The sequence below is a fragment of the Pipistrellus kuhlii genome, unplaced genomic scaffold (assembly GCF_014108245.1).
Source record: "Pipistrellus kuhlii isolate mPipKuh1 unplaced genomic scaffold, mPipKuh1.p scaffold_m20_p_2, whole genome shotgun sequence".
Lineage (NCBI taxonomy): Eukaryota > Metazoa > Chordata > Mammalia > Chiroptera > Vespertilionidae > Pipistrellus > Pipistrellus kuhlii.
In genome coordinates, this window is record NW_023425515.1 from 1702263 (window position 1) to 1771803 (window position 69541).

At 54.7% G+C, this 69541-nt stretch overlaps 1 protein-coding gene and 1 long non-coding RNA gene across 4 annotated transcripts; one reads left to right on the plus strand and one right to left on the minus strand.

Moving 5' to 3' along the window:
* Nucleotides 1–19308: 19308 nt before the first annotated feature.
* On the minus strand, nt 19309–20962 carry LOC123652807. Its single transcript, XR_006742299.1, has 2 exons — nt 20420–20962; nt 19309–19747 (listed from the first exon to the last, which is right to left on the minus strand). It is a non-coding gene; the product is annotated as an uncharacterized LOC123652807 (long non-coding RNA).
* Nucleotides 20963–22033: 1071 nt separating this feature from the next.
* ETS2 (ETS proto-oncogene 2, transcription factor) lies at nt 22034–44172 on the plus strand. 3 transcript variants are annotated; one of them, XM_036445607.2, is made up of 10 exons: nt 22034–22108; nt 26480–26551; nt 29453–29564; nt 31015–31134; nt 31439–31639; nt 37120–37203; nt 38348–38560; nt 39635–39892; nt 41944–42062; nt 42945–44172. In XM_036445607.2, the coding sequence occupies exons 2-10, from the start codon at nt 26480–26482 to the stop codon at nt 43158–43160; spliced, it is 1395 nt and encodes a 464-aa protein (XP_036301500.1). In that variant the 5' UTR covers nt 22034–22108; the 3' UTR covers nt 43161–44172. The 3 variants fall into 3 exon arrangements, with proteins under 3 accessions (XP_036301500.1, XP_036301501.1, XP_036301502.1); XM_036445608.2 differs by lacking the exon at nt 22034–22108 and adding an exon at nt 23707–23916; XM_036445609.2 differs by lacking the exons at nt 22034–22108; nt 26480–26551; nt 29453–29564; nt 31015–31134; nt 31439–31639 and having other exon boundaries at nt 38322–38560.
* Nucleotides 44173–69541: the final 25369 nt, after the last annotated feature.

Below are 69541 nucleotides of genomic sequence, written 5' to 3' on the forward strand. Positions count from 1 at the left end.
CTGCATTACAACCCGAAATCCATTCATGAGAAGCCAGGACACGCACTGCCATCATTTTCGTTTTATTTTCCAAGATGGCGTTCCAGTGGTCACACTTTCCTCGCACTGGGTCCATGAAATCGTGTTCCCCATCTTGAGTACATTCACTTTGTGTGGGCTTTATTCAGTAAAAAATAAAATAAAATTCTCCAGGGAAAGAGGTCCCTGAGTATATAACTTACAGATGTCTGCTCATAGAATAAAGAAGAAATGACTTCACAGATGGTTGTCCATCAAAATGAACTCTGGCCAAAACCTGTTTGGCTCAGTGGATAGAGCATCAGTCTGTGGATTGAAAGGTCCCAGGTTCGATTCCGGTCAAAGGCATGTACCTTGGTTGTGGGCACAACCCCAGTAGGGGGTATGCAAGAGGCAGCTCATCGATGTTTCTAGCTCTCTATCCCTCTACCTTCCTCTCTGTAAAAAAATCAATAAAATATATTTTAATAAAATGAACTCTGTTTAGGCATAAAGACGGACAAACACCTACTGGAGAGGATTACGTTGCCTGTGTGCGGCCAGTGAGTGGGATGGGCAGAGCAGGCAGAGAATTCTGTGGAGTATGGACGGTTTCAGCCTCAGTTTCTCCTCCTCAGTTGTGGAGTCTCCCTCACTGGCATCGCTATGCTCCGTAACACCAGCCCCCTCCTCCCCGCCCACTCTCAGTGTGTGCTGTTCTGTGCTCCCCGCCCAGCAGCGCCTCTGTCAACATCTGGGCCATGGCTCCCAGCATGCACCGGGCCTCTGGCTGAATGAGTCATCCCGTGGCCCGGCTCCTGAGCCAGTTGGCTCCCCAGGCCCACAGCCCTCCAGACCTCCTGGTAGGAATGTGACTCATGCGCCCACACCATCACAACAATCACATGAGTCACGTGCTTGCAAAAGCTAAAAGCACGTCTTTTGCGTCCATGGAACCGTGCAGTTTACAAGTTCCCGGGATTTGACTTTTATTGGGGAAGGAGTGGGCTGGAAGTAAACGCCACATACCTTTCGAAGTGGGTCGTGGCGAAAGCCCACACGGCGCTCCGTCTGTGTGACTCCGTGGCCGGGCTCCATGTAAACGCTTGTTGATATAAATAGATGAGCTTTTAAGCAAAGACAGATGTCCCAAGCCAGCATGTTAGGAAAACATACAAAACAGTGAAGTTCAAAGTCATCGTGGCTTTCATTTCTTCCCCAGGAGGCGATCTTCACTGGCTGGGACAGCAGGAGCACGAGGGGGAGCATCTGAAAACGGGTTTGGCTCAGTGGATAGAGTGTCAGCCTACAGACTGGAGGATCCCAGGTTCGATTCCGGTCAAGGACATGTACCTTGGTTGTGGGCTCCTCCCCAATGGGGGGTGTGCAGGAGGCTGCTGATCGATGTTTCTCTCTCACCGATATTCCTAGCTCTCTGTCCCTCTCCCTTCCTCTCTGTAAAAAATAATATATATATATATATATATATATATATATATATATATATATATATATATTTTTTTTTTTTTTTTTTTTTTTTTTAAGGGGAGCATTTCATTTCCAGGAAGAAGGTACGCAGGGCCCTGGGAAGCAGGTGTGTGAACCACAGCGTCGAAGAGAGCTCCCACTTGCCTGCGTCATGATACGGCCTCCACGCATACATTCTCATGGCATTCATTGATTTACTGAAGAACATTCCAGAACACTCTGGGACTCAGCCTGCCTCCGAATGTTTTTCAGGGAGTACCACGTGGGAGGCGCTGGGAAACCTGTCCCTGGATCTGGGGGCTGGCCATGCTGACATCAGCGGGAGCAGCAGTGAGGAGCCAGCAGGCTCTGGAGTGAGAGGGGCCGTGGGACCACGGTCCTCGGGGCGGAACAGGCCTGCCCCTCATGCTCTTCCAACCCAAGGACCCAGGACGAGGAAGATGCCCAACACACGTGCATTTCAGTGGGCATCTCAGCGAGATGGCCAAGAAGCCTCCGACCAGGCAGAGGCCTTTTATAGACAGCGATGGGCGTTCTACTGCACGGGAGGTGCTAGGCAGCACTCACGGACATTCCCTCACTGCCAGGTGCAAGAGTGAAGAATCCCAGCCTCCAAAGGAGTGCATCGCTGACCACACTCCCTTCCTATGGTGAAAACGCTACCGCACTCCTTCCAGGAGGCCGGCAAACACCCTGTCCCAGACCACGCTCTCCCCGGAAGGAGGCTAGGCCCCCAGAGGTCGCACTGGGGAAGAGAAAGAGAAACAGGATGAGAGAGATTCAGGGATGCTCATCCCAGACCCAATTCCCTTTCGATTCCGAGAGCAAAAGAAAGCTGAAAGGGCTGTTCCATTCATTCCCTGAATCTAGGCGCAGCTGCCGGCTGGATTGGGGGTGGGGAGGAGGCGGGGAGGAGGGTCTGTGCCCTGCTCCTCAGGCCGCCTGGAAGATACCCCGGACCATGAGCTTCCACAGCGCACCCTTATATTATAATTCAGGGACTCAAAACTCGGGGACTAGGGATTTCTTTCTGAGCTCCCGCCCAAGCCCACTGGCAGGCCGCACCTGCTCCCCATTCATTCTCTTCCATGTCGCTCACGGTTCCCACTCCGTGTGGTTTCATTTATTTGGTGCATTTACTTGGCTATTGGCATTGGATGAATTTCTCCTTGCTCGTGGCTCTTTAGGTAAAATAGTGCATTGCTCTTAAACGCATTTGGTTCAACCAGCCATGGCTGGGGCTCCGTCTCTGCCCTCAGAAAGGGAAGGTGGAAACATAGACAAGCGAACAGGATCTTAGGCTTGCAGCGAGTGAGAAGGGCCTGTGGCCCAGGCAGAGGCGGCCTGCAGGCCTTCCCTGGTGCTGAGGATTTGGAAGAGTCAAGAGAAGGGTTAGGATATTATGAGAGAATCCTGGAAGCTAATATAGTCAGTTTGGTTGGGGTGGAAACTTCCACTGGGGAATAGAGAGGAAGAGGGGTCAAGAAGAAGGAGAGTGAGACCTCGTCTTGGAGTCTGGTAGGCAGACGAACGGCCCTCCATGGGTGTCCCAGTCTGAACCCCCAAGCCTGCGAATGTTACCTCACCTGGCAAAGGGCACTTTGCAGATGTGATCAAGTTAAGGACCCCGAGATGGGGAGATTATTCCAGATTATCCAGGGGGACCCTAAATAAAACCACAAGAATCTTCTGACTCAGAGAAAGCACCATCCTGACGGAAGCTGAGGTCGGCGAGAGAGGTCTTAGGAGGCTACGCCTGATGCTATGCCTTGAAGACGGAGGCGGGGCCATTATCCGAGGCATGAGGAGGCCATTGCACCTGGAGGAGGCCAAGAGACAGATTCTCTGCTAGCGCCTCCGCCAGGAATGCAGCTGGGCTCACCTGGACGTGAGGACTCCCGGCCTCCAGACCTGCCAGAGAACAAGCCTGTGTGCTTCCCGGCGCTCCGTGTGTGGCCGTTTGTGAGGGCAGCCATGGGACACCGGCACAGAGGACCTCCCCTCGGAGGCGGGCGAGACTTTCGCCTGAAACCATCCGAGTCTCGGACTCAGAAGGCCTTTGAGCAGAGGCATGACGTCACTCATCCCACACGTGTGCACGGCGTGAGCTACAGGTTAGCATCACACCAACAGGTCCTGGCCCGCCTGGTCCCCAGCACCTCGGCATGGAGAACAGTGCCTGCCACTCACATGAAACCTCGCTCAGTGTTTTTCGGGGAGAATGAGCTCGTGGGCAGAAGAGGCTACCATCTCTGGAGCCGCAATCTCCATCCCCTCTCGCCTGCACTATCCCAGCACCCGCCTCACCGGCCTCTGGTCCTTGGTCCGCTGCCACGTCCATGCTCCAAAGCCCTGGCTGTGTCCCTTTCCTCCAAATAAAACCCTAATTCCTGCAAACATTTAAATCCTCCGTGACGTGGCCTGGGATTACCTTCGGGAGCAGAGACTGCCTACACCCACAGTTTCCTGTCTCCGCTGACGTGGCTTCACTCTCCAGCCGCCTTCCGCTGCCGGCTGGGCCGTCCTCTGCTCCATGTTGCCTTTGCTAGTCCCAGAAACCCTTGTCCGGGAAAATAGAAGGTACTGACTTGGTTGCTCATTACTGGATCTTCTCAGAAAAGTCCACTGAGATAAACAGCCAAGGATCCTACTATGCAGTAAATAATATCAAGGATTGTTGTAAGATATGTACACATATGATACCTTAATAAAAAAAAAAATGAAAAAAAAGAAAAAGGATTGTTTCTTCTCCTCGACTCTTTGGAGAATCTGCCTAAAACCCCTCCCCTTGCCATGGGCACTTACCCCATGACCCTCCCCATTCCTAATGGAGCTTGTCCCACATTGAAAGAGCCTCCAAACCCCAATACCTTAGTAACAGCCCTACACACAAAAGCGCTGCTTGAACTTCGTCTTCTGTCAAGATTATTTGCAAATAATGGAACAGGAACTCAAAGGGCACTTGCTGGAGACAGGGGGAGAGGGGTGATGGTGTGTCCATTAGGCATAAAGGTTACTGCTTTCCGCTTATAACGTTGGGGGCGGGTGTGCAAGTGTTGGCAAGCCCCGATGGGGAAGGAAAAGGACGATGATATCAAAATTGTTCCGTGAAATGTGTACCAACTATCTCAATTCGTTGATTGTTGGATCCGGAATATATGCAAATTCCACTACGTTTGAAGGCAATCTGTGAGCCTGATTTTCTCAATTCACCGGAATTCAGAATTCTCGAGTAGGCACAATTGATTAGATTAGCACCTCAGAGCCAACTCATTTTGAAAACAATGTCATTTTTTAAAAAATCTAGTCTACATTCAAAAATATTTGGGATGTGCTGTGGTGCATTTGAACACATGCAGTACCGCGCCTTGTGGTGCCTCCGGAAGTGGGAGGGCCTTACCATGGGGAGGCCCGTGGGTAACGGGGCAGGAAGGAGGCCGGCAGGGCAGAGTCCCCCGTGGTGGCTGGTCACTTAGTCACCGCACACTTATCGCACGCTGTGTTCCTGTTATCGTTTTTGTAATGGAGGTGAAATTGACATAACCTACAATTAGCCGTTTTAAAGCATACAATTCGGCGGCACTAGCTCATTCACACATTGTGCGGCCACCCCTCTGTCCAGTTTCCAGGCTTGTTCTCACCCCTGGAGAGCACCCTGTCCCCGTCAAACAGCAACGCGGGCACCCCTAACCCCTGGGAGCCACGCCTCCGCTTTGTCTCGGTGGAGCTGCCTCTTGTAGACATTTCATGCGAACGGGATCCTACAACATGTGACCTTCTGTGTCTGGCTTCCTTTTTTTATGAATATTTTCATCACCTCTAAAGAAACCCTGTCCCCATTCGCCATCACCCAGTTCCCCTCCAGTCCCCTCAGCCCTAAACGACCCCTGGTCTCCCCTCTGGATCTAGAGGCTTGACTACCTGGGCATTTCCTACAAGAGAACCCCACACCGCGGGGCCCGTTGCAGCCAGCATCTTCCACGCAGCCAAGTGCCCTAAGGTTCACCCCCTTCATGGCCCAGGGAGGCCTATGGTGTGGACACGTCTCAGCGTGCTCATCCGTTCGCCTGCCGACGGGCATTGGGCTGCTCCCGCCTCTGTCTGCGATGAATGATGCGCTGTGAGCACTCGTTTGCAGTCTCTGGGGACACATACATGTTCGTTTCTCTCGGGGATAGATTCAGGAGTGGAATTGCCGGTTAATGTGGTGACTCCATGCTTGACTTTTGGAGGAATGATCCTTTTCGTCTTCACGATAGTCAACTGAGGGGTTGGAAATAGTTCCGATCACGTGCCCACGGTGACCCCGCGAGGAGGTAGAGCCGCTTCTGTGATTGCCACACATTCAGCTACCCGGGTGATTTCAACCACCATTTCTGGTCGTTTCTTAGCCTGGAAAGTGGTCTGGTGCTTCTCCAGTCACTGTTAACCCATCAGGTTCTACTTAAACCCAACTTAGTTTCTCAGGGGCGCCTCCGAGATATTGCGGGTCCGACCACAGCAATAAAGCGAATCCTGTAATAATGCCAGTAGCCAACGAATAGTCTGGTTCCCCAGCGCACATTAAGTGCTATGTTTACAGTGTACTGTAGTTTATTAAGTGCAGTAACATTATATCTAAAAGCACAATGTACATACCTAAGTTTAAAAAAAATGTTGCCGAAACCGGTTTGGCTCAGTGGTAGAGCGTCGGTCTGTGGACTGAAAGGTCCCGGGTTCGATTCCGGTCAAGGGCATGTACATTGGTTGCGGGCACATCCCCGGTAGGGGGTGTGCAGGAGGCAGCTGGTCGATGTTTCTCTTTCATCGACGTTTCTAGCTCTCTATCCCTCTCTCTTCCTCTTTGTGAAAAATTAATAAAAATATATTTTTTAAAAGAAAATTTTAAATGCTAACTATCATCTGAGCCCTCAGCTAGCAAGTGGCAACCATTTTGCTGGTGGAGGGTCTTACCTTGAATCTGTAAGAAATTGTAATGTCTGTGAAGCGCAGTGAAGCAAAGCGCAATAGAAGGAGGGCTGCCCGTATGTAAGAACGGAAGAGGTCTTCAGAGGGGGAAGGAGCAGGTCTCGCTGAGAGTGTTTGCTCTCACCTGACTGAGCAAACCTTGCCCGATCTCACTTTATCCTAAAGCGTCAAAGTCAATTATTTTCAGATATGGTGTAGCCAATGGCAGTGCTTCTGTTTCCAACACAGAATGTGCCAGCACACTGTGTATGTGGCCTGGTGTACAGAGGGAGAGAGATAGATGATAGATAGATAGATAGATAGATAGATAGATAGATAGATAGATAATAGATAGAGATAGATAGATGATAGATAGAGATAAATAGAGATAGATACATAGATAGATAGATAGATAGATGAGATAGATAGATAGATAGATAGATAGATGACAGAGATAGATAGATAGATAGATAGATAGATAGATAGATAGATAGATAGCTGGATCCATCCAGCATCAGGTGGTTACTGACTCTCACAGCATCATTGCCGTATATGCTATGATCCCCTTGTTACAGCTGAGGCCCAGAGAGGGTCAGCACCTAGCCCAAGGTCACACAGCTAGAGAATGGCAGAGCCAAGACCTAACCCATGCCAGGACCAAACCTGAATTGACTCACACAGTTGTGAAACACAGACTAAAATATCTAGTTGTCAAAAAATAAAGCATGTGCCCTCATTCTGTATTTTTGTTCAAATGTAGCTTCTATTTGGCCAACTATTTCTTCTAAGGTCGGGATCCTACAATTCTGTTTTTGTAGTTTTCCAATTCCAACCTGGGCAGCTCAGCCCTGTGAAATTAACTAAACAAGGAGGCCAGTGGATGGGGGTGAACCCCCTGCCTTGGCGGCCTAGGTCAGCAGACCAAAACCCAACCTGTAAATGCCTCAAGGTTAGGATGTCAGAATGCCGGGGCTGCCGATGACGAGCAGCCAGGGAGCCTTTGGTCACAGCCATCACTAACTTCCTTCCGTACCTTCTCTCCGACAGTCTCCTTCTTCCCTGGCTGGTCTGGGAGTCTCCCCTCCACTTCTGCTTTGACACTGCAAAATGATTTTTGTTCAAAGCGACTCTTAAAAATGGTATACGCCTCAGTTTACCTTTTAATAGGCCTCAAAGCTACTGTTAAAAAATATTAAAGACAATTTCGATGAGATAAACTTCAATGAACATGTCAGGAAGCAGACAATCTGCATTGGGAGAGCTGCCAACGGGGGTGGGAGGCAGGAAGCACTGGTGGGATCAGGAAGGAAACGCAGGATGTGAGCACAGAGCAGGGAGTTGGCTTGTGCCTGGGGATTGGCCCCTGGAGTCTGTGTTTCCGGTCTAGCACAGCATGCACAGGGACACAGAAGTTATCTGTTCTGATTCGCTGATGTGGCACCCCGGGCAGGAGCAGTTCCATCTTGGGCCTAGGAGTTTATTTCGACAATGTGTGCCTGATGGGTGTGGCTCAGTGGTTGAGCATGGACCTACGAACCAGGAGGTCACGGTTCCCTACGCGATCAGGGCACATGCCCAGGTTTCAGGCTCAATCCCCATCAGTGATTCTCATCATTGATGTTTCTCTCTCTCTCTCTTCCTCTCCCTTCTTCTTTGAAGTCAATAAAAGTATATTTTTTAAAAAAAATATATCAACAACTGTGAGTTTAGTGGTCACCCTCGGCCTGAGGCTGAGCGATGGAGCTCCAGGCATGCTGCCATCTCCTCCCGGGGTGCCAGCTTCTGCGTCTGCATCTTAAGTTTCTCCTGCAATTGCTGTGCCTGCTGATAAGTCTGAGACCACTGCAAAGCAACCACTAAAAAGAAAAGTGTCCTTTATCAAAATGAGGATTTCCTTGTAAAATGTGTGGTTTAATGGCATCGTAATACATGTTCTTCTTTCTTCTGCATCTCTTCCTGTTTGTTGGACACCTATACCTGCTAAGCGGATTTAGGCAAAGGAGAACTAGGACTACATGCATCCCAGAGGAGCCTGCATTTCCTCCTTCATTCCATCACAGCCCTGGGGGAAGCAGTGTGTCTGACTCGGGTAGAGCTAGGCTGGTCGGATGAATATGACATATTGAGTAAGGGGTCCAAGTCCTTATGGGACCTGGGAAAACGCACAAAAACTTAGAATCACAAAAGCAAAGCTTCACATCTTGCCCACACCCACAGAACTGGCCCAAATCAGAGGGCCCAACATCAGTATGGTAGGTTAGAACCGTGGTCGGCAAACTGTGGCTCGCAAGCCACATGTGGCTCTTTGGCCCCTTGTGTGTGTGGCTCTTCCACAAAATACTATGGCCTGGGCAAGTCTGTTTTGAAGAAGTGGTGTTAGAAGAAGTTTAAGTTTAAAAAATTTGGCTCTCAACAGATACCTCAATCGTTGTACTGTTGATATTTGGCTCTGTGGACTAAGGAATTTGCCGACCACTGGGCTAGTGGATGCACTCATCATAAGTGAAACTAGATGAGTGACTAAGGTGGGCCACTAAGAAGAACGTCAAATTCTTATTCTGCGAGAGAGGGAAGGGTAGTCAAATGTCATTTCCATAGGAATAAGCCTATGGCTTTTTAAACTATTTAATGTTAGCAGTAAATAGGGTGTAAAACTATGTACATATTCTAACTTCTGTCTGTATAGTTTCTCTAGATCTTAGAGCAAGGACTTAAGTTGGCATCAGTATTGAGCCTTGTCACAATACAGTATCGGCCCAAAATTTTCCATCTACGCTTACTATAGTGTTACTTTATGGCCAAAATCAATGGAAGAGTTGAAAATTTGAAAAGAGTTGAAAACATGAAGATAATTTTTTGTGTTTTATAGGATATAGTGCATTACACATCTCCTTCAATTTACTCCAGAGTCTTAAGACACATTTAATGATTCATTCAGGTTTGTAATGCCATAAAATATTTGTCCACACTTATTTTATGCTATCAAAAATGTCTAAAACTAAGGAACAAGAACCTTAAAATATTGGTTCTTACTTAACGCTGTTTGTTAAACGAATAAACGTTAAATTCTCTGGAGTTGGCCTTTCTGCTTCCAAGAGCATCCCACTTCCTCCTCTTGTGATGTCCCCGCCCCTTTCCTCCCCAGAAGCCCCTCAGTCTGACCCCCATGTGACTGGTTGTACGTGCTTGCATTCTACCCAGAGGGCCACCCTGAGAGACTGGCATATGCACAGTGGACTAAGGTAGAGGGTCCTGGCAGGGCTTGGGCCCCCACAACAGGTGCGGGGTCTGGGGACTGCCCGACACCGTCTCCCTGGTGTGAAGTCTTTGCTTGCCAGTCCCAGACAGACCCGTGGTGTGAAGCAAACCCTGTTGATGCTCCTGCTTCATTTCTCTTTGTCTCGTTGGCCTTGGCTGGGGACAAGTGACTCACTCCCAACTGTCAGGACTTTCTACCTCTTGATACTGACTGGATGACTAAGGCTGGCACCTGGAGCGGTGAAGGCGTGTTTGCTCAGGCCACACTCACTCCAAGACCGTTCTACTCCTTCCCGGAATAGAAACCTAAGGCTGTGATGACCCCTGGCACCTACATCCCTCTGGTCCCCGAGCCAGAGCGCTGGGCCCGTTCACACTCGCTGGCTGTGATTAAGCCAGCCTGGAGACCAGGGTGTGTCACCGGTGTGTTCAGAGGTGGGATGCTTTCCCAAGTGTGATCGCTGGCCCCGGGCGGCTCATTCATTCCCTGCCTGCTTTATGGCCGGGCCTCCGCTCATTCACCTTTGTTCCATTCATCAAAGGGAACAGTCAGTGTAATTGTACCGACTCCTGTCGCCTTCGCCGAACAGAAGGCTGCGCTCAAACACACGGGCCTTTCAGGAGGCACAAAGGGGCCTTGTGTGCACCGCGCCCAGGAGAGAGACAGACGACACACCGACGGTCAACACCCCTTTCCCAGCCGTGAGCCCCGGCCCACACCACTGGCCTTGGGCAGCACATGGCCTTCGCACTTGCACTTATTTCAAAAGTGGAGGCTTCATGATCAGCATACGGGAATGCCTGGTGTTTGCTTTGTGTTTAAACATCAAGCAACAGATACACGATTCGGGGCCGGAGCCTTGGGCTAACGTAGGAAGTCGTGGCACCTTCGGAACTCACTCGCAGGGAGCCTCAGCTGTCTCATCTGAAATGTGAGGAGACTGGGTGCCTCAGAGCAGTGGTTCTCAAAGTGTAGGCCCGGAACCCTAGGGGTCCCCGAGGCTCCAGCTGGGATCTGGGCAGGACTTTCCTAGGTGGTATTTGCCTCTTTCATCCTTGCCCGCTCATGAGGGGACAGTGGGGTTTCCCAGAAGCTGGGTGACATGCGAGACACGACGGGTTGAGTTCGGAGGCAGATCTGAGACCCCGCAGCTTTCTGTGGAGCCAGACGTGACGAAGACTTACAGCAGCGTGGGCCAGTGCCACGCCGCACGTGGATATTTTGTTGTTTTAGCGCCGAGAGGTTTACTGGAAAGGCAGATAAGGCGCCGGTGACAGATGGCGCTGTTTGTTCTCCAGCAGGTATTTCCCATCATGTCTGCTATCTCCCAGGCTTGTTATACAAAGGGAGTTAATCATCCAGTTTACTGTCACTCAGAGGGAGAGACCTGGTGACATACCGGGGGCTTGCCCTGAGTCACTATTTGTTCAAGGTCTTGTTTGCCCAGGTTATAGGTGATCAGGGCCGTTAGTAATGGAAGATTCTTTGAGAAACAAAACTCGGGAGGTATAAAGATCGGAGAGACCGAATGATGCACTGAATCTAGCCAGATTCATTCATTCCCTTGGTGAACGCACACCTGTCCACACCCAGAACAGGCCAGGTGCTGTGAAGGCGTTGGGTTGCAGCAATGAACAAGGGGACAAAGTCTACTCCCTCTCCCAACTGTCAGAACTCTTTCGCACTGAACTGGAGTTTCAGTGTTCAGGAGAACAAATCTAATAAAAGGCAAATTAACAGGGAAATCATGTAGTGACAAATGCTAGGAACAGCGCTTCCTGCTTTATGGCTGGGCCTCCGCTCATTCACCTTCGTTCCATTCAACAAAGGGAACAGTCAGTGTAACGTGACAGTGATGGGAAGGTGAGCCACCTTCTGATCAGGGCTCAGAAAGCCCGGCCCTGAGCAGTGACATTTGTCCTGGACGAGAAGAAGGAGCAGCCTTGCAGAGACAGGGAAGAGCATTCCAGAGGATAGCAAATGCCAAGGCCCCGGGGCAGGAGCGGGTTTAGGGTACAGACGGAGGCTGGTGCCCTGGAGCATGGTGAGCGAGGAGGGGAGAGGTGGGAGAGGAGGTGAGGGCAGGTCTGCCAGGGCATTGAAAGGAGTCGGGATTCTCTCTTACGTGGAATGAGAAGCTTTTAGAGGATTCTGAGGAGAGAGGTGGCATCATGGGATTGTTTTTTCAAAGAATGTCTTATACAAAATTAACGCCAAGAAATCTATGGCATTTCTATACACCAACTGTGAACTTACAGAAAGAGAGACTAAAAAAAAAATCCCGTTTACCATCACACCAAAAAAAATTAAGATACTTAGGAATAAACTTAACTAAAGAGGTAAAAGACCTATATTCGGAAAACTACAGGACACTGAGAAAAGATAGAGGAAGATATAAACAGATGGAAGAACATACCATGTTCATGGATTGGTAGAATCAATGTCATCAAAATGTCCATACTACCCAAAGCAATCTATAGATTCAATGCACTCCCCATTAAAATACCAATGGCATATTTCACAGACCTAGAAAGAACTCTCCAAAAATTCATCTGGAATTTTAAGACCCTGAATAGCCACAGCCATCCTGAGAAAGAAGAACAAAGTAAGTGGGATCTCAATACCAGGTTTCAGGCTGTAGTACAAAGCCACTGTTCTTATAACAGCCTGGTACTGGCACAAGAACAGTCAAAGGCTGTCTTGGCTGCTGAGTGGAGGAGGGAGTACAGGAGGGCTGGGGCAGGGGGGTGCTCCACAGGAGCCTGGTGCTTGGTCAAGGTGAGCAAGATGGTGACAAGAGTAGAAAAGCAGAAGCGTGAGATGCACTTGGAAGTAGAGTCCACAGGTTTGTTGATGGCTTGTGGGGTTGGAGGAAGAAGAGAAACCAAGGGCGACTCCCAGGACCTTGTCTTGAGAAACTGGTCAAGGGCAGTGCGGGTATTTGAGATAGGAAAACCTTTTCTTCATCTCCACCAAAAACTCCCGGGTCCAAATCACCCGTCACCTCCCTTCACTCCCGCTGCAGTCGCCTGGCTGGCCTCCCTGCTGCCTCCCGCCTGGCCCCCACAGTCCAGGATGGAGTAGGTTGAGGTCAACACTCAGGTTCCGCATAGACACTATACCTGCTAGAAGCTGGTTGGAAGGAAACCCCAGTGTGGATGCCTGGTAGACCGGGGGGTCACTCTGTAGGTTGTCCTGAGGCGGCAGAACGTGGACATGCTGCTGGGCAGGGAGGGAATGAGGACAGCAGGCAGGGGAGGCGTCTGGGGGGAAGAAATGAGGCCGAGGCAGCAGCTCCATCCCAGAGATCAGAGTAGCAGAAGGGGCAGGTTCAGGGGCACCGCAGAGCAGGGACCGAGGTTCTTGGGGCCCAGCAGTGACATGGGGCTGGTCGGGAGGCAGTCCAGTCCCCACCACACTGAGGAGCTGGCTGTGGGTGTTCTGGTCCCTGCCCGGAGGGCCACAAATCTTACCAACCCAGGAGCAGGGGTGGAATCAGATGGAACGTGGAGGAGCCCCAGAGAAACCAACTGGGAGAAACCAGAAATGAGCAGGGAGGGACAGGAGAGCCGGAGATGACCTTCTGGCTCCTTCTCGTCTTCTGGCCACTGACCACATCACACCATCGTTCACATGTAATTGATACTCCACATGTAATCCCTGAGTTCTGATTTTCCCATGTTTATGATATCTTTCGCATGAATTCTACATGAGGACTCACCCTGAGATGGCACTTAACATTCCAATGTGTAATCGCCATCATAAGTGCACGCTCCCCACTGCCCCTTTGCTGGAGAGTTTGCTACAGCGATTTCATAAATCCCTTTTTCTTGTAAAGAATGTCAAAGATCCAAGTCACTGCCCAATTGACCTTTTCACTCTTGACCTGATTTTTAAAATGTACTCAAAATTTTCTTCCCCGGACGAAGATTCCTCGCTTTCTTAGAAAGCTTTGTATCTCTTTTGTATTTTTGTTTTGTTTTTATTTGTTTGTTTGTTTGTTTGGGGGAGGGAGCTTTTTTAAATATTTAAATCTTTATTGTTGAAAATATTACATATGTTCCCCCCGCCCCATGACCTTTTCTAGCCCGCCTCACCATTGTCGTGTCCACGGGTTATGCATATTTACATGCATATGCCTCCGGAAAGCTTCGGTTCTCCTGACTTCCATCTCTGGCGCCCAAACCAACATGTGACAGGTCCGTTCGTCCTGCACTCTGCAAGGCCTTACTGGGCGCTGCGCGCCTGGGACTGTTCTGAGCATCGCAGGGCAGCAGACACAATCCGCACCCACTGGGGCGGGATTCCTGCTGGGGAGCTAGTGAAGAGGGTGGCTGGGTCAAACATAAAGGATGCTGAGCAGGGATAAGGAAAGAACTCCTGCCTTGGGGAGGGGGGGGGGGGGGGCCGGGACATTCCAGATGCACAGCCAGGGAAGGTCTCACCAAAGGGGGCTGCTTCCTCGCGGGCTGACAGAGGGAGGCCAGGAGCCCGGGCCCCTGGCAGGAGCGTCCCAGGACAGGGAGCCGCGTGAGGAAGGGCCTGCTTGGGGTCTGGGGACCCAGCGGCCGGCGGCTGGCAGGGGTCCGGGATCCAGGATCCAGGGGCAGACACAGAGATGGAGGGCAGCCAGGTCACGGGCCTGGGGGGGACCTGGGCTTCTCCTCTGAGTCACACTGGGGCCATTGACGGGCTTTTAGCTGATCTGGCTGATATTTTAACAGGACCCCTCTGGCTACCCTCCTGAGAACCGACGTAATGTCTGGAAGTCTTCAGAAACGAGTGTGAGTGTTCTCATTCACACGTCACACTGAGCGATCGTTCTTAAAATGGCAAACCGTGCCAATTAGATCTCAGTAAAACGGGGGAATGAATAAATAAGTAAACAAAACGTCAGACAGTTGCTTTTTTGTTCCTGAACCAGAGCAGGCGGTTCTGGCAGATAAATATTTACTCATTTTTCTGTACAAACACAAACCTATAGGGTGAACATGGGGATAGGAAGGCGCAGTCCAAAGTCCTCCTTGTGACCAAGAAACACAGGCGCTGGTGCTCTGAGGGAGGAGAGGGGGCGAGGGGAGGAGGGGGCAGAGGGCTGAGAGGTGAGGGGGCCAGCTTCCCTCGACTTCATTCTGTGCGGGCAGCTCCCCTGAATCAGAGGCCTGGTCAGGTGGCAGAGGTTGGCGATTCGGGGTAAAGAAAGCAGGAGCTTGGAGCACAGCACACGAGGGAGGAGACTTACAGACACACAGGAGGTGCTGACGGGTCGGTGGGCCGGACACAGACACGGAGACCCACCTTCTCAAATGCCAGGAGTGGGGAAAGGCCTTGCAGCCCCTGGAGAGCCGACCCTCCACAGTGTGGACGTGCCGTGAACACCTCAGAGTCCCAGGGACTCACTCCCACGCCTGCTTGAGTCTGGTGCGTGACTCGCTGTAAAACAGGGGCGGCGGGCGGCCTTTTCCCTGCCCAGGGCCGCTGGATATTTGTAACCTCATCCAAAGGCCACACGGAAGTACCCGCTTACACATTCGCCTGCTGTGAGTGGCCACACATTTCATTAACTCGCCCCTCATGCCCACGTGGGGCCAGGCCACATGACTCCGTGGGTCACCTCTGCTTTCTAATGCCCAGCCAGGTTTTACTTTGTCACCCAAAGGGGCACGCACCATAAATAACCATCATCTGTTAGGCTGACTGGCATGATCCTGAGCACTCTGTGTGTGTGTGTGTGTGTGTGTGTGTGTGTGTGGTGTGTGTGTGGTGTGTGTGTATTTATTTGTGTGTGGTGTGTGTAATTTGTGTGTGTGTGGTGTGTGTATTTGTGTGTGTATGTATTTGTGTGTGGTGTGTGTATGTATTTGTGTATGTATTTGTGTGTGTATGTATTTATGTGTGGTGTGTGTATGTATTTGTGTGTGTATTTGTGTGTGTATGTATTTGTGTGTGTATGTATTTGTGTGTGGTGTGTATTTGTGTGTGTATTTGTGTGTGGTGTGTGTATTTGTGTGCGTGGTGTGTGTATTTGTGTGTGGTGTGTATGTATTTGTGTGTGTGTGGTGTGTGTATTTGTGTGTGGTGTGTATTTGTGTGTGTGGTGTGTATATATTTGTGTGTGTATTTGTGTGTGTGTATTTGTGTGTGTATTTGTGCGTGTGGTGTGTGTGAAGACTGGTGGCTGAGTGTCCAGTTGGTGTGATAAGTAATGAATGAAGTCCACTCTCTGTGCCTCCTTCAGCTCGGGCCCCCTGTGGGAACCGTGTGGTGATGCAGAAAACACAGACAGCGACCAAACCACACCCGCACGGGGCTGACTCACACGCAGACACGTTCACTCTGGGGGATTATCGATGCTGCGGAATACAACAGGTCCTCTCGCTGGGTGTGTCACTGGGACTTGCAGTAAGTAAGCCTGTCCCCGTGCAGTGTAACAACCAGGACGGCCCTGTGGCTACTCCGGGTGCTGCCTTATAAGGGCAAATGGCTGCCGGGGAGGACTGTGGTCCCGGCTGGCCGGCCAGGAGGGACCCCCGAGGCCGTGGGGAAAGATGGGGCCTCCTGAGGCCTCAGGTTCCTTATACAAACAGGAGCTGGTCTCACTTGCCAACTAAAGCGTCTTCCAGTTTTAAAATTCATGCCCCGCCCATCCCCCACCGTCCACCCTCCCATCCCCCCAGCCCGTCTTTTTTTTTTTTTCCAAATTTTATTTTTATTTATTTATTTTTTAATATATTTTATTGATTTTTTTGCCCCCCTCCCTCCCTCCCTCCCATACATACCCTCCTTCCCCAGAGTTTTATGTCCATTGGTTGTACTTATATGCATGTACACAAGTCCTTCGGTTGATCTATTATCTCCCCCAGATCTTCCTCCCCTCCCCGCTGTAATTTGACCAAAGGCCAAGAGAGTTGTAGTGAAGGACCTCCCACCAAAATCCTGTCTGAAGGGGTTCCTCGCAGTCAGGGGCCGCTTATTCATCACACCCTGGGCCTGAGGATCCCGGGCATTGTTCTAAGCGCTTAAGGATCATTAACTCACTTCACCCGCAGCTGGGCCGGCCCAAAGCACTGTTGTTATGCAAAGTTGACAGGGAAGGAAACTGAGGCCCAGAGAGGCTCAGCGCCTTGCCCAGGGGTGCCCAGGGGCAGGGCGAGTGAAAGGCTGAGCGGGGATTTGACATCGGCTCGCACAGCTGCCCTCCACAGGTTCAGATTAGAGGCTCCGTCCTTAATACGTGTTTGTGCCCGCAGGGAGCCTGGGGGATAAACGGGGCTGCGGTCCAGTCCAGTGGGACCTTAGGAAAAGGTACGGACTTCCGGGAGAGTCCCACATTAGTGCGCTGTTCCCGGGAATTGTATTTATTGATTGATATATTTGTATTGATTTCAGAGAGGAAGGGAAACGGGGAGAGAGAGATAGAGACATCAATGATGAAAGAGAATCTTGGATCAGCTGCCTCCTGCCCGCCGCCATTGGGATGGAGCCTGCAACCCGGGCATGTGCCCTGACTAGGGATCAAACCGTGACCTCCTGGGTAGATCTGCTTGCTCCTGCCCAGTTTGGGACCACCCTGCTGGGGGGCTGGGAGGCTGCTGGGTGACCCCAGGTCAGCTGAGGTTCCTGGTCTCCATGGCAGCCTACAAATGGGCGTGAAGTGGAGGGCCAGGTGGGTATTAGACCTGTTGTAGGTACACTCGGAAGTGAGAGGTAGAGATGGGGTGAAGGGGTGGGGGATGGGGGTGGTATAAAGCTTTACTTTATCCATTCCTTGACCCTAACAAGTATCAGTAGAATAACTGCTACCTCTAATCCCCAACCGGCGGGGGGGGGGGGGGGGGGGGGCGCGCTGGTGGTCAGCAAAGCCAACACAGGTGCAAATAAGCACGAATGCCATTCTTTCTTGCTCTGAGCCTTACTCCTCTGTCTTCTCAGCAGGTGACACTGTTTGCGGAGTGAACGCATAAGGCCTCTCAGACCAATGACGTCTGTGTAGCTGGCACAGGAAGCCACCCCCAACTGCATGTGGACTGTGGAGCTGGATTCCAAGGGAGACAGACATGTCTCTAAGGAAACGTTTTTTACTGATTTTCTGTTTTTTGAGGGATGACTTGAAAAGCTAATCGTTTTAATAATTCCGTCTGGACTTTAAAGAGCTCTTTATCTGCAATTACTTCCTAGACATTTGGCCTTCAGACCGCGCGCGCGCGCGCGCGCGCGTCCCCCACCACCCCTCCCCACCCCCCGCCACCCCCTGCCCCCTTCTCTCCAAGGGAAAAGAGGCCGCCCCACGCTCAGCTGACACGGTGCCTCCGATCATGCCAGCCCGTGCGACTTCTGACTGTTAATTTCCTCCTTAACACCTTCGACTTTTGATCTGGAAGCACAAGGACCGGACTTTTATGAGGTTTGATTTACTGCGAAGCTGGGCAAATTAAGCCATAATAGTCAATGAGTAATCATGGGCTTCAGCCAGGCCCGGGCCTTAGTTCAGCTGAGTAACTAGGAAACCAGCTAATAGCAGAAAGGTGGAAGATGTTAGGAAGCCTGCTCGCCCCCGGAACCAGGATAAGCCATTTATTATGACCCTGCGACCCCCCCACTCACCAGGCGCGGAGGGGATTGGCCACAGTGCAGGGCCCAGGACATGGGTGCTGGCTGGATGAGGGACTGGGGTGTGGCAGGGGCCTGGGAGGGAGAAAAGGGTCCAAGGTGGTATGACCTGGGCTCCCTCTCCCCTACCCCCCTCCCTCCCCCAGCCTCCTGTACCATTTGTGCTCCGATCCCATCGTTTCAATAGGGTTTCGCACACTTACCCCGGAGAGGGTAGGGACAAGTGTGTGTGTGTGTGTTTAATTAATCATCACCCAAAGATATTTTTTTTCATTGATTTGTAGAGAGAGTGGAAGGGAGGGGGAAAGACAGAAACATTCATGTGAGAGAGACACATCGATTGGTTGCCTCCTACACATGCCCCAAGCAGGGCTGGCGATCAGACCTGCAACCAAGGTACATGCCCTTGACCAGAATCAAACCTGGGACCCTTCAGCCCGCAGGCAGATGCTCTATCCCAAATGTGTCAAACACAAGGCCCGTGGGCCAAATCCGTCCCGCCAGGCCTTGCAATGTGGCCCGCACCGCGCTGTCATCACTGCACTCCGCTGCGTTTCCATCACAATGACAGTTTATGACTGTTCAGTAAACCATTCGGCCCGCGATTTAGGCTGGATTTTAGATTTTGGCCCCTTCTCTGATTGAGTTCGACACCCCTATCCTAGACATTTGGCCTTCAGAGCGCACGCGTCCCCCCCCCCCACCCCCCACCCCCCACCACCCCCCTGCTCTCAGAGGAGAGTGTGAAAAAGGAACTTAATAGCCAGGTCATTTTGAGCCTCTCTACCATGTGCTCAGCCCTGAAACATTCTTGACCTGCTTGTCTCTGTGTCCAGTGTCCAGCCCAGCCTGATGACGTCGGTTCCAGAAGCATCTGTTCTTCCCTTGTAGGTGGCGCGGATGGCACCGGGTCTGAGACCCACAGGGTCCTACTGGGCCTGGCCTCAGTCAGCAACTCGGGACCTGGGTTCTGGCTGGGAAAGAATTCAGAGTCGAGACTCACTTTCAAGAGAATGTTTATTTGTAAAGTCACAGAGGCAGAGGAAGTAAGTTGTGGAAGATATGGGCTGAGGAAACGAGTTATGAGGTAAAGGAAGAGACTGGGAGCTGGGGAGTAAGGAAGATGATGACAATGGTGACAAGCCTTGGGGGGGGGGAGGGGTGGTATGGGGAGGGAACAGGAAACGGGAAAGGCTCTGTGGCTCCGAGGAGGGAGAGCAAGCACACTGGGTCCCCAGTCCTAGGGTTTTAAGGGTGGAGATTTGAGCGGAGGTCCTAGGAGATCCTAATAGAACATTGGGCAGCTTTCCAGGTGTGTTCTGTCAGAGCTGTGATGGCCACTGACTGATTGGTCGGCACCAGGGCAAGGGTCCTTAGCCGATGCAGCTGGTGCTGGGGCAGCCACGGGGTCGCTGGTCTGGTTTGGCTGCTTTTCTGGGCCTGGAGCTGACAGACAACGGAGGCCCGGATGCTATCTTTGGAGAGGAAAGGCCAGGGGTCCAAAGGGCAGGGCCTCCAGATGCTAGGGGAGGACAGGCCACCCTGGGGACGAGGCCCCACCCTACAGGTGCCCTTTGCTGGGCACCCAGGCCTTTCTGCCCTGGTGACCTACTGTCCCTGGCCCGTCGTCCTTGCTCTGCTCCTGTCTGTCTGTCTGACTGCCCACCACACTTCTGCAGGAGAGGAGCACAAGGTTTAACAGTGAGAGCAGAAGAAAATGGGCTGTCAGGGAGGGACTGCCCGCAAACCACCACAAGCCATATCTTTCTGCTCAGATATGTTGGAAATGGCCCAGGGGGAGCAAAACGCCCCTCCTGCCCCCTCACAGCCCTCCTTCTGCACCAGAGCCTCAAGGAGAAACCGTGTCTTCCCCAAGTCCCTGGACCTCAGTGACTCAGCCCTGAGCACCCCACACTGCACACCAGTGAAAGGAACAGGCAGTTTCCTTGGGCGACTGAACTTGACCCCATGGCTGTGGGCACTCAGCTTCCCAGACAATACTAAGGGCTGAGTGAGGAGCCTGGAGTGGGGGAACCCCCCCCCCCCCCCATCAGCTAAAACTGAAGCCCAGATGAGTCGGTAATTTCTGCTACCATTAAAAAATAAAGAGTCACATACTCTCCGTGTCTCCATGGTAACTCACCGTGAATCTGTAATTCCGTTTATGAAACTCTTCTGGACCCATCATCTATGACTGCTGACGGGGCCTGACTCTACACAGAGAAGCCACCGGGATGGACTCGGTGTGCCCTCCGCACCCGGCTGTCTGCGCCGGGGAGACCCTGCCGCTGAGCCGCAGCGGCGCAGTGATGGTGCCCGGAGACCCTCCCTGGAGACCGGTAGTATCTCAATTATCCCCATAACGCCGGATGTAGGGTTGCCATGGAGACCGGGAGCCTTGGTAACAGAGGAGGGAGGCCGTTCCTCTGCCTTCGTGGCCCTGGGTCCCTGGGATGCATCCATTTTTTAAGCCCCATAGCCTCGCCTAAGCTGGGCGGTTTTATTTTGTGTCCAGCTAATTGTCCTCCCAAACACTGACACTCTTTGACAGGAATTTGCATAGGAAATGCACACATTTCTAGCCACCGACGCAAGCATTTTCTGCTGAAGACGGAGCTGGCAGAGTGTGGGTGATGGCTCTGACCACGAGTGGGAGTTCCTTACCCTCCGGCCGATCCCCTCCTGTGGGGGGGGGGGGGGTCCGACCCCCTCTTGTTAGGGGGGGAGGGGGCCGTGGTGCGGGGAGAACGGTCCTGCGCCTCCGCCCCGAGACGCTCCCGGGGTGACTCTCAAGGCCCCGCTCGACTCTAGGGGGCGCCACGGACACGGAGGCGACGGGCTCCCGGGCGCCGGGCGGCCTCAGCGCCCAGCCCGGGGTCCGCTCACCATCTCCTTTCCGGGACAGGAATGGCAGACATTAAAGGTCTGGTTAGAGGTCCGAGAACGGGCCCTCCATTAGCCACGTCCCGCAGCCGCGCGGTCCCCTGGCCCCGGCGCCCCGCTCCTGCCGATCGGGAGGGGCGGTTTGAGGCCAGATCCGCGGGACGAGAGGCCGAGGGGGAACACCAATGGGGGGGCACCCATGGAGGGAGGACACCAATGGGGGAAGACACCCATGGGGGGAGGACACCAATGGGGGGGGGCACCCATGGGGGGAGGACACCAATGGGGGGAGGACACCCATGGGGGGAGGACACCAATGGGGGGGCACCCATGGGGGGAGGACACCCATGGGGGAGGACACCAATGGGGGGGCACCCATGGGAGGAGGACACTCATGGGAGGGGACACCCACGGGGGGGACACCAATGGGGGGCTCTCCGCCCCGCTCCCCTCCCCTCCCGGGCACCACCTGGCGCGGCGCAGCGGGGACCGCGGGTGCCGGCGAGGTCCCCCAGACAGCCCCGCTCCGTCCTGCCAGGCCGGCTCCCCTCTCTCCCCTCCCCTCCCCTCCCCTCCGCCCCGCCCTCCGCCCCGCCTCCTCCCGGTCCGGCCCCCTCCCCCCGCCCCGCCCGGATCCTGAAGAGCCGGCCGCGGAGGGCCGGCCGGTTACTTCCTCCGCCGGCCGAGCGGGTGCAGAGGAGCCCAGCCCGAGCCGGAGCCCGTCCGCCCCTGCGCGCCTCCGCCCGCCTCCGCCCGCCCCGCCCGCCTCCCCGAGGACCCCCGGAGCCCGGGCCGCCGAGCCCCCCGCGCCCCCCGAGGACCCCCGGAGCCCGGGCCGCCGAGCCCCCCGCGCCCCCCGAGGACCCCCCCGAGGACCCCCGGAGCCCGGGCCGCCGAGCCGCCGGCCCTGCCCGAAGCGGCGCGGTAAGAGCCGGGCGGCGGGCGGGCGCGGGGTGGGCGCCGTGCGGAGCGGCTCCGGCTCCGGCTGCGGCCCCGGCTCCGGCCCCGGCTCCGGCCCCGGCCCCGGCCGCTCTCCGGGGGTTCGGAGCCCGGGCTGGGGGCGCAGCGGCGGGCCGAGCGCCGGGGTCCGGGCGGGTGGCGGCGACTCCAGGGCCCGGCGCCGCGCGCCTGGCTCCGTGCTCTCCGGGCCCCGGGGCCGGGGGCTGGGGGGCCGGGGGGTTCTGGGGGGCGGCCGGGACGCGGGGCCGGGCCGGGACGGGGACGGGGACGGGGACGGAGGGCCGGGCGGGACGCGCGGGGCCGGGGCGAACTCGGGCCGCGGCGCCCGGGTGGCCGATCCCCCGGGGCGGGAGCGCGCCGGCTGGTTCCGCTCGCTTTGCTTTTGTTTTTAAGGGAATCGGGGCCTGTGGGGGCTCCTGCCGGGCCGCCGGCGATCTGACTCCGCGGAGGGGCAGGAAGGACTCAGGATGGGGACCCCGGCGCCCCGGTTTGCGGGTGGCTTCCCGGGGCGCCCGCCTCCCCAACACCTGGGGCCGCGGCCCCGGGAGCGCGGGGCCGGGTCACCTGCGCGGCCACGGCCGGGCCCGGGCCGGCAGCCGGCGGGGAGGCCCGCGGGGCCGGCCCGGAGGGCGAGACCCCGAGGGCGGCGCCCGGGAGGGAGGGATGGATGGAGGGATGGATGGATGGAGGGGGCCCGGGCCTGCGGGGCGCGCCCGGAGCTGGTGGGGAAGGGGACCCGGGGGCGCGGGGCTGTCTTTATTTTTAATGAAGGTTTCAGCGAGCGTTTGTGCATTTGAGGGTTGTTTGGGTTTCTGGGGTTATTTTTTTAAGCATAAGAGACTTTGTACATTGGCCTGGATTCGCTTTCAAGGCATCTTAAACAGTGGTGCTCTCCTGGTTAGAAAGTGAGGCTGAGCGGTCCCCTGGGAGATAAGGGTAATTGCCGGCCCGTGGCCACTCCGGGGTGGTGTGCGTTCCGACAATGGCAGCGCCCGGGCCATCTGCCCGCCGCCCGCCACCATCAGCAGATCCATCTCCCAGTTAAGGTTTATTAAACGCTGAGTGAGAGCACAGCGCAGTGTACGGAGCACCGCGGGTCCCGCAGGGAGCAGCGCACACTCACTGCGGGGTTAGTCATTCCTCTCCCCGAAGTGGCAGCTTTCAGAGGAAAAGGCGCACCAACCTTCACCAGTACATTGGGGATGAGGATGGGGATGGGGGCGGGGGAGCGGGGAGCTCCTTTCTCTTTCTTTCCAAATTGGCCTACACGCAAGCCTGTGGTCTGCGCTCACAGAAGGGATCACCGGTTCCCAGAAGGGGCACGGGTGTCAGGCAAGTGCTGCTTGTTTTAAAAATGGAGCCGTCTTCAGCACTTACATGTCTGCCTCTGCTTTACCTTCCTTCCTTCCTCCCTTCTTTCTCTCTTCTTTCTCTCTCATTCCTCTCTCTCTCTCCTTCCCCCCCCCTCTCTCCCTCCTTAACCCCCCCCTCTCTCTCCCTCTCTCCCTCCCTCCCTCCCTCCTTCCTTCCCCCCCTCCCTCCCCCCTCTCTCCAAGCGGCGACCCAAAGGGCAGCACCAAAAGGACCCGCACTTGAAATTGAGGTTGGTTTACGTGGAGCGGGCTCTCGGCCTGTCTGCCACCCTGAGGAGCCATGTTGAGTAAAAGAAGTGAACTTAAACCTGAGTAGTTCTGTGTCTGCCCGAACCCACGTTGATGCTGCCTGGTTCTTACAGAACACATTAAAAGCTGGACAACAAAGAATTCTGTTCTGTAAGGAGTCCTTGCAGCCCTTTCCGTGGGCGGGCAGACTGCCTGCCTTTTCTCCCGGTATTTGTACACAAACCCCGGCCGGGCCTTCCCACCGCCTTCCGCATCCATTCTCTGCCGCTCGGCGAAGGTGGGCCCTCCTTCTCCATTTCCCAAGTCACCGGGCCGAGGAGGAGGAGGCGGCCTGGGCGGGTAATTGGCAGTTTGGTCTCCTGTGTGCGGCTTGTGTATGTAATCAACAGGTCCCCATTCAGACACGTGACAGAGAGCTGGGCGTGAAGGAGCCTTTTTCTCCCCCGTAAAGAGGAGCATGCAGGGGCCCGGCTCATGGCATCCGGGTGCTGGCTGCTCTGTAGGACTTCGGGGGAGGAGGCCCAGGCTATCCCGGCACCTGGAGGCGCTCCGGTTATCCCGCCGCCATGTGGTCCGCACTGCGCCCCCGAGAAGCCCCCGCCGTCTCCCGGAGGCCCCTGGGCCGCCCTGGGTCACATCCACCCTCCGGGATGGCAGGCCCGGCCCTGGGCCAGGGGGGCCGTCCGTGCAGCCACCGTTGCAGGAATGTTGGTTCCTGAGCACGTGCGGGTGGCACAGGCTCACCCAGTGGAGGCTGAGCACATGTGGCCGCGTTTGATCCGGGACAGCCCCTCCCCCCACAGAACCATTATTGCTCCCAGTGCCGCAGGCTCCTCTGCCCCCCCCCCCCATCAGAGGGTTCGAGGGTTTAACAGCCTCTGCAGGGCCTCTGGCCTCCCCTGAGGCACTCACCTCCCTCCCACGCCGCCATTCCAGCCAGGAGAGGAGTGTGTGCATTCCTGTGTGTGTGTGTGTGTGTGTGTGTGTGTGTGTGGTTGGGAGGTCTGGTTCAGCTATAACATTGATCGTAAAGATAAAACAAGAAAGCACAAAAAAAACCAATTAGGGGAAAATATGCTCCCGCCACCTCCCGTAAGCGCTATTATCAGTTGCGCAACGTTTGAAGCAATATTTTAATTACTCGAAGGCCTTCGCTGGAACGCCCAGTGGAGATGGGCGGGGCGGGAGGGTGCCATCAGCCAACCCTAAAGCTGCCAACCCTAAAGCTGCCAACCCTAAAGCTGCCTCGTAAGCCTTCCTTCCATAAGCCTTCCGTTCCCGGCCAGAGGGCCAGTAGGGTAAAGGTTACTCTCAGCTCTGCTAACCCAGCTTATTTGAAAACGAATTTTCGTTTTCGTTTCTCGTCTCCAGCATCCTGGTGGCATTATCTGTGTACCCTTCTCCCTTTCTAATATATAACCCGCCAGTTGCAGTTTAGGGCCCCAGTCCGTTCTCGTACTATCCCAGCAAGGTTCAATTGCAAGTCACATGTGTAACTATCAGTGCTGTCACAGTCACGTTCAGTATACAAAATAGGTGAACTGGATCTCAGTATATTTCCATTCGCCAAATACATTCAAGCGGCTCCATACACACGCAGTAAACCTAACATTCATGCTGGGATCGTTTATTTTTTTCCTGTGAGATCTTGGAAACCTTCGTGTGTATGTGACGTGTAAAGCGCATCCTGGGCTCTCCCCGCCACGTGCCAGCCGCCCGGCCCCCACACGTGGCTGGTGGCCACCCCCTGGGCAGCGCAGGTCCATCTAAGCCCAGGTGCTGTCAGGGCAAGTGAGGCAGATCCTTGCTTGGAATCTCCTCTGAGGGCGAGCACAGCTGAGCGACTCAGAGCTAACATGTTTGGGCCCTGTGTGGAGCACGGGAGGACCTGGGTCCGAGGACCTGGGGGAGGATCGGGGAGGAGGGGGGACCTGAGAGGGTTTGGTGTGAAGCCACTGTTCCCTTTGATCTTCCAGAGCTCCCTCCCATGAGAGGAAGGGGCCTCGGGCCCCACCCAGCATGCTTTCCCAGGTCTGGATATGCCTGGGGGGGGGGGGTCACCCTTGAGGATGCCCCCTTGCAGAGAGGAGGTAGCCATGGTCCCCTGGCACCCCTCTGGGTCTCCCCACGCCCTCCCCTCGAACAGCAGCCCCTCCGGGGAGGGACACGGGCTGCCTTGGAAGTCTAGCCCCCGGAGAGCGAGCGCCTCTATCCGGGTGCCACGTCTCTAAGCAGAATCCGTGGGACCCGAGTTATCATTGAGCGCCTGCAATAGCATCGCAGCCTTCGTGAGAAGGGCCTTTTAAATAAGAATCCCTGCCAAAACCGGTTTGGCTCAGTGGATGGAGCATCTGCCTGCGGACTGAAGGGTCCCAGGTTCGATTCCGGCCAAGGGCATGTACCTTGGTTGCGGGCACATCCGCTGTGGGAGGTGTGCAGGAGGCAGCTGGTCGATGTTTCTCTCTCAGTGTTTCTAGCTCTCTGTCCCTCTCCCTTCCTCTCTGTGAAAAATCAATAAGATATATTTTAAAATAAAGAAATAAGAATCCCTGGCGCTCGGTTCTGAGTGCTTTTACTGAGGGACTTTTTACGCTGTAGAATTTGACTGACTCGGGAGGGGAGGGGGAGGTCTGCCAGGGAAGACGCCTTATGAAAGGAGTGCTTGCCTCTGACTATTTCCCTCTTTCTCTTTTTTCTTTTTTTTTCTTTTTAGATGAATGACTTTGGAATCAAGAACATGGACCAGGTGGCCCCTGTGGCTAACAGTTACAGAGGGACGCTCAAGGTGAGTGACCACTAAAAGTTGGGTGTTTTTTGTTGTTGTTTTTTTTAAGCTCAATTTCTAGAAGAAGAAGAAAAAACAAACAAACAGAAAACAGTGGGTGGGGTCCGAGGACCTGTTCTAAGCCCCAGTATCTAACTTCTCGGCTGTGTGACTCTGGACTGTGTGCTGGATCTCCCCGGGCCTCAGTGTTCTGATCTGTGAAATGGGCATCCTGATGCTTGCGCCGCTTGTCCTCGGAGACCGGAGCTGCTGCTTCTGTAGAGGGCGAGGCCCTGGGGGTTTGTTTCTGAGACCCCGCCCGGTGGGTGGATAATGAGCCTCTGGTTCTCTCGGTGGGACGGAGCTGGGACGGAGCGGGAGCTGGGTTCCGGGGACGAGGGGAAGGCAGCCTCAGACGGAGCGGGAGCTGGGTTCCCGGGGACGAGGGGAAGGCGGCCTCAGACGCGGAGGGAGTGCTGCTTCTGTCTTCATTCCTCGGGGGAACGTCCCGGGGCGGCTCAGCGGGCAGGGCCCCGTCGGCCTCCCCGTCCGGGAGAGCGTGACCTGACGCTGTTCCCTGTGTGTGGCCCACACGCCTCGGGCGGGAGCAGCGGTTTTCGATCGGCCTCCTCGGAGCTCGGGGCCTTGTGCCAACGCGTGGCTCCTGCGGGCCCCGGTTCCTCGAGGCCCCTGGGAGGTCATTTGTCTGTGGAGCCCAAAGAGCCAGAATTGGGCTCGGGCCTCCCTTCAGTGTGATGGCGGCCGACGGGGCGTTACTTGTCAGTGTGGTCAGACTATTCGGATGCGGGCCAGCTGTGGCGGCACCAAGTTGCAAGGCACAACCCTTGAAAAGAAACTTCCTGGCCCTGACCGGTGTGGCTCAGTGGATAGAGCGTCGGCCTGCGGACTGAAAGGTCCCGGGTTTGATTCCGGTCAAGGGCATGTACCTTGGTTGTGGGCACATCCCCAGTAGGGGGGTGTGCAGGAGGCAGCTGATCGATGTTTCTCTCTCATCGATGTTTCTGACTCTCTATCCCTCTCCCTCCCTCTCTGTAAAAAAAGAAAAAAAAATCAAGAAAGAAAGAAAGAAAGAAAGAAAGAAAGAAAGAAAGAAAAAAGAAAAGAAAAGAAACATCCCCTGTGAATCCAGGGAGTCCGATGGTGTCCCTGCGACCCCTGGGCTGGGCGCAGCGGTCCCCGGAGCGGACGTGCGGAGATGGGTGGCGTGGATTGGTGTTGTCTCTGCACTTCCTCGTTTTAAAAAAAGAACGTGCTGTCAGTGAAGCGAAGGCATTTCTTAGTCAGCTGGGCAGAGCGAGTGGGGGTTTTCAAACAACATTGGCTAGCCCTAACCGGTGTGGCTCAGTGGGTAGAGCGTCGGCTTGGGGACTGAAAGGTCCCAGGCTCGATTCCGGTCAAGGACATGTACCTTGGTTGCGGGCACATCCCCAGTGGGGGGTGTGCAGGAGGCAGCTGATCGATGTCTCTCTCTCATCGATGTTTCTCTCTATCCCTCTCCCTTCCTCTCTGCAAAAAATCAATAAAATATATCTAAGAATTCAAAAAAAAAAAAAAAAAAGTCAGCTGGCTATTTTACGCACAGTCAGTCCAAAGCGATACCGTGGCTTCTTAATCCACTGCACGGGTGCTCCAGCGCTTCCCGAGGGCTCGCTCCCTCTGTCTCAGCACGCCTGATGGCCCTCACCGCCTTGGGCTTTGGGGGGACGGGGTGCGTGGAGTGTTTGGGGCCAGCTCCCCCCTCTGCCCGCCCACAGGGGTGATGTGTCATCCTCGGTTCTGTATTTCTAAAACGAAAGCACATGAGCCGATTTTATTTGTAAATGAGTTACACATTGTCTTACCGATGACTCAACGCGTGTGTCATCCTGTGACACACAGCGCGGGAGCCCCAGCCCAGCTGGGAAAGTACTCTTTCTTTACCATTTTTCCCTGGGCCGGCTGGGCAGTGAGGAACCGAGGCCTTCGCTGTCACTTATTAACCGCTCCGGCCGCCAAGGCTCCAGCGTGGCTGAATCTTCGATGGGGGTCGGAAATGGGCGAGAAGTTTTCTGTGTGTCTCTCTCCTCGCCTTCCCCGCCGCGGGCATGCGTGTAACTTTAAAGCGGTTCCCTTTGGGATCTGTCCCCCCAGGGAGTGTGGGACCGGGGAGTTCTCTCTAACCTGCTTTACTTTTAAAAAAATATACATTTTATTGATCTTTTACAAAGAGGAAGGGGGAGAAATAGAGAGCTAGAAACATGGATGAGAGAGAAACATCAATCAGCTGCCTCCTGCACACCTTCTACTGGGGATGTGCTCACAACCAAGATACTTGTCCCTGACCGGAATCGAACCTGGGACCTTTCAGTCCGCAGGCTGACGCTCTACCCACTGACCCACACCGGCTTTGGCTAATCCGCTTTACTTTTAGGATGGGGACCCTGCGGGAGCTTGGCGTGTTTCCCTCTTCCCTGGGCCGTTGGGATGGTTGAGGAAAAGCACCCGTTGCGGTTAAAGTGTTTTCATCGTAAACATTTCAAAACAGCAGCCTTGCTGAGCTCATTCCCCGCAGACCCGCTGGCTGCCTGGCTCCCCGATGATGTCACAGGAAGGCAGGTGCTGGGGGCAGGTGGCTCTGAGGCCCCGCCCCCCAGCACCATTCTGGGATCCTCGTATTTCTGGGTGTCTGTACTTAATTCATTAACCCCAGTGGACCGAGCCCTTAGACACACATCCCCAGCCTTTCGGCCTCCGTGTGAGGGGGATTCGATGACCTGTGGGCCTCCCTAGGAGTCTGGGCACGACGGGTCCGCTCCAGGGGAGCGTACACAGTGGCTGGTTTTATCCGATGACCCAGGGACCAGACAGGTGGCTCCAGAAGTAAAGACTAAACTCCCCGTTTTCTCTCTGTCCCCCCTGCAGCGCCAGCCGGCCTTCGACACCTTCGACGGGTCCCTGTTTGCCATCTTCCCCTCCCTGAACGAGAAGCAGGCTCTCCAGGAAGTGCCCACGGGCTTGGACTCCATCTCTCATGGTAAACTGCACCCAGAGGACCCGGGGGGGGGGGGGGCACGGAGGGGGCGGCGGATGGGCCAGGGGTGTGGGGTCTCGAGTCTCCGTGTGAATGGTCGGATGGAGGCTCCGGACCTGGGCAGGGCCGTCTCCCCTTTGCTGAGTGCGATGGTTCTGGGTCTTCCCTGCCAGACGCACCCCAGGGAGAGCCGATGTCCCGCCCCTGGCACACCCCAGGGGACCCCGAGGTTTCTGCCTGGGGGTGTCACCCCCACGGCTCCTCCGGGGCCACCCCAGAGCAGACCAGGCCACAGTCAGATGCATCTCCGCTTTCATGCTGGGTTCTCTTAGACCCGTGGTCGGCAAACCGCGGCTCGAGAGCCACAGGCGGCTCTTTGGCCCCTGGAGTGTGGCTCTTCCACAAAGACCACGGCCTGGGCAAGTCTGTTTTGAAGAAGTGGCGTTAGAAGAAGTTTAAGTTTAAAAAATGTGGCTCTCAGAAGGAATTTCAATTGTTGTCCTGTTGATGTTTGGCTGTGGACTGAGGAGTTTGCCGACCCCTGGGCTGGATCCTCCCCCGGGGCTTGGGGCCACAGGGGACTCTGGCTGGTCTTCCCCGTCTGCATGGACCGCTGTGCTCCTTCGAGCCGCCGTCCATTCTCTCTAGCGGACGGACAGACAGACGGCAGGCCAGCGGCGCCTCTACCGTGGCCGGCATGGTCGTTAGCTGGAAACATCCCAGGCGTGACTGTGTCACACGGAGTAGGCGCTGGGAGACGCAGCCCAGAGAATCAATGAAAGCCGATGCGCTGGCGTCAGCGTGCCATCACGTGACGGCCGTTTATCATTCTTGAAATCGCCGAGGGGATCCGGGGAAGACTGTTTTGTTTCTCAATAAACGTGGAACGTGTGCCAGCGTCACGGGGCGGAGGGCGTCTGCCTGTGGCGGAGTTTCATGGACTCGGCTTCCAGATGATGCATCTGATGATCCTTTGGCCCCAAAATCATGCACTTCCCTTGGACTGTCTACAGTATTTACAGCTAGACATTTTTATCTCCACAGAGGCTGCTGTGGGAAGTACTGGGTCATAAGCTACAACTTGAGTTTTTTTCTAATAAGTGATGTGATGGAGTGTTTATTTATTAATTTCAGTCAAAAAAAAAAAAAAGTTTAGGGTACTAGTTATACTCCTTTAAGGAATTATGTCCAGGTGTGAGATCAAAATGGTCCTTGGCTAAAAACTACGATGTCTCCCCTAAATTAAGGTGACCAGATGTCCCGCTTTTGGCTGGACAGTCCCAGTTTCTAACAATTTGCCCCGCGCGGTGTTTTAAAAAAGTCCTGACTTTTTTAAAACACCGCGGGACAAATTGTTAAAGATCAGGACGTCTGGTCACCTCACCCTAAATGCCCCTCCGCGGTCGCCAGCTCGCAATCCTAACGTCCATCCACCTGCCCGGTTTCTCCGCAGACGCGGCCAGCTGCGAGCTGCCGCTGCTCACGCCCTGCAGCAAGGCAGTGATGAGCCAGGCCCTGAAGGCCACCTTCAGCGGCTTCCAGAAGGAGCAGCGCCGGCTGGGCATCCCCAAGAGTAAGTGCCTCCGTCGAGCCGCCGGGCGGGGTCTGTGCCCCTGGACAGGCAAGCCTGGCTGCCCTGGCACGCGATGGTTGTATCTTCAGGCGGCTCCCAGAGGGTGGCAGAGACGGGGTGAAGCCGAGCCAGTTTTTATCCCAACCCCGTCAGCCGGCCGCTGTTGCCCGTGTCTCAGAGGTCCCCCGGGGGTCTCGCTCACGCCGCTGGTCCTCGGTGCCCGGGTGGACGCGGTGGGAACACCAGGAGCGACTTCCCCGGTCTCACCGCCTCCTTCCATCTCCCCCCGTGTGTGTCCCCGCAGACCCCTGGCTGTGGACGGAGCAGCAGGTGTGCCAGTGGCTGCTCTGGGCCACCAACGAGTTCAGCCTGGTGAACGTGAACCTGCAGAGGTTCGGCATGAACGGCCAGGTGCTGTGCAACCTGGGCAAGGAGCGCTTCCTGGAGCTGGCGCCCGACTTCGTGGGCGACATCCTCTGGGAGCACCTGGAGCAGCTGATCAAAGGTGCCCGCGTGGGCGGGGGCGTGCGGCCGCGGCCGGAGCTTCTGGTGGGGTGGGCGCCTGCAAACGCCACCGGCGTGACTCATGTGCGGTGACGACGGATTTGAATCCACCTCTGTGTGTGTGTGTGTGTGTGTGTGTGTGTGTGTGGCAGCGAGCAGGGCCCCAAGGCCTAGCCTGTGTGTGTGTGTGTGTGTGTGTGTGTGTGTGGCATCGAGCAGGGCCCCAAGGCCTAGCCTGTGTGTGTGTGTGTGTGTGTGTGTGTGTGGCAGCGAGCAGGGCCCCAAGGCCTAGCCTGTGTGTGTGTGTGTGTGTGTGTGTGTGTGTGTGTGGCAGCGAGCAGGGCCCCAAGGCCTAGCCTGTGTGTGTGTGTGTGTGTGTGTGTGGCTGGCATCGAGCAGGGCCCCAAGGCCTAGCCTGTGTGTGTGTGTGTGTGTGTGGCTGGCATCGAGCAGGGCCCCAAGGCCTAGCCTGTGTGTGTGTGTGTGTGTGTGTGTGTGTGGCATCGAGCAGGGTCCCAAGGCCTAGCCTGTGTGTGTGTGTGTGTGTGTGTGTGTGTGTGTGTGGCAGCGAGCAGGGCCCCAAGGCCTAGCGTGTGTGTGTGTGTGTGTGTGTGTGTGTGTGGCAGCGAGCAGGGCCCCAAGGCCTAGCCTGTGTGTGTGTGTGTGTGTGTGTGTGTGTGGCATCGAGCAGGGTCCCAAGGCCTAGCCTGTGTGTGTGTGTGTGTGTGTGTGTGTGGCATCGAGCAGGGTCCCAAGGCCTAGCCTGTGTGTGTGTGTGTGTGTGTGTGTGGCTGGCATCGAGCAGGGCCCCAAGGCCTAGCCTGTGTGTGTGTGTGTGTGTGTGTGTGTGTGGCATCGAGCAGGGCCCCAAGGCCTAGCCTGTGTGTGTGTGTGTGTGTGTGTGTGTGGCATCGAGCAGGGTCCCAAGGCCTAGCCTGTGTGTGTGTGTGTGTGTGTGTGTGTGTGTGTGGCATCGAGCAGGGTCCCAAGGCCTAGCCTGTGTGTGTGTGTGTGTGTGTGTGTGTGTGTGGCATCTAGCAGGGTCCCAAGGCCTAGCCTGTGTGTGTGTGTGTGTGTGGCATCGAGCAGGGTCCCAAGGCCTAGCCTGTGTGTGTGTGTGTGTGTGGCATCGAGCAGGGTCCCAAGGCCTAGCCTGTGTGTGTGTGTGTGTGTGTGTGTGTGTGTGGCATCGAGCAGGGCCCCAAGGCCTAGCCTGTGTGTGTGTGTGTGTGTGTGTGTGTGTGGCAGCGAGCAGGGCCCCAAGGCCTAGCCTGTGTGTGTGTGTGTGTGTGTGTGTGTGTGGCATCGAGCAGGGTCCCAAGGCCTAGCCTGTGTGTGTGTGTGTGTGTGTGTGTGTGTGTGTGGCATCGAGCAGGGCCCCATGGCCTAGCCTGTGTGTGTGTGTGTGTGTGTGTGTGTGTGTGTGGCAGCGAGCAGGGCCCCAAGGCCTAGCCTGTGTGTGTGTGTGTGTGTGTGTGTGTGTGGCAGCGAGCAGGGTCCCAAGGCCTAGCCTGTGTGTGTGTGTGTGTGTGTGTGTGTGGCATCGAGCAGGGTCCCAAGGCCTAGCCTGTGTGTGTGTGTGTGTGTGTGTGTGGCTGGCATCGAGCAGGGCCCCAAGGCCTAGCCTGTGTGTGTGTGTGTGTGTGTGTGTGTGTGGCAGCGAGCAGGGCCCCAAGGCCTAGCCTGTGTGTGTGTGTGTGTGTGTGTGTGTGTGGCAGCGAGCAGGGCCCCAAGGCCTAGCCTGTGTGTGTGTGTGTGTGTGTGTGTGTGGCATCGAGCAGGGTCCCAAGGCCTAGCCTGTGTGTGTGTGTGTGTGTGTGTGTGTGGCATCGAGCAGGGTCCCAAGGCCTAGCCTGTGTGTGTGTGTGTGTGTGTGTGTGGCTGGCATCGAGCAGGGCCCCAAGGCCTAGCCTGTGTGTGTGTGTGTGTGTGTGTGTGTGTGGCATCGAGCAGGGCCCCAAGGCCTAGCCTGTGTGTGTGTGTGTGTGTGTGTGTGTGTGTGGCATCGAGCAGGGTCCCAAGGCCTAGCCTGTGTGTGTGTGTGTGTGTGTGTGTGTGTGGCATCGAGCAGGGTCCCAAGGCCTAGCCTGTGTGTGTGTGTTGTGTGTGTGGTGTGGCATCGAGCAGGGTCCCAAGGCCTAGCCTGTGTGTGTGTGGTGTGTGTGCATCGAGCAGGGTCCAAGGCCCTAGCCTGTGTGTGTGTGTGTGTGTGTGTGTGTGCATCGAGCAGGGCCCCAAGGCCTAGCCTGTGTGTGTGTGTGTGTGTGTGTGTGTGTGTGTGGCATCGAGCAGGGCCCCAAGGCCTAGCCTGTGTGTGTGTGTGTGTGTGTGTGTGTGTGGCATCGAGCAGGGTCCCAAGGCCTAGCCTGTGTGTGTGTGTGTGTGTGTGTGTGGCAGCGAGCAGGGCCCCAAGGCCTAGCCTGTGTGTGTGTGTGTGTGTGTGTGTGTGTGTGTGTGTGGCATCGAGCAGGGTCCCAAGGCCTAGCCTGTGTGTGTGTGTGTGTGTGTGTGTGTGTGTGTGGCATCGAGCAGGGTCCCAAGGCCTAGCCTGTGTGTGTGTGTGTGTGTGTGTGTGTGGCAGCGAGCAGGGCCCCAAGGCCTAGCCTGTGTGTGTGTGTGTGTGTGTGGCATCGAGCAGGGTCCCAAGGCCTAGCCTGTGTGTGTGTGTGTGTGTGTGTGTGTGTGGGAGCGAGCAGGGCCCCAAGGCCTAGCCTGTGTGTGTGTGTGTGTGTGTGTGTGTGTGGCATCGAGCAGGGCCCCAAGGCCTAGCCTGTGTGTGTGTGTGTGTGTGTGTGTGTGTGTGTGGCATCGAGCAGGGCCCCAAGGCCTAGCCTGTGTGTGTGTGTGTGTGTGTGTGTGTGTGTGGCAGCGAGCAGGGCCCCAAGGCCTAGCCTGTTGTGTGTGTGTGGTGTGTGTGTGGCACATCGAGCAGGGCCCCAAGCCTAGCCTGTTGTGTGTGTGTGTGTGGTGTGTGTGTGTGGCAGCGAGCAGGGCCCAAGGCCTACCTGTGTGTGTGTGTGTGTGTGTGTGTGTGTGTGTGTGTGGCATCGAGCTGGGCCCCAAGGCCTAGCCTGTGTGTGTGTGTGTGTGTGTGTGGCATCAAGCAGGACCCCAAGGCCTAGCCTGTGTGTGTGTGTGTGTGTGTGTGTGTGGCATCGAGCTGGGCCCCAAGGCCTAGCCTGTGTGTGTGTGTGTGTGTGGTGTGTGTGTGGCATCGAGCAGGGTCCCAAGGCCTAGCCTGTGTGTGTGTGTGTGTGTGTGTGTGTGTGTGGCATCAAGCAGGGCCCCAAGGCCTAGCCTGTGTGTGTGTGTGTGTGTGTGTGTGTGTGGCATCGAGCTGGGCCCCAAGGCCTAGCCTGTGTGTGTGTGTGTGTGTGTGGCATCGAGCAGGGTCCCAAGGCCTAGCCTGTGTGTGTGTGTGTGTGTGTGTGGCATCAAGCAGGACCCCAAGGCCTAGCCTGTGTGTGTGTGTGTGTGTGTGTGTGTGTGGCATCGAGCTGGGCCCCAAGGCCTAGCCTGTGTGTGTGTGTGTGTGTGTGTGTGTGGCATCGAGCAGGGTCCCAAGGCCTAGCCTGTGTGTGTGTGTGTGTGTGTGTGTGTGGCATCAAGCAGGGCCCCAAGGCCTAGCCTGTGTGTGTGTGTGTGTGTGTGTGTGTGTGTGTGGCATCGAGCAGGGCCCCATGGCCTAGCCTCGGTCACTGCCTTGTTTGCTGTCGCTGGGCGGCATCGGGGAGGGAGGATGTGGGGTCGCAGGCAGAGAGGCCACAAACTTCGCCCCCGTGGCCAGGCTCCCCTGGCAGAACCGAACCGAGGAGCTCAGCCTCCACACCGGGGAGCCTTCATTCAGACACACCCCATGGATTGTGCTGTGGATTTCCCCAAGTCCAAACGGGTTCCAGCAAATAAGTTTTTTTTATTGTATTTTTTTTTTAAACAAACTTGGACGTGATTGAGATAGATCTCCACGCCGATGTGTTCTACAAAAACTGGCCACTCAGCCAAAACCGGTGTGGCTCAGTGGATAGAGCGTCGGCCTGCGGACTGAAGCGTCCCAGGTTCGATTCCAGTCAAAGGCATGTACCTTGGTTGTGGGCACATCCCTGGTAGGGGGTGTGCAGGAGGCAGCTGATTGATGTTTCTCTCTCATCGATGTTTCTAGCTCTCTCTCTCGCTCTCTTTCTCTCTCTCTTCCTCTCTGTAAGAAATCAATAAAAATATATTAAAAAAATAAATAAATAAAAAATAACTGGCCACTCAGCCAAGCACTGTCATCCTACAGAGAGAAAGTCTTGGTTCAGACCTTGAGGTCACTGACGAACATACATTGAGTTAGAAAGAAAGACATCGTAGTGAGGGCTCCTTCAGCGGAAACCTGAAGGAAACCAGCCCCTTAATGGAGTTCAGGGTGCTAGTCCCGGTTTAAGTGAGCACCGAGTTTCAGCATCTGTCAGAGACCCGGCCGCACAGAGACCGTGGGCGTCTGCCCCAGCCCTTGCCGGTGTGGCCCCGAGGCGGGGTGACTGTATGACCCCGACATGCCCCTGACCTTGGACAGGCCTGGCCTGGCAAGGTTCCGGGGAGGGCCTGTTGCACCACTGCTCGGGGAGGCCGTGGGCTGGGTTTATGGGTGTGTGGGTGTGTGTGTGGTTAGTGTGTTTGCAGGGAGTAGGCATACAGAACCGCAAACCTTCTCCCTTTCAGAGACCACGGGCACGTGTGTGTGTCCCTGCGTGGCCCTCTCTGAGCGGCTGCTCACCGCGCCCTGGCGGCCTTTCAGGGCCTCAGACAGCGGCCGCGGCCTCTTGGAGGCGGGAGGGGAGCCTGTCCTCGCCCCCTCCCTCCCCAGCCTCCGGGGCGGGGGGACTCGCTGCCACGTCCCTGCTGACCGGCACACCATCGGGTCTTTCCGATTGGGCCGTGGGGAGTTTAACTTGGCCCATGGCGGCATTCATGTCGGAAACTCTCTCGTTAAAAAGTGAGTCGCCGCCTCTGGTTTATAAAAGATGTAACATCTTGGGACCCGTCAGATTAAATGGGAACCACTAGATGCGATGGCTTATCCTGAAATAACCATAGAGTGGCAATGCAGAAAGCCACTTTTTGTTGTTGTTGTTGTTTTGGTGTGTTTTGTTTTTAATCTTCACCTGAGGATATTTTTCCATTGATTTTAAAGAGAGTGGGATGGAGGGACGGAGGGACGGAGGGAGGGAGGGAGGGAGGGAGGGAGAGAGAGAGAGAGAGAGAGAGAGAGAGAGAGACATGGATGTGTGAGAGACACATTGATTGGTTGCCTCCCAAATATGCCCCGACCGGGGCTGAGGATTGAACCTATAACCCGCGCATGTGCCCTTGACCGGAAATTGAACCCACGACCCTCTGTGCCCTCGCTGATACTCTAACCACTGAACAACTGTGGCCAGCGCTGCTTGTGTGGTTTCAACCTCGATCTGCCATCTTACCTCTCCTGTGTCTGTTTTCCAGAGAACCAGGAAAAGGCAGAAGATCCGTATGAAGAAAATTCTCACCTCAACTCGGTTCCCCATTGGATCAGCAGCAACTCATTAGGTCAGTCTGGCTCCTGCCCTGCCGTCCCGGTGGGAAGTCTCCTGGTTCATGGACAGTCCGAACCTCTAGAGTCTAGACCTACAAGGGCCTCTATGGTGGTCACGTGGCTCTCGAGCCGCTGGGCGCCTGAAATGGGGCTGGCCCACACTCCACACGGAGACGTGTGATCAGAGTGTAACGCCACCCGATGTGTGAGCCTTAGTAAGAAGCAAAGAGTGTAAAATATCTCTTTCCTCCTCTTATTTTTTTAAATATATTCTATTGATTTTTTCCTGAGGGGAAGGGAGAGGGATAGAGAACTAGAAACATCGATGAGAGAGAAACATCGATCAGCTGCCTCCTGCACACCGCTACTATGGATGTGCCCGCAACCAAGGTACATGCCCTTGACCGGAATCGGACCTGGGACCCTTCAGTCTGCAGGCCGATGATCTATCCACTGAGCTAAACCAGTCAGGCCTCCTACTTTGAAAGATATTGATTACCTGTTGAACTGATCATGGGTCAGTTAAATTACTTAGGCTCAAGTAGAATTTTTCAAGTTCTCATTTTGTTGTGTGTGTGTGTGTTACTTTTTTAGCGTGGCCACCAGAAAATGTAACATTGCCTAGTGGCCTCCTGGTCCAGACCACGCACAGAGCAGGGGACAGAACGCAGGGAGCGGGGTGCTGGGGTCCCATCCAGTATAAGGGAGGAGAGGCGGCTGGGCCAGGGCAGGAAGTCTGTGTGAAGCGCCACCAAATTCGCTCTGAACTTTGGCGTTGAGAGGGGAGTCAGGGCATTCAGCTTCTCCCTCTGGTTGCTGGCACATGAGTGCAGGTTACAGCCAGGACAGACAGGAATGGAGATGCCATATTGGGGGCATGTCACTCAGCCCAAGCCTTAGTGTCCTCGGAGGTCGAACGCCAGTGACCCTTGTCCTCCTGCCGGTCACAGAAAGCTCTTGTTGGACGAGAGCCACTGAAACATTAACGCCGAGGCTGGCACCCAGGGTCCAGAGGCCGCAGGCATTTCGGAAAGGGGCCAATAGGCCTGCCCGTCACAGCCCATACCCTTGAGGAACTGCTCGTGTGCAGAGGGGTGAGGGTCTCTGATGGTCACAGACAGTCGCCTAACGGCTCCGCCGTCGATGGTTCTGTTCCAGGCTTTGGCGTGGAGCAGGTGCCTTACGGGATGCAGACGCCGAGCTACCCCAAAGGCAGCCTCCTGGACAGCATGTGCCCGCCTGGCACCCTCAGCGCCGAGCAGGAGTTTCCCATGTTCCCCAAGGCCCCGCTCGGCACGGTCGGCGTCGGCTACTGCTCCGTCAGGCAGGACTTCACCGGCAGCACCTTGAACCTGATGGCTGGCGGTCCCGGTAAGGAGCTCCGCACGGCCCTTGGAGCAGGCTGTGGTCGGACGGCGGGAGCGGGGGTCTGATAGCGACCCAGCTGCTGCTGTGCCCGTGTCCTGGGCTCCTCAGGCCGCTTTCGCCCACCATCCCCCCAGCAAGCACGCCTGGCCGGCTCTGGGCTGTGGTCCGGGCCTGGGGGTGTTGGTCCGGGCCTGGGGGTGTTGGTCGGGGTCTGGGGGTGTTGGTCCGGGCCTGGGGGTGTTGGTCGGGGCCTGGGGTGTTGGTCGGGGTCTGGGGGTGTTGGTCGGGGTCTGGGGGTATTGGTCGGGGCCTGGGGGTGTTGGTCGGGGCCTGGGGGTGTTGGTCGGGGCCTGGGGTGTTGGTCCGGGCCTGGGGGTGTTGCTGTTGGGAGTCGATGCCTCCACCCAGTGGGGTATTTTGGGAGGCCGTATAGGAAGGGAACAGATTTCTTTTGACGGAAATATGTACACACACAGCACAGACCTCAGGCTGCACGCCTGGTTGAATTTGTACTTGTGCACCCTTAGTCACGGCCACCCCATGCACCCCTGCATCCGGTGGAGCCAGGTCTCCAGCACCCCTTGAGGCTCTCGTACCCTTTCTCCATCATCAGTAGCATCCCTGCCCCAAGAGGAAACCATTGATCGTCCTCTTATCATCCTAGTTTTCCCTGTTCTTGACCTTGGTACAAGTAGAGCCACAGTGTGTGTGTGTGTGTGTGTGGTGTGTGTGTGTTTACTCATCACCATGTCTGAGATCCATCTATGCTGTTGGATGTGGCCCTCCTCTGTCCTTTTTCTCGGCTGTATAGTACTCCGCCCTGGGCGGCCCCGCATGGCGTATTGACGCTGTTGTGGAAGGAGGTGTGTCTGTGTGGCATGCATACCAGGCCCCAGCCCTCCGTTTCAGAGCAGCCTGAAGTCTGACTGGGTGTACACCGCAGGGCACACGTGGGAGGGGGAGGTTGGCAGCAATGCCGCCGCCCGTGAGTCCAGGACACCCCGCGGTGAGGTGTGAGCAGCGGGGCCCACATGTCCCCGGCCGGAGGGTCACAGTGTGTGCCTGCTTGTCCGCCAGGGAAGCCCGGGGACCGCGACGCCTCGGAGCAGGGCGGTGACAGCTTCGAGAGCTCGGACTCCCTGCTGCAGTCCTGGAGCAGCCAGTCGTCGCTGCTGGAGCAGCGGGTGCCCTCCTTCGAGAGCTGCGAGGAGGACGGCCAGGCCCTGGGCCCCGGCAAGCCCACCATGTCCTTCAAGGACTACATCCAGGAGAGGAGCGACCCGGCCGAGCAGGGCAAACCGGTCATTCCTGCGGCTGTGCTCGCGGGCTTCACGGGTGAGTGTGCCGCTCCGGGGCCCGCCCCCTCCCTGCGCCCTGTCCGTCCCAGCCGTGTTTGTTTACCCAGGGCGGGTCTGGTCTGAGCACATTGCATCTGCACCCCGCGTTTGACCCGGGGGTGTGACCCTGCATCCAGGCACCTGGTCGCTGAGCCACGTCTTAGCTGCGTCTCTGAATTCTACAGCGGCCAGCTGCCAGGTCTGGAGGGGAGGGCACACAGCTCCCTCGGCCTCCCCAGGGAGGCAGGGAGGAGGAGGAGGAGGAGGAGGAGGGCACTGAGGCCACAGAGGCTTCGGCTCTGACTCACCCACTCCAGGAATTTCAAAGAATGTAAACTGGCTCGGGGAGGGCGGCCTGCCGGCCTCAAATAACACAGGCCTGTTTACCTTGCCCCGCTCCTAAAACCCCTCTGATTTATAAGGTTTGGGCGAGAGCTATTCTAGGCAGGGGACAAATATCAGGGCTGTTTTTGGAACCAGATTATTTCCAGCATGTTAGCAAAAATACCGAGATTTTTATTTACTTATTTTTTAAAATTGCTTCATGCGTCCTTAAATGAGCCCTTCCCCCTGTACTTTGGCTATATATAGAGCCCTTGGGGATTTAAAAAGCACCTACGTACAAGCCCTGGTGGGTGAAAACAGGCCTGGGTGGCACCCACGCCACCTTGCTGTCCTCTGAGACACAGCCGGCCGCGGAGGCGTGTGGAGGGCACGCAGGGGGAGCGAGAGGCCATGCTGCCCACACCGGGGGTCGGGGCCCGATGAGGTAATGCCCAGGTCAGGCCCGGGTGGGTGTGTTCCATGTTAGTTCCTTCCCTGCCCCGTGGGTGCGCCAGGCGTGCTGTCGGGAGTCGGTAGGCCGCCCTGCGTGGGCGGCATTGACCCATTTTACAGATGGGGCAATGCGCCCGGTGACACAGCTCCCTGGCGCACCGGCAGCCGGTTCCATGGGCCCCAGCACGCCTGGCCTCGGTGCCCGTAGCCACACCTCGCTGCCCGTGGCCTCTGGGTCCTGGGGACCAGCTCTGGGACGGGCGTGTGACAGGCAGGGCCCTGCCGCTGGACCACAAGGCGGCGGTTCCAAATCCTGGCCCAGAAAGGGCGCTTGGCAGAGCGTGGGCGGCAGCCCACGGAGGCGGCCAGGCCCTGGAGCCCGCTCCCAGTGCTCCAGTGGCTCTTGAGGAAACGGAGTCTTGGTTTAAGCAATGGAGCCACCGTCCCGTGGCCAGAGAGCCACCGCACGGGATCCCACAGGCACCGTGTGGCCCCGTGGGTAACTGCCTGCCCCTGCCTCCCGCCCAGCGTCCATAGCAACAAGCCCTGCACGGGGCTCCGGGAGGAACGGGGTTTGGAATTGTGACGCCCGCCGTCAGTGGCCCTGAATTTCCCCCCAGAAAGACCCAAGCCAGGCCCCCGGGGCCAGGGGCCTCCTTTCCCGGAGCGGGGATTCTGCTTGGGGCCTAGCCTCGTCCATCCTGCTTAGCGTTCGGGACTGTCCCCACCACCTGGAGCGGCACCTTGGCATCGGCACCAGGGTCGGGCCCACGTTCTGCAGCCTGTCTGTCTGTGTCACGGGGACGGCTGGCCCCTTGCTGTATTTTATTTTATTTTTTTTAAGTATATTTTATTGATTTTTTACAGAGAGGAAGAGAGAGAAATAGAGAGCTAGAAATATTGATGAGAGAGACACATCGACCAGCTGCCTCCTGCACACTCCCCACCAGGGATGTGCCCGCAACCAAGGTACAGTCCGCAGGCCGACGCTCTATCCACTGAGCCAAACAAGTTTCGGCAACCTTGCTGTATTTTAAATCTGTGAAAACCGACAGCTGGCCTGGCCAGTATGGCTCAAGGGTTGAACATGGACCCATGAACCAAGAGGCCACCGGTTTCATGGCCGGCCAGGCCACGTGCCCGGGTTTTTGGCTCCATCCCCCGTGGGGGGTGTCAGGGAGACAGCCGGTCCGTGTTTCTCTCTCCTCCGTGTCTCTGCCTTGCGTCCCCTCTAAACACCAATAACACCTGTGACTGCCTCTTCCTCCCCAGGAAGCGGACCCATCCAGCTGTGGCAGTTTCTGCTGGAACTGCTCTCGGATAAATCCTGCCAGTCCTTCATCAGCTGGACCGGCGACGGCTGGGAGTTTAAGCTCGCCGACCCCGACGAGGTAGGCCCAGAGCCCGGGGATCGGTCTGAGGCGCCCGACCCCGCTCTCCCGGCTTTGGGTTCACACCCTCAGCTCCCCGGGCACAGAGAGGGTCCCGGGACGGAGGCGAGCTCTCCCGGTGGGCCCGGCCCGGGAGTGTGTCCGGCCCCGCTGGCCGCCTTGCTCCGTCATTGAATGCAGAGGCGCAGGCAGTACACCGAGGCTCCCTCCTGGCCGTGGGACAGGGCCTTGGGAGGGTGGCTTGTTCCTGTTGGGGGGAGGGGGGAGCCTTGTGTGCACACCGGCTGGGCTCCTATGCCCCTCAGCTGAGCTGGGGGGGGCAGGTCCAGCCCTGCCCATCGGGGGGAAGCCCTGCCACCTCCCCAGCCCCTGGGAAGTGGAAGCACTGAGATCCCTGATGTCACCAGCTCAGAACCCCACTCAGCATCTGCTGGTGGGAAGAAGACCCTAAGACCCGGGGGGGTGAGTCAGGGGGGTGAGCACAGCTTGTCCCTGGCCTCAGGACCCCCAGTTCAGAGCCCTTGGTTTCTGGGAGGTTGTGCTGAGTGAGGGGCTGTAGGAGCCCTGTGCCAGGCGGCCCTTCCCTTGGTTAAGGTGACCAGATCGTCCTGCTTTTGGCGGGACAGTCCAGATTTTTAACGATTATCGGGACTTTTTTAAAAACGCCGTGGGACGCAGGGGAACACTGTTAAACATCTGGACTGTCCCGCCAGCAGCGGGACGATCTGGTCCCCCTTACCCTCGGTCCTCGGAGAGCCAGCCGAGGGGCGCGCCCCGGTACCATCCTCAGGCCGACGGGACCTCCGGGGTCCTTCCGTGGGCAGGTCCCCTGGCGAGCACAACGGGGCGGGACTGAGCTCTCCCCCGCCCGTCTCCCCCCAGGTGGCCCGGCGCTGGGGCAAGCGGAAGAACAAGCCCAAGATGAACTACGAGAAGCTGAGCCGCGGCCTCCGCTACTACTACGACAAGAACATCATCCATAAGACGTCAGGCAAGCGCTACGTGTACCGCTTCGTGTGCGACCTGCAGAACCTGCTGGGCTTCACGCCCGAGGAGCTGCACGCCATCCTGGGCGTCCAGCCGGACACGGAGGACTGAGGCCGGGGCCGCGCGGGATGGGGCCATCCCGACCGACGCCCGGGCCCTGCCGGCCGCCCCCACTCTGGGGGGGGGGGACAGCACCGAGAAGCAGTGGCCTTTTCCTTCCAAACTGCGGCTCTGCCCGAAGCACACGGAGCCTATGGGCAGGAACACGCCATTGGGGGGCTGCAGCCGCGTGGACGCGGCCGAGGGGGCGCCCCAGGGGCCGCGTGAGGCTGCGAGCGTCCTCGGAGGAGGAGGGAGCGTGTGGACGCGCACATTTGGTTCGTCCTCTCCGGCCGTCGGACAGGAAGGCGGTCTCTCTGTCTCGGAGGGCGGGAGGGGCAGGGAGCCATCGTGCGGTTTCGGACGCGGGTTTGTACATAAGGATTGTAATCTTACCCCTGTTTATCTAAGCCCTCACCGTTCTATTTAACAGAAGTTGTATATTGTAATTTAAAGTAACTCTATGACTCTGTGACATAAGAGTGCGCCACGCGTACCCCGTTTTTTTGGTTTTTTTTCAGGAGCGCCCATGATGGCGTTTTGCAGAGGGTTTGTGAGACGCGAATCATTTGCATTTACTGTGCCTCCAGGCGAAGGTCTAAGGGGGCTCACCCCCCATATTTTTGTGTGTGTGTTTTGTTTTGTTTTGTTTTGTTTGCTTTGCCCGGGCTATTCTCCGGCAAGGACGTTGTTCATTTGGGGATTTTTATAAGAAATGTAATGTTATTATCTGGGGCCGCCTCCAGCCTCTCCTTTGAATTGTAACGTAAAACCTCTAAAGCAGTATTTTTCTTGACGGAGGGCATAAGTCCCTCGTGCCGACGCATGCCTTTCAGCCCGTGGATCCACAAACCTGGCTTCCCAGTTTGTCTGTGTGTTCCTCCTGCAGCTCACCCCCCCCCCAGCCCCACGTGACTCTGATTAAAATAAGAATACTATTTTTGGAAAAATATGCAAACTCCTTTTCTGAGACGAGGAGGGATTTATGTAGCAGCTATTTTTACTGTAAAAGTATTTCACTGGAGAAAAAAAAAAATGTACTTTGTAACAAGAAAGCTTTATTTTTTATCTCGGCTCCGCGTCCGCGCTGCAGGGAGCGGGAGGCGGGGGAGGGGGGCCTTGAGGGGACCTGGATGTGAGCGGAGCGAGCGCGTGGGCCCTCCTCGTTCTCCGCGAGGCTCGGCCGTCTGTCTGGATGCCACGCTGCTCCTCGTCTTGTTTTATCCTTGTACTTTGGATGCAGAACGCCCAGGGGCCCAGCCCGGTGGGTGGCAGGGCCGGACCGAGGTCCCTCGCATGGTGAGAGGGACCAGTCCCTGGGATGAGACCACACGCCCAGCGACAAGGACGCGCTGGGAAGGACAGAGCCGCCCCGGCCTCTTTACACACAGGATGTCTCCAGGGCGGGACCTGCCTACCGCCCGGACGTCGGTTTATGACATCGACGGGCATGTGACGGGACACGTTAGCCACCGGCTCATTGTACATGGGGTCGGACCCCCTGGAACCAGTACTGGGCTGCTGTTGTTCTTACCGACCCGGTGGGCGGTTGCGTGCGGTCCCACCTAACCGCGACGGGAGCCGAGGTCCCCTCCAGACCTCTGGCGTGGCCGCGGACAGAGCCTAAGTGCAGAGGTTTTGTAACTTGGCCGTTTTCTTTCTCAAATAAAGTATTTTGTTTATATAAACACCCCCGCGTGAGCGTCGTCCTTCCCCGTCCCCACCCGGCGGGGCGGGCAGAGGGGTGGCTCGTCAGCAGCCCTCCCCCGGCCTGAGTCACGGCTCCCTGTAAGGGATTTTTATTGATACATGCGCCGGCCAGCTACCACACGGTGACCAGGCTGGGCCCAGCTGGGAGCCCTCCCTGCAGGCATCCCCAAAAATTGTTCCTTCAAGTGAAAAGTTCATTTTAGGAAGGGCCTAGAGCCGAAACCAGTGTGGCTCAGAGGGTAGAGCGTCGGCCTGTAGACTGGAGGGTCCCGGGTTCGATTCCGGTCAAAAGCATGTACCTTGGCTGTGGGCACATTCCCAGTGGGGGATGTGCAGGAGGCAGCTGATGGATGTTTCTCTCTCATCGACGTTTCTAGCTCTCCCTCTCCCTTTCTGTAAAAAATCAATAAAATATATTTTAAATAAATAAAGTAACATGGTTATGGAAAAATCACCATTTTTCTGAGAGTGCCTTTTCCCTGCTTCCCGATCTCTCTGATGTCTGTTTTCGGGGAAGAGGGCTGGGTTCTGACACCGCCGCCTCCGGGCTGCAGGGACACGTTTTGAAGAAGATCAGGCCTCACGCTGATCCATAGCTGGAGGAGGGAGGGGCGAGGAGTAACTCTCAAGTCTCGGTGGGCACTGTCTGCTGTTACGCCGAAGCCGGCAATTCGCTTACACGGCAGCTGGAAGCAAAACCATGTCAATAAGCCATGTCCCTGTGGTTGCGGGAAGTCCCGCAGGCCGGTCTGGCACTTGGCACGGGCTCTGACCCGGCGTGATTTCGTAACAGCGTGCCGCAGGCACATGGAAAATATTGCTTCAGCCTGTTGGCCCATGTCAGTACAGAGCATCAAGCAATCGCATTCGTTACTATCACCACCCATTTCATCAGCGAAGCGCTGGGAAGCGGTCAAGCTCAAAGTGGCAGCCAGAAATGCCAAAAAATTCAGATTTTTTTTTTACTTGAAAGCTCAACTTTTATCATCAGCAACAAACACCAACTTTTCTTCGAAGTGACAGACCTGTTTCATTTACTTTTGAGGAAATACTTGTCAAATACCCAAGTCTGAATAAATGTAATTTATCAAGTTGCTCTTTCAATAAATATGGTGTTCATGAATAAAGTGGCTAGTTTAGCTTACAACTCAAACAAGTTCTTTTTTTTTTGAAGATAGCATCAATATTTACTTTATATATTAAATTTAAAATATTAAAACATAAAAGCATTTTTTCTAATTTCCCCCCAGTTGACGTACAATATTATACATATTAGTTTCAAGTGTAGCCTAGTGGTTAGACACTGATATATCTTACAAAGTGACACCCCACCCCCTGATAAGTCTTGTAACCATCCATACTAATAAAAGGGTAATATGCTAATTAGATTTAGTCGACCAGACATCTTTTGGTCGTCTGTACCTCCTTCCAGACAAAGCCGTGGTGGTGGGGGGCGAGGCAGAGTTGGTTAGGGGCAATCAGGCCGGCGGGCAGGTTAGTGGTTAGGAGCCAGCAGTTGTGGATTGCGAGAAGGATGTCCCGGATTGGAGAGGGTGCAGGCCAGGCTGAGGGACACCCACCCCCGCCCCCGGCTTCACCATGCACAAATTTTGTGCACTGGGCCTCTAGTTTATAATTATATTATTATTGACTATATTCTCTAGCAGCATAAGGATATGTGCACTTTTCACTTTATTACCCAGAAATTAAAAAGATGTGTATTCACTTATTCTTAAAAAATTAATTTTTACGGCTCTGTTAGGACATTTTCAAGGAGACTGGGACTTTCCCTGCAAATTCAAGGTGGTGAGGATCGCAGGGAGGCCAGCGCAGGTGAGTGCCAAGGTCTGGGTGGTTTTTCCCGCCTTTACTTTTACACCCATCCATGCAACTGTCAACCAGTAAGAGCCAAACGTGTTCCTATTGTTACAAGAACCATTCTGAGCTTGGGGATCCCCCCTCCCCTCAAAAGGCTGTCAGAGGCCCCGTTATTTGGAGACCTCGCTTGGAGGAAGGTTCCAGAAGCACAGAGGGTGGGAGGACCGTTTTCCTCGCTCAGCCAGCGAGTCTGTTTCCGGTCTTTTCACAGCCAGTCAAGAAGCGTTTTTTAAATTCCCAGCCAAAAGCGTCGTCTGGTTCTGTGGGGTGACCTTCATTCCTGTGGGGAACTGGATTCTCTTGGGGGCCTCTGCACCCTTCCCTCTGTCCTTTTGATCTTCACTCCCATCCAAAGTGTTTTAAACTTAGAATAGGATGTATCTTTCACTGCAATTTTTTAAATTCGTTTTTCTTAATGTGCTCGAAACTAAGAATGCGGTGAGGTGCCCTGCCCCCCAGTCTTTCCACGTGATGCAGAAGGAGCAAACTTAGATTGCCTTTAGCTCTCTTCCCCTGCTCCCCCTCCCCCTCCCCCTCCCCCTCCCTCTAGCTCTCTTCCCCTGCTCCCCCTCCCACCTCCCCCTCCCCCTCCCTCACCCCTCCATGCCCTGGTTCTCCCTCACACGGGCCTGAGGTCACCAGTGAATGGCCCAGGGCGGGCCTCACCACAGGCCTGATGGGGCTGCTGGCCAGGTGTCTGAGGCGCAGACAGCGGGGCGGGGCAGGCGGTGGAGGTGGGGGCGGGGGGGGGGGGGGGGGGGGGGGGGGGGGGGGGGGGGGGGGGGGAGGGGGGGTTAGGTGACCCGCCTGTTTCACCTGCTTGGGGAGCACCAGGCGGGCGGCAGGGGGCAGGGGTTTTGTTTGTGCTTTGGAGCCAGACTCTGGGTTATCCCTGTCGTGCACTGGTGTGTGACCTCAGGCAAGTGGCTTAAACTCCGTGCCTCAGTTTCCCCTCCTAAAGTGGGGTTGCCGGATAGCGGTGGGCGATGAACCCCTGGTGTCAGATTGGGAAGCCAGTGGCCTGAGGGCTCCATGTAAGTCGGGAGCCATGCAGTCCGGCGGGGGGCGGGGGGAGGGGCAGGGGGGATAGAGGAGAGGGGGCTGCCGAGAAAACAGGGGTCACCAGGGTCACGGCTCCTTTTCTATGAGAAGAAATGAGACTCAGCCCCTGGCCTCTGCTCCCCAGGGTGCTCCGGCCGCGGTAACCAAGCGTTGGCTGTGCTGTCCCTTCTGTTGCCCGGCTCCCCACGCTGCCTAAATACATTACTACAAAGACAAAGACTGTCTGAGTGGATTATAAAAACAAGACCCAGCTATAGTGCTGCTTTTAAGAAACCACTTCAGCTATAAGGCACAGTGAGGTGCGAGTAGAGGGATGGACATGGAGCAACATGTGACACTAATTTTAAAAAGCTAAAATCAGCCCTAACCGGTGTGGCTCAGTGGATAGAGTGTCAGCCTTCGGACTAAAGGGTCCCAGGTTTGATTCTTGTCAAGGGTTTGATTCTTGGTTGTGGGCACATCCCCAGTAGACGGTGTGCAGGAGGTTGCTGATCAGTGTTCCTCTCTCATTGATGTTCCTAATCCTCTATCCCTCTCCCTTCATCTCTGTAAAAAAAAAAAAAAAAAAAAAAAAAAAAAAAAAAGAATAAAATCTATTAAAATCTATTAAAAATAAATAAATAAAAAGCTGTAATCGCTGTGTAAATGGCAGACATGAAAGAGTAGAGAGCAAGAAAAGTGACCAGGGCTTGGGGTGGGGAGTAAGTAGGACTTGCTGGAGTGCGAGGGGTCTTTAGGGCGGAGGAGCTGTTCCCTGGGTCTACAATGGTGAGTAGGACATCACATGTTTGTCAAAAACCTCAGCACGTTCAACACAAAGTAGGAACCAGAGGGACTGTAGTTGACAATGGTGTACACCATCAGTTCATCTGCTGACCCTGCGGCCAAACCCAGCCAGGCCAGCTGTCCACAGCACTGGCTTCTTCCTGTGGGATGACAGGGGCACAGGTGAACTCTGTACTTTCCACTGAAGATGTATTTTTCTTTTCTTTATTTTTTTTATTATTTTATTTTTATTTTGTGTTAATCCTCACCTGAGGATATTTTTTTCTTCTGATTTTTAGGGATGTGAGAATAAACAAGTCATCTTTCCTGTCGAACGGTTTAGACAGCCACCATTGTGGACCACGTGACTTGGCAGCCACCATGTTGGCCACATGACTTACAGCTCCCCTGGGGGCTGCCATCTTGAAACAGCAAAGGCCAGCCCCTCCCTTTGAATTAGCCAATCTCGAAAGACTGTGCACCTGAGCTCCAATCAAGATCAAAGGACAGGTCACGTGCATCAGGGAGTATAAACCTGAGCAGACCATGTGTGTGCACTCCTCTATGTAAAAGTAAAGATGGTTGCCTTGCTGCCTGGCTCCCGAGTATGTTTTGTGTTCTACCAGGGAGAATGGAAGAGAGAGGGGAAGACAGAGAGGAACATCGATGTGAGAAAAACACATCGATTGGCTGCCTCCTGCACATGCCTGCACCAGGACCAGGGCAAGAGAAGAGCCTGCAACCAAGGTACATGCCCTTGACCGGAATCGAACCCAGGACCCTTTCGTCCACAGGCCGACGCTCTATCCACTGAGCCAAACTGGCTAGGGCAAGATTTACTCTTCTTTCACCTTCACAGTGCTCTAAAAAATAAAGTCTAATGAAAAAGGGAAAGAAAACAACTCTCACTTCAGACCACAGCTACCTCCCCCCCATCACCACCAAGCATCTGCTCTCTCCACTCTGGGGACCCCTGCCCCGCTGGGGGCCCCAGACTGGCCTCGCTGACTGCTGGCTCCTTCTCCTCTCGGGTAAAAAGACTGGGGCAGCCTGTCACGCAGAGCCCAGGGGACAGACTGAACGGCGGGGCCTGGGTCTGCTCAGAGGTGCTGGGAGTGGCGTGAGCTTCATGACACGAAAGACGCCAAACTGAGGACACGCCCCTCCCAGTGACCAGTTGTGAAGAGGACTCCATGGACTGAGACCCTTCCCGGGGCCCCCTGGGAGGTGTGGGCTGGTGACAGCGGGCACCCTGGGAAGGACCCAGGTCACGGGGTCACCCAGGAGCAGAGTAGCCCCGTTCAGGGAGCCTTGGGCAGGTCCTGCTGGCCCCGGCCTCCATGGCTGCGGGAACTCCCAGTCCTCATGGCTTCCTCCTGAGATGCTAGGGCTGGAATCCAGGCCCCTTCGTCAAAACCTATGGGGACCCCTTGAGTCCTGGGCCCCTGCCCGCAGTGACCACACAGAAGGAGGGGAGTCTCGGAGGAGGGACAGCCCGGGACCTTTGTGGGCAGCGGCAGGCGTTCCTGCAGCAGAAGGAAATTTAGCTCAGGGGGATGATCCTCACCCGGGACCAGCCCAGGTCTGCCCTCACTGGCTCTGGCACAGCAAGGGGCGTGGCCGGCCCTGCCCTGACCCACCCCCAGCCCCAGGTATGCTGGGGAGCCAGGGGGCCCGAGGGCCAGTAGAAAGCCCATGAAATCATTGGTCTGGCCGTGCCCAGGCATCAGGGGTGAGCTAATTAAATGTTTGGCCAACTATAGCAGGCTGATGTTTAAGTGGATCATTTTGTCTGGCCCAAGAATGATGTTAGAAATATCCCAATGGCCCCGGGCAGGAGAAAGGTCACCCACCCCTCTCCTCCTGCCCCTGGGCCTGCAGCCGGGCAACCCCGTCCTATTTCGGAGCCAAGTTCGGGGCTGTTTTCTAGACCTACCGGCTTCCCCTCCCCAGCCCAGCTGATCACCTGGTTGCTAGGCACCTGGTTACCTTGGAGACAGAACACTCGCAGGGCCCCTGGCGGTCAGTGGCACAGCCGGGCCAGCCACGGAGGGCCTGCTGCGGGCCATCGGAGCACCTGTCGGGGGCGCTGCTGCTGGTTTCGGAGAGCCTGAGCCATTCCTAAGACGTCTTGTTCCCCTGGGGGTCCCGGTGGGTGCCCTGGTGGTGCTGTCTGGGTGAAAGGTTTTGCCTACCGTCAAGTCTGTGCAAAATGTGGGAATACTGAGCCGGTGGCAGAAGCCGAGGGCCCCTCAGGTCCCCGGAGGGAGGCCGGGCCGCTCCTGTCACAGACCTTGTCCTCGCGGGCACTGAACACACACCTGAGCAGGTGCCACCTGGGGACCCAGATGACAGAGCCCACCTCCTGCACATCCCCTGGACCATTGATGGGAAGCCAGGCTCAGAGCCTCGGGATGAACGAGAACAACTGCAGGGGAACTAATGGCGATTTGCCTGAAAGCACTCATCACCCAGAGCCCGGAGCTGCCCGGCGGAAGGATGGGATGGCAGCAGACACAGGAGCAGGAGGAGGAGATGGAGCGGGAGCCGGGAAGGCACCAAGGGAGCGGATCCTGGAGGCAGCGCCCGCCGCGGTCACGTGGGTGATGGGCTGGGCATTGCCTCCAAAGGGGAGCAGGGCATGGGGATCCGCTCGCCCCTGGCCAGGCAGTTGCTCTCCAGGGCGCCCCTCATGCTGCTGACCTCCCGGTGGCCTTCCCGGGGCCCCGAGGAAGAGGGGGACCAGCCAGGTGGGGGGGAGCAAAGGCGATGAGGGAAGAGCCGGCCGCAGGAAGGAGGCTGCGAACTGAGAAAGTCACACCTGGGCGAGGAGATTCCAGGCCGGAGCTGGAGCTGCCACGGCTGCAGACGCACACGGAGAGCCTGTGACTCAGCCTCACCAACACCTGCTGGAGGCAGACATGGAGGAGAAACTTTCCACGCCTGGAGAAGCATGAACTCCATGGGTCAGGTTCTGGGCGTGCACGGGGAGATGACCCGAGACGTGAGGAGCAGCTGTGAAGAAGTGAGCCCGATGCCAGCAGGGAGGAGCTGAGGGCACACGCATGTACAGCAAGTTCCAGGACCTGAGGAGAGAAAACAATCAACAGGCAGATGCTGGCCGAGGTCAAGTCCAAGTCCCGGCCTTCCCAGGTGGCCCTGCTGCTCCCGCTGCTGCCCCTGCAGCCCACAGAGGCCCTGCAGCCAGGCCGGAGGAGGTGCTGCCCGGAGAGCTCAGGAATCCGGGGTCACCTGCTGGTGTGGCTCAGCGGGGTCCTGAGCACCCACCACGGGCACAGCCTCGGCCTGGGTTTCTCTCTAGTGATTCTGACTGGCCTCGCTCTGGTTTGGCGCTCACTGCATTCATGCCCCACCCACCCTCAGCAGACACGGCACTGGGACTGTACCGCGGTGCATGTGAATATAGATCCCTCCATACCCGGCTCACGGGTACAACATTCCCCCGAGACCCTTTAGAATTCCAGACTGGACGCCTTGTGTGTTTATTTAAATGGCCACCAGGATCTGAACCGCCCTCTTAGTTTGACGTGGACGTTTAAACAACGGCCATTATTGTTCGCTATGGCTATTGTTACACATCTATAGACTTAACATGTGCCTAAAAAATGTTTGGCTGGTTTTACAAACAATGCAAACAAAACACTTCAGCAGGACAACGCTCCATTCAAACTACGTAATGTTTGCAGTGCTTTGGTCCTAAATTCATAGTTTAGTCCTAAAAATCATAGGATAGTTTAGCCCTACATTCCTAGATTAGAAATCTTTAGATTTCTTTCCGGCCGTATAGTTTTATCTTTTTTTTTTTTTGTCTAAGATACTGTTTATTGTTTAGCATTTCTAAATTTTATGCCGTCAAAATAATAAAAAAAGCTTTCTCTTGATGGCAAATTCACACACATACACTTACTCTCATTCTCTCTCTCTCTCTCTCTCTCTCACACACACACACACACACACAACATACAAGGTCCTCTTAGTCGTTGAATCTGAAGAAATTGTAAAAACTGCTGCCAGTTGGAAGAGGTGTTTTCCATAAGTCAGTCCCAGGAGACAAAGCGGTGAGCATGTCCCTTGCACAGAGAGAAGGCCCTGGACTCACACACACTCAGAGCAGAGCTGATGCGGCCGACAAGCCCCACCAGAAGCAGCTCAGGGTGGGCCGGAGGAGACAGAGCCCAGGCGCCTCCACGGGACAGGCATGGGGGGCGGGGGGACAGGGCCTGCACCCAGGGGCCAGCCATCGGGAACCTGGGCCTGGGGCACGGAGGGCTGCGGGGTTCTCTGAGCCCAGTGAAGGGCCTGTCCCCCCCTCTGTCCTCCTGTCCTCAGTTACTCCGGCAGGGGACAGCCCCAGGGTCCCGGGGTGTGCGGGCGGGTGGGCCTCGGGCACAGAGCAGGCCAGGAAAGGGCTGGAAGGGTTTGGAGAATGCCCACCAGGCGAGATGCACTTTGGCCCACAGAGCGTGGGCTTTGCTGCCTCGTGCACACGTGTATTTAGCAAACGCCCACGGAGCTTCCTGGTGGCATCCGGAGGCCCAGGCACGTGGACACAGTGAGCCCTGGGCCCGGAGCGGGCATTCTGGTCCCTCCTGGCGGGATCGGGGGGGGGGGGGGGGGAAGGGGGGGTGTTCCTCTGGGACACGGTCCCGCGTGAGGGCGCTGGCAGCCCCTGGCGGGCAGGACGGAGGGCGAGCCTCTTGCTCCCAGGCCCCGGCCACAGCCAGCAGAGGAGCCACAGCAGGGCCGGCATCAGCCTGGCAGCCAGAAACTCCGAGCTGTCCCCACAGTGAGAGCTGAGACGGCAGGAAGGGGCTGGGATGGGATCGGCAGGTCGTGGGGCTTTGAGAGTTCACAGCGCCGAGTCCCAGGGCCCCGAGCTCCCGGCCAAGCAGAAAGGGACCCGCCGCCAGGAGGAAGCCATCCTCAGCAGCAGAGCGGGCAGGGCTGGCTGGCATGGAGCTCTCCCGGTCACAGACACCCTGCCATGTCCCGGGCGGGTCTTCCTGCGAGCCTCTGGGGCGCCCTGTCTGGTGGCACCAGGGAGGTCAGAGTCCCGGGGGGAGGGCTCATTCAGCCTCCCCGCCCCCCTTCTGGGCTCAGGGGAGTCATAAAGCATCTTACTACCAGGCCACATGGTTCCCAACCACAGATGAACCCCGATTACAGATGGCCTCTGCGGAGCCCAACTGGTGCCCGCCCACGCTGCCCTGCGGTGTCCATCCTGAGCAGTGGCCGAGGGAAGCCCCGCCCCTTCCACACCCCCTGCTGGACCGTCCAGTCCCTGTCAGCATCCGTGTGAGTCAGAGAGACCTTCTGCTCGGCCCCTGGTCCGGGGGACCCCGGGCCTTCTCTCCTGAGCTTGTGGCAAAGGCTCTCTCTACACACACACACACACACACACACACGTGCACACGCATGTCCAGCCAGCGTGGAATCAGGGGACAGTCACACGCCCAGGGCAGGAGTCTGTCCCCCCATCCAACAGCCGGTTGCTGAATGCAGGGGCCCAGGGGCCTGGAGGGCGCTCGGGCCTGTTTGGGGCCACGCAGAGTTTACCTGCGTTTGTTTGGAAAAGGAACGCGTTGTTTATGGTCTCTGAGCTGTGCCAGCAAGGATGCCGGGAAGACAGAGCCAGGGCCGGGGGCGGGGCTGGGCGTATTGTGTACAGACCTGCTGCCAGGGAAATGTGAAACCCGCGGCGAGGGCCAGGAGGTAAGACGGTGTGGCAATCCCGGCTCGCCCGGCTGCCCGGCCGCTGTCACTGGTCCGAGCATGCACACGGGCGAGCTGAGGTGCCAAGGCCCCCAGCCCGGGGGAACTCGGGCAAACAGATGGCAGGGGCCGGGCTGCCTGTGTTGGGGAGAAAGAGTGCTGGCTGGCAGCTGGGCTATCCAGGCCCGGGGTCCCCCAGACCAGGGGCCGGGCAGAAGGTCTTTCTGACTCACAGGGATGCTGACAGGGACTGGACGGTCCCGCAGGGGGTGCGGAAGAGGCAGGGTCTTCCCTGACCGCTGCTCAGGATGGAAGCCGCAATGCAGCGTGGGCGGGGGAGGGGTGAGGGGGGTCCACAGCGGCCATCTGTAATCGGGGTTCACCTGTGGTTGGGGAAGGGATGTGGCCTGGTAGTAAGATGCTTTATGACTCTGATCAGCCAGTGGAGGAGCTGGGGAGGCGGTGAGGAACCCTCCCTCTGACCTTCCCTGGCCGCAGCACCTCCCTGTGGGGCTGTGGCACCGTCTCCAGGGCGCCCCTGCTGGGCTCAGAGCGAAGAGCAGGTGGGGCGTCGGGTGGCACTTCACTGTCAGCACCTACGAAGCCCTGGCCGAGGCTCTCCTGGCGCCCAGGTGAGCGGCGGCTCGCGGCGCCAGTGCCATCAGGCCCACAGCGCCCGTGTGCCCACTGGCCGGGCGCCCGCCGAGGCCAGGCCCGTCCAGTGCCTGCACTGGAGTGGACGGCCCTCCCACCCGTTCTCCGCATGGCGGGCGTGAGGTCTCCGGGCTCCAGCTGAGAAGCAGGAGATCCGATTCCCAAAGCCCGAGAGACCAGAGCAGGACCTGAACCCTCACCTGCGGGGGGCCTGGCCTCCCCCTCCCCTTCCCCCTCTGCCCACACTGAGTCTGTTTGCCTCCCGCCCTTTCCTGCCTCTTCCGGCCGCTCCCTTTCCCCAGCTCTTCCTCCTCTCTCTCCTTTGCCTCCTCTCCGCCACCGAAGGCCGGGTGATCTGGCTGGCATCCCCCCCACCCCCCACCGGCGCCCCCAGAGGGAGCGCTGTGTGGGCGCTGGGCACCTGGAGATGGTGGACCTTCTCACTGACCTGAGTGTTGGTAACTGTGCCCCTAAGCTATACAGACGGGGTTGTGCTCAGGGGTTTCCAAGAAAAATCAAGGCCGAACACCTGACTGACTGGTTGGTTTCCGCTTCCGTGCAGCGTTCAATCAACCCCTGCTACTGTGTCCGTCATTCAGGGGCGGGTTCAGGGGCCTGCTGGGTGGCTGGGGGGGGGGGGGGGGGGAGGACAGGAGGCAGGGAAGGAGAGAGGAGGGTGGGAGGGGGGCAGGGAAAATGGACCCTTCCCCAGGATGAATCAGACTTCTTCCGGGAGACCTCTCGCCCTGATTTCTGGGCCCATTTTGGACTTAGACCCTCTGGAGCCATCAGCTCTTTACGTCCTCACTGCCAGTCCCTACGTCTCTCCCTGGGAGCCGAGCTTTTCCCGTTTGAAAAGTAAAGAACAAAGAACCCTCAGGACAGCTCGCAGCACTGCTGGAGAGAGCTCCGGGGGGAGAGATCACCTCCCTGTGACCGGAGACGGTGCTGTCCTGCCAGCCGGACGCTGCGGCCCCTCTGGCTGCTCCGTGGTGGCCGACACCTCCTTCAGACACCGAGACGCCCCTGAAACCGGCCATCAGGGGGCCCGGGAAATGCCCACGGAGCGATCGCAGATACTGACGTTGGGGAAAGACTTGTGCAAGGAGCGTGTGGAGCAACCAGCGGCCCAGCCTGCTCTCGTCCGTCCCCTCCCTCTGCAGGCGCCGTGGCGGGTGTCAGCTCTGCCCGCGCCCTTCCCTGGAGGGAGGCTGCCTCAGGAGCAGGCCTGAGGCTCCCCGCTGAGCCCAGGCGGATGGAGCCTCCCCATCCGGTTTCCTGGGTTTGAATCCCAGCTCTGCCATGCACTGGCCCGTGTCCCTGGGGAGTTTACCCACTCTGCGAGCTCCAGTCTCTCCCTCTGCGGAATGGGGGATTCTGACCCCTGCCTCACAGTGAGGTGGCGATGCCCTTCAGAGCATGTGTGTAACTCAGTTTGCCGACCACTGGGCTAGGGGCTTAATCACAAGGAACAGCAGCAGCCTGTAATTATTGGAATCGGGAGTCTAGGTCAGTGGTCGGCAAACTGGTTAGTCAACAGAGCGGCACACCGCGGCTCGCGAGACGCATGTGGCTCGAGAGCCGCAGTTTGCCGACCCCTGGTTTAGTGTGAGTTCAAACGCAGTTCTTCCCACCCAGGTTCACGGTGGACCGTGAGGAGGCACGTCCGGGGGCAGCGGGGGTGAGGACGGGGAGGGAGGACTCGGCCCTCCCGGGAGGTGGGAGCGCTCAGAGCAGAGTGTGGCAGAGCCGTCTGCCTCCTGCCCCTGCCCCCCCCCCCCCCAGCTTCCCCCAGAGGCAGCGCTGAGTGGCAGCGCCGGAGGCGGTGTCTGCAGGCGCTCTCTCTATCTGCCTGAGTGTGAAGTTCAGAGACACGCTGGTCTCTCAGAGGAACGCTGTGGGTGGCACACTTTACATGTCAAACCCCCCTGCGTGTGCGGAGGGCCACCAGCCTCTGATTGTCACTCCTCTGGGAGCACTTCAAGCTTTCAGAGCTGAGAGGCTGTCAGCGATGAAGGGCTTTTAGCGGCTTTTCCCCCATCCTCCCCCGCCATCCATTATCCCTCCTCCAGCTCCCCAGGGGGCCCGGAGCACACCCCACCTGGGGGGCTGGGCTCCCCACCCGGGAGTCAGACCCGAGGCTGGGACCTGCCCCCTCCACCTGGCAGTGGCCTCCCTCCTCCCAGCACCAGGTGGGTAGGACCCCCCCAGCCCAGCCCCTGTCAGGGTGAACAGACTCCCCCCGGAGCCCCGGCTCCTGAAATCACAGCAGTGAGGACCCTGTGACCCGGGCGCCAGTGGGAGGTCTCCTGTTCGCGATGGGTGCTGTCACAGAGAAAGCGGTCAGCCCAAAACCCTGAGAAACAGACGCCGCCCCCCCGGCCCCTGGATCCCCCTGTTCCTGAAGCCCCCCAGGCTCCGGGAGGACCTACACCGCCCCTTAGTCCCCTCCGAGGCCTAAGCCAGTCTGAGCTGAGTTCCTGCCCCTTGAGTGCGACAGACCTCACTGGCCGTGTTCTCAAACAGCTCTGCCGGCGAGCAGTCCTCCTGCAGAGATGGCATCCGGGAGGCACCGCCGTGAGGGCTCACCCCACAGCCTCAGCGGCGTCCCCTCAGGAGTCATCCCTGCCCCTGGCACAGGCACCCTCCCAGTGAGGCCTCCTCCAAACCTCCCGGTGGGCACAGCAGAGGCCACGAGGTGAAGGCTCCGCCGTGACCTCTGACCTGCCAGGCCCTCCTCTCCTCCTCCAGGGAGCGGGCAGGGCTGGGGTGCCGGGCTGTGCTGGGTGCCGGGGAGGGGCTGGCCCCGGAGAAGGAGAAGCCACCAGAGACCAGATGGGGTGCCTCTGTCCCTAACCATCAGTGGTCAGCAAACCGCGGCTCGCGAGCCATAGGCGGCTCTTTGGCCCCTTGAGTGTGGCTCTTTCATAAAATACAATGGCCTGGGCGAGTCTATTTTGAAGAAGTGGCGTTAGAAAAAGTTTAAGTTTTAAAAATTGGCTTTCCAAAGGAATTTGAATTGTCCTATTGATATCTGGCTCTGTTGACTAATGAGTTTGCCGACCACTGCTAACAGTGACACCTGGCGCTGTCTGGATCCCTGACCGAAGGTTCTTCCCAACCTGCCCAGCCCAGCCCTGCAGCCCTGTCTGCCCTTAGCGGCTGGGCTGAGGCCACCCGGGGCTGCCCGCCCAGCGCCCCATGCCCAGCCCTCCTCCTCGCCCGCTCATCGGCCTCCCACAGCCGGGAGGGAAGAGGCAGCGCTGGTCCCGATGGACCCCATCCTTGGACCCCAGAAGTTACTAACGATGCCAGGAGAGGCTCCTCATCCAACAGCCCCCGGAGCTCCCGCCATCCCAAGCGCCCCCTCTGCCCTGTCACTGCGCCAGCATGGGCCGCCGACTCCGGCAGATGCCCACAGGGCACCTCTCTCGTTAGTTCCATGAGGGCCAGCGCGGGCTCAGCTGGTTTTACATTTGCCTCTTCTCCCGAGTTCCCACTGCTGAGATGTCAGGCCTGAAGCACAGGTGAGGATGAATGAAGTGGAGAGACTGGGATAATTGTCAGATGGGTGTTATCGGGCAGTTCCGGCCCAACATCTCATTGCGGGGATCAGGTGGGATCTTAGAGCTGAAATCACATCTCCGCCCACCCCTGGACTCTGACTGGGGTGAGACAATCAGGCAGCTATTACCTCCTCTGCGAAGATCCATAAAGAATCGCTGGAGATAAAAGAGACATGTTCCTTCTCTCCGGGGCACAGGGAGCGCCTGGTTCTAGCCGCCCACTTCCGGAGAGAGAGACACCACTGGCGCAGGGAGCAGTGTTGGTGAGCATGTACGTCTCTCTGATTCCCCTCTCTCTACCTTTTAAGGAAACAGGCAACTAGACGAACAGCACAGAAAAAGAAAACCTCTTCTCTTAGATACTTATTTTTATTTTTTTAAATACATTTTATTGATTTTTTACTGAGAGGAAGGGAGACGGACAGAGAGTCAGAGACATCGATGAGAGAGAAACATCAATCAGCTGCCTCTTGCACACCCCCTACTGGGGATGTGCTCGCAACCAAGGTACACGCCCTTGACCGGAATCGAACCTGGGACCTTTCAGTCCGCAGGCCGACGCTCTATCCGCTGAGCCAAACCGATTTCGTCAAGATACTTATTTTTAAAGGGACCTTCTGGGAATGTCCTGGACATGACCCAGAATTCATCATGAACTTGGCCAGTGACGCTGAGCTCACAGTTGGCCCCTGGGTGTTCTGTGGCGAAAACCAGGTAGAAATAAGTGTCATTGTTTGCTGGGCTCTGCCCACTGGGCGGGAAGGCGCGCCGCTGCCACTGGGCCGGCAGGACAGAGAGGTGAGAGGGCACCCCCCTCCTCCAACCTCAAGCTCATCCCCACAAAGGTGCTCCGGGGACGGGCGGACCTTGAACTTCTGCGCACTCCTCTGCTCCCTCCGTGGGGCGTGCAGACCCACCTGGGAAGGTGTTTCTACCACAAGACCGTCAGGCTAGGGCATGACACACAGTTGTCACAGGAGCCTTGCCTCTGACCTGGGACCCGGGAGAGCTGTCCACAGCCCCAGGCAGGTGCTGGCCAGCAGCCCAGAGCCCCATGCCCCCGCACACCTCCTGCTGAGCCTTGGGGAACCAGGCCAGGCAGCGCGAAACATGTTCCTAGTTGTCTAGGGACACATTTTCCAGAAACTGACAGGGACCATACATGTGCAGGAAGGTTTTCCATGTGAAGGGACTCCTCCTGCCGTCCAGATTACAGGTGCTCGAAAGGGACGGAACCAGCCAGGAGGCCTTTCTGTCCTTATGCGTCTTAGGGTGACTCGACAGGGGGGAAATTGCCCTATGTCTCGGTTGCTTGCTGGTGAAATGATCGTGGTTTTGCATTACAAAGCCTTTTTTCATGCATAACTTCCTGAGGGGGGTCTGATGGCAGGCCAGGAGCTGTGGGGGTACCTTCTTTGAGCAAACATTATCATCATCTCATTGTGCAGCAAGGAAACGGAAGCTCAGAGTGGTTACATGGCTGGAGCCAGATCAGAGACTGGAGCCAACATGCCTACCTCCCAAGTCCACGCTCTTCCTCCCGGGACCACAGGGAGGTCCCTCAGGAAGCGCTGCCGTTGGAAATCCGGTCAAGTTCCCGCCCACCAAACCTTGAGGTCTGGAGGTGGGTCCAAGCCCTCATCACTCAGCCTCTCTCTCCAACGAGCGGCTGCAAAGCTGGGGGGGCGGGGGGACCCCAGATTTTCTAAACCCGAAGTCTTCCTCACATGCTTTTTTCTTCATTGAAAGGATTTTGATTTTGCCAAATCCACCGCAACGTAAGCTGCATACACACCACGATTCACTTCGCCTATTTTTACCACTACACCTAGCGTCAATAATAGCATGGAGATGCTCCATTTGGTGCACAAATGGGCAGTAGGAAGGTGAGTAATCAGGGGGCCAATTACATCTTGCCAAGATGTTCTGGTGCGTTGCCTACCTGTCCCTCCCTCTCAAGTCCCCACACAGCACAGAGCGTGGCGAGCAGCCCGGCCATCAGCCAGGACCCAGGGCTAAAAGGAAGCCAGCGTTACAGGGCCTCCTGCCCTGGCACTTCATTAAAATCAGCACACATACAGCCATTTGTTTCCTTTACAGACACTCTCACAAAGGAATGCATCCCAACACGGGCATCCTGCCGGTCCCCTCCAGCATGGCGTCGGTGGCCAATGCCTCTGACTTTCCTTGCTACCGGAGATTCTCACCCTCCAGCTCCGCAGGAATGCAGGGAAGCTGTTCTGTAGATAAATCCCTAGGTTTATCCACCCCTGTGTTATTTATTCTTATGCAATTAGCAAACCACTCTTCTGAAATAAATAAATAAATAAATAAATAAATAAATAAATAAATAAATAAATAAATACCGTATTTTTCGGACCATAAGACGCTCCAGACCATAAGACTCACCAGTTTTTAGAGAAGGGAAATGAAGAAAAAAAGATTCTGAAACAAATAGTGTCCTAAAATATTTTATGTGCATTAAAACCCAACATCACAGTCATAAACACATGTAATCAACCCTGTAAAGTAAACAGCAGCATTTAGAACCATTTTAGAGCCGGGCAAGCACACAGAGACCACACAGAGCCGGGCAAGTAAAAAAACTTTTTTTTAAAAGTATATGTGTAGGCTATATTTGGACCATAAGACGCAGGGACTTTTCCCCCCCACTTCTGGGGGGGAAAAAGTGTGTCTTATGGTCCAAAAAATACGGTAAAAATAAAAGGACATTTGAGCCGAATAAATAAATCTCTTCGTGTCTTAGTCCCAGCAGCAGTCCTGCTCCTTTGTGGATCTGGAACCCGTCCTGAGCTCGGGGTAAGAGAGGAATGAGGAAACAGAGTGCTCTGAGTAATTAGTATCCAATTAGGTCAAAGGTCTGTGTCTGTGTGAGTCAGGGCCTCTCTCTGCCAGCCTCTGGGAAGAGCGAAGCAGGCCAAGCCTCTGTTTGTAAAGCAAAGTCCGTGCCGCCTGCCCGGCGTTTCCTACGTTGTTAGGACCTGCACGTCTAGCGTTTGCTCCTTTTTTTTTTTTTTTTATTGCCCCTTCCTTGCTGCTGATGGAAGGGGCAAGACTGGCCCCGGGGATCTGGGTCCTTCCTCCCTGTGTCCATCTCCCAGGCGCTTCCAGGTCAGCAGCATCGCCCAGAGCGACACCCTGACTCAGAGGCGAGGGCATGACCCTGCCCTCGGAGGGCAAAGGCCACGACACTGTTCTCTTCATCGCAGACCTGCTTCAAAGGAGAAAGAGCCTCTCTAGTAACCAGACAGCGTCCTGATCTGTTTTTTCCAGCTCTGTGCTAGGCCCACGTTCCCGTGTGCAGAAAAGGTAAAAGAACGCAGCGTGCCCACTGCTTAGATTCACCGATTGCGAAGATTTTGCCGAAGGCTTTGAAAGTGATTTGCGCCGTTAGTATGTCTGCATGTGTCTCCTAAGAATAAGGACGTTCTTTTGGACAACCAAGGGAATATGATGAGAAAGAACTTATTTCTTTTACGCTATCGGAGTAATTAGGGTAACAGTGCTCATAATGTCTCCTCATTATCCTCGCAGAGACTATAGGATCTGTAGTGATGCTTCCTTTCGGTTCCCGTTGTGGTAATTTGTGTCTTCCCTTTTTTCTGAATAGGTCTGTCTAGTCAGGGATATATCCATTTTATCAATTTCATTTAAAAAAAATTTTCCAATGAGCCAGCTATGGATTTCATTCATGTTACTTTTTGTTTGTTTGTTTGTTTGTTTTTCATTCCATTGATTTCTACTTTTATGTTTATTACTTCCTTCTTATTTTTTGGTTTAGTTTGCTCCCTCTGCCCCTCAGATACCCACCTCACCCCCTCCCACCTACCCCACCCCTGTCTACCAGCATTTTAAGGTGGAAGTGTAGATCATTTTTTAAGGTATACCCCACAAATGCTGCCAGGTTGTGTTTTTAGTCTTATTTAGTTAAAAATATTCTTAACCCCCCTTATGATTTCTTCTTTGATGCACATGTTATTTAGAAGCATGTTTTTTAATTTTTAAATATTTGGAGATTTTTTTTTAGATATTCTTCTGTTGTTTTCCTATTAAATTCTGCTGCTGGCAAAGCATAAACTTTGTATGATTTCAGGCTTCTTATACTTGTCAAGGTTTATTCTATGACTCAGTGCCTGGCCTATTTTTGTGTATGTTCCTCTTGCACTTGAGAGAAATGGCTGTTCTGCTGGGGTTGGGTAGATATTTTCACGTCAGTTAGGTCCAGCTGATGAATAGCATTATCTGACTGAGTTTCTGTTGGCTTGCCTTATAAATTAAGAGAGAAGTGCTAAAATTTTCAACTAAAAGTTATTTGCCTGGTCTTTCAGGTCTGTCAGTTTTGCTTCATTTTTCTGTGTTTTACACACTTAGGATTGTTATATTTTTGGTGAATTAACCTCTGTCATCATAAAATCTCTATCTCGGTTACCAATTCCTCTTCTGAAGTCTGTTTTCTCTCACGTTGATAAAGCCACTCTGAGTTTATTTTGCTGATAGTGTGCATGGGGTGTCTATTCCATCTTTTACATGTCTTCGTCATCACCTTTAAAGTATGTTTTTAATAAATCACACATACTTTTGTCTTTTTATTTTAAAAGCTCTGTTTTTAATGGGAGTGTGGACTATTACACATGTTAAAATGTTTAATGTGGGTGAATTTAAACCTATCACGGTTCTATTTTTTTCTATTTGCCCCAACCCTTCCTTATTCCCTTTTCCCTCTTTTCCTGCTTTTCTTTGGATTAAATGTCTGCATATACAATATATATATATTTACTTTTCTATTCATCTACACTATTGGCTTATAATAAGCTATACTTCTTGTTTCCTTACTTTGAAAGTGACTAAGGTTTGTACTATTCAACATGAACTTACCATAGTCCATACTATGCCACTTCATGTATAACAGACAATTCTTAGAACACTACATTTCTCTTTCCTCCCTGTTGTTGGTACTGTTTTGTTGTTGTCACGTTTTACTTCTCACATAATTTTAAACCCACAATACATGTGTACATTTGGCTTTAATATTCAGTTACCTTCCAAAGGACTTCTTAATGAGGCAGTACGCTTCTATTTACCAGTGTTTGGCACTCTCCATTTCTCTGTGTACATTCGAGTTTTCATGTGCCCACAGGTCTCACATTCCTGTGACTGAAAGAACTTGGCTTCTATTTATTCTAGAGCAAGTCTCCTGCAAGTGAATTCTTGCAGCTCGTGTTTGTCTGAAAAGACTTTATTTCCATTTTTCAAAGGATTCATTTCCCTGAATAGAATTATAGGTTGACAAGATTTGCTACCTATCTATCTATATATCTATCTATATCACCTATCAATTTATCTATCATCAATCTATCTCCCTTTAATATTTTGTTCCTTAGGGCCTGCATAATGTCTGATGAAAAGCTCACAGTCATTCTTACCTTCGTTCATTTGTACATATGTTTATTTTCTATCTCTGCTTTGAAGAATTTAAAAATGAATAAGGGTTTCAATTTCTCCACATTCTTGCCAAAATTTATCATTTTCTTTTTTTTTTTTTTTTACAAAAGAAAATAAATGTGAGCCTTTCCCGTGGGTGTGAAGTGTATTGAATTGTAGTTTTGATTGGCATTTCCTGACTAACTAATGAAGCTAAGCATCTTTTCCCAAGCTTATGACCAAACTTTTACCAATTAGGTTATATCAACTATCCCAAAGCCTGGAAAAAGAGGGAAAGATACACAATCTACTTCATGAAGCTATATTAACCCTAATTTCAGCACCTAAAACGATAATACAAAATAAAGAAAACTGCACCTACACCTCACTTAGGTATAAATTTAAGATCCTATATAAAGTTGCTGCAAAATAAATAGTATCTCAAAAGGATTTTCTAGCCATGATCCAGGAAAACGAATCTTACCTTAAAATTGCAAAAGGGTTCAATATTAGCAAATCTGACATCATAATATTTTATGTCAGCAGCCCCTGCTTTTAACAATAATTTAAAAGGGCATTCAATAACACCTAGCATGTAGTCCCAAAGTAAAAAATAACCCGTAGGGAAAACTAGGACGAGGGGATTCTCCTGTCACATAATAATTTCATAAACAAGCGGCCAACATCTTACCTAACAGGCAAACACTGAAGGCATTCCCATTAAAACACTGAGGGAATATCGGTGTCAGGACAGGTGTGTTTGCTGCCAGTCTTACTAGTTCCTGTTGCTTAAGAAGATGTGACTCATGTAACAGGATCTGAAAGAGAAATACAACACATACCCATTGGGATGGAGGGGACGAAAATGTATTATATACCAACAATAGGATCAAATAACCAAAACACTTAAGGGAATCAACTCTGAAACACTCAGCATTTACAGGAAAGCTTAGCAACGTGGCCAGGTTTTTAAAAAACACTAAATGAACAACAGCCCATAGCTTTTTCATAAACTAACGGGAAGCAACAGAAAATATACTCTCGTGGGCAGAAAAGATTAAATTTTTATTAGCAGCGTAAAGTAAATCACAAAACCTGACTGATAAACACGCAAATATAAGGACACACAGCACATAATGGAATGTTATACAGTCATTAAAAACCTGTAATGATGTGTGAAATCATTCTGGAAAAAGCAACTCGGAATAAACAAAAAGCAGAATGCATAGAATATATTCACATAATTCTTTTTTTTCTTTTTTCATAGAACGGAAATTACATATCAGTTCCCAAAACAGAAATGACTGCAAGTAAACCTAAGAGGTTTTAATACTTACTATTTTTGTGAGATGGATTATCAGACCATTTTCAATGTCTCTATATTTTTATGCTATATTTCTACAACAAGCAATTATTACTTTTGAGGTCAGAAAAAAAATTAACTTATTGAATTCCTTTGAATTTAAATCCAAGCAACTGAAAAGTAATAAATTTATTGGCTACATATTATTTTCAAGATTAAAGTTTATGATTCTCTGAATCACTCTGGGCATGAGAGTGTGGGGGGTAATACCCAGGAGCAAAGAGTCTGGGACAGAGTTCAAGTGGACAAGCATGGAAATATCCCTCTGGCTCCCCTGAGCCGGCCGGTCTGCCCAGAAACAAATGAGAGAATATGAAGATGATGTCACTGCAGGTGTTCTTTCAAAGCAGAAGTACGTTTCTAAAGCTTTGGCTGGCAAAGCTGGGAGAGAGACAAGACTTTAAAAGCCTCAGATATTCTCTTTGTCGATGCTCGCCATCTCTATCTTCAAATAAAAGTATTTATATTTCTTCTTTCTGCCCTGTGGGCTCTGGCTCTTGCTAAGAAATGTCTCAGGAACTTCAGAAGAGAAGACAAACATGAGAGGATAGTACACGATGTTCTATTTCTTTTAAGACTATAAATATTTTAATGTCTAGAAGGGATCACCTACCATGAAAACTCCAGATCTTCCTTCGTCTTGTAAAAAGTTAACTATAAAGTTTATTAGTTTCCAGGCTCACGTGGTATATGCCAGATTGAAAACATTTGAAAAATAGCCTGGATGTTTGAAAAAGATGGACATACTAGGAAAGAGTGATGTCAAATTCAATAACTGAAAAATAATATGTGCTGCCAATAGAAGAGATGAAACACATAACCTTGGCTGAATTCTTTTTACTAAATCCAACAGGTAATACTATTGTCCAAACAGAACCTAATCCTTGCTGATAATCCAATAAATATTTATGAAGTGCCTACTAGTTACATAGGATTGTGGCGGGCACTGTAGAGAGAACTGACAAAATACCTCAAGGAATTTAGGGAGTAAAAGGGAGAAGAGACGAGTGCAAAAATAAAGAGAACTCCTACTCATGAACATGGAAAACCAAATAACCTCACTTTAAACGTGGGCAAAATAGTCGAATAGACATTTCACCAAAGGAGGTGCATGAAGGCCAGAAAGCAGATGAAAAGCTGCTCATCAGAGAAGTGAAAATTTGTCATCAGAGAAGTGAAAATTAAAACAACGGCGAGATGCCATCTCACACCCACCACCTTAGCTAAAATAAAAAAAATGATTGACAACACCAAATGCTGGCACAATGTAGAGCAACTGGAACTATGACGCATCGCTCCATCGGAGAGAGTGAAATGGTACGACCACGCTCGAGACCTGTCTGGCAGCTCCTTCCACGTTAAATGTGTGTCTCCTCTATGACTCAGCAATCCCAGCTCCAGGCATTACCCAACAGAGATGAAGCATGTCTACAGAAAGACATATGCAAGAATTTTTACAGCCAAAATATACCCAATAGCCAGAAGAAGAAAAAATAAAAAACATGCCCATCAACTACAGGATGGATTCACAAATTGTGGTATATCCATCAATGGAATGCTACTCAGCAACAAAAAGGGGGAGGTTGTTGATAGGCTCAACAACATGTAATTATCTCCAAACATCACACTGAGTGACAGAAGTCACACACGCGAAGAAGAATTTGTGGACTTGAAACTCTAGAACAGACCAAGCTAATCTATGGTGAGAGTTGCCTCTTGGAGATCTGTTGCCTCCAAGGTTGTGAGGGTGGGCCAGTAATTAACTGGAAATGGGCAGAAGGGAATGTTCTGGAAGGTGGATATGCCCTAGATCAGTGGTCGGCAAACTCATTAGTCAACAGAGCCAGATATCAACAGTACAACTATTGAAATTTCTTTTGAGAGCCAAAAGTTTTAAACTTAAAGTTATTCTAACGCCACTTCTTCAAAATAGATTCACCCAGGCCGTGGTATTTTGTGGAAGAACCACACTCAAGGGGCCAAAGAGCCACATGTGGCTTGCAAGCCGCCGTTTGACGGCCCTAGATCTTGATGGAGGTGATGGTTACACAGGTGCACAATTGTTCAAACTTACTGAACTAAACACTGAAGAGCTGTGCTTTTTATTGTATTTAATTCATTTGCGTGTAATTCATGTTTTAAATGTTCAGAAAAGAAAAAACAGAAATGGTAGCTAACTGACATTTGTGCGTTTGCATCACAGCGTCTACAAAAAGCCTCCCATGCGTTGTCTTAGCTCAAGCTGCTATGACAAGATATCTGAGTGGCTTAAACGAAGAGATTTGTGTCTCTGTAGGCTGAGATCCAAGACCAAGGTGCCAGCAGATTCCGTTGTCGGTGAGGGTTTGCTTCTGGATCGCAGATGGCCGTCTTCCTGCTGTGTTCTCAGATGGAGGAGAAAGGAAGCTCTGGCATTCCTCCTTTTCTTAGAAGGACACTAATCACACCATGGGGGCCCCATCCTCATGACCTCATCTAACCCTAATCACCTCCCAAAGGCTCCACCTCCTGGTACCACCACATTGGGGCGTTAGGGCATCAACATATGAATTTGGGGGAGAAACTAACATTGAGTCCATGGTATTTGTTCATATCACCTTAGAACACTACATCACCAAAAAGCGCTTATTCTGTCATAGGAGAAGTTCCGGAACAAGCACTGGACGATGATGCCACAGTGAGGCCAGATGTTGGGTTGGGTAGAAGCTGGAACCACCTCTGGGGGCCACCCCTGCGGGAGCTGAGAGCCATACAGGGGCTTCGGAAGAATGAAAATTCACCGCCCAGCATGAACCTTGCATATAATCAAAAGAGGGAATTTAAAACCCAAAAGCTTAATTACTGTGGAAGGTAGACGATTAGAAACACCAGACGAAGCCACAGAGAATGTTTCATCTGACGTTTAAACTGACAGACATCTCACCTCCTGAGGAATAAAACCACATGAACTAAGATACTGACCCATCAGAGTCACCACTCCTTAGAGAGTGCCTATCCACAAAGCATGACGTGGACATCGGTTACATGATCTGACATGAGCACGTGAAAAACTCTACCAAAATACTTGGTTCCTTCACTCAGATAAACCCTTAAGAGCCTTTAAAAAATTGTCCTTCTTTGTCTCATGTATTTCTTTTTTTTATTATTAAATATATTTTATTGATTTTTCACAGAGAGGAAGAGAGAGGGATAGAGAGTTAGAGACATCGATGAGAGAGAAATATTGATCAGCTGCCTCCTGCACACCCCCCCTACTAGGGATGTGCCCACAACCGAGGTACATGCCCTTGACCGGAATCAAACCCGGGTCCTTCCAGTCCACAGGCCGACGCTCTATCCACTGAGCCAAACCAGTTTTGGCTGTCTCATGTATTTCATATCTAGTTACCTAGTTGGAATATAAGTAATAAAATAAGAATTGACTGATTGGAGAGTTTGCACATAGTAGGCAATAACAGGTGTTCATGTCCATGTGTTTACAACATTGGTTTCCAACCCTGTCCCACCCCTAACACCCATGAGGAGTGAGACGTGTAGACAGCTGCCTTCTTGCCCATCAGAACGGATGCCCCGGGAAGTGGTGGTGTTCTTCAGAGCAGAGCCGTGTGACCCCTCTGGGGTTGGGCACGTATGTCCTGATCTACCTCTCCCCTCCCCCGCCGGAAGGATCCCGTTGGGGATTGAACTAATCAAGCACCAACGTGCTCAGGCCCCGGGCCATTCTTGATTTTTTCTCTCTCTCCCTAGCGCCCTAAGTGGTCTGGCCCCGTTCCTGCCCCAGCCCCCCATTTCTCTCTCCTCCCTCCAGGTTCAGACACACTGGCCCCCCTGATGTTCTCAAACCTGTCTGGCCGAAACCGGTGTGGCTCAGTGGTAGAGTGTCCGTCTGCGGACTGAAAGGTCCCGGGTTCAATTCCGGTCAAGGGCATGTACCTTGGTTGCGAGCACATCCCCAGTGGGGGGTGTGCAGGAGGCAGCTGGTCGATGTTTCTCTCTCATCGACATTTCTAGCTCTCTCTCTCCCTTCTTCTCTGTAAAAAATCAATAAAATACATTAAAAAAAAAGAAGTCTGATGCTCGGGCCTCAGGACCTTTGCAGCGGCCGCTCCATCTGCCCGAACACGCTTCCCCAGGAGCCCCTGTTACGAACGCCTCCACCCCCCGCGGGCCTTGGCACGAAGGCCCTCCTCTCGGTGGGCCCACCTCGACCCTCCCTCTGG

What these genes read in the sequence shown, in the direction of transcription:
- ETS2 (XM_036445607.2), top strand. Translation starts at nt 26,480, where the DNA reads ATGAATGACTTTGGAATCAAGAACATGGACCAGGTGGCCCCTGTGGCT. An exon ending in CCTGATGGCTGGCGGTCCCG is followed by an intron (nt 38,561 to 39,634) that starts GTAAGGAGCTCC and finishes CTTGTCCGCCAG; the next exon opens with GGAAGCCCGGGGACCGCGAC. An exon ending in TGTGCTCGCGGGCTTCACGG is followed by an intron (nt 39,893 to 41,943) that starts GTGAGTGTGCCG and finishes CTTCCTCCCCAG; the next exon opens with GAAGCGGACCCATCCAGCTG.